At 41.9% G+C, this 67653-nt stretch overlaps 1 protein-coding gene across 1 annotated transcript; it reads left to right on the top strand.

Moving 5' to 3' along the window:
• Positions 1 to 25206: 25206 nt before the first annotated feature.
• On the top strand, positions 25207 to 52214 carry hdac11 (histone deacetylase 11). Its single transcript, XM_034531807.1, has 11 exons — positions 25207 to 25403; positions 25851 to 25914; positions 26055 to 26203; positions 27970 to 28070; positions 29264 to 29380; positions 35045 to 35087; positions 36078 to 36154; positions 37365 to 37427; positions 43914 to 44010; positions 46671 to 46849; positions 50645 to 52214. Exons 2-11 carry the CDS (start codon positions 25880 to 25882, stop codon positions 50888 to 50890), a joined length of 1107 nt encoding a protein of 368 aa, XP_034387698.1. The 5' UTR covers positions 25207 to 25403; positions 25851 to 25879; the 3' UTR covers positions 50891 to 52214.
• The last annotated feature ends 15439 nt before the right edge of the window (positions 52215 to 67653 follow it).

The following is a 67653-nucleotide window of genomic DNA, read 5'->3' as shown; positions in this document are numbered from 1 at the left end:
GTAAAAGCAAACCGAGTAGCCTACGCAGCCCTGGTGTTTCCCAGAGTAGTGCAGGATGGGGGATTCCTCTGTTCTCTGTCTGCCTGCACACACACGTACACACATAAACACGCACGCACAGACACACACACACTCAGGCTTATCCCTGAACAATCCCTGATGTCGTGCAGCTCTGCTAACATCGACAGAAAAAAAAGGAAGCTTCACTTCTGAAAAAGAACACAAACGACTTTATATCTCATTGTGGAATACACACAGGGAGATTCGTGTATTCATTGATATGTATTAAAGACACAATTAAGTGAGTGATAATCACTTTAAATGTAAGGCAGACAATCAGTAACAACGGAAACACTGTAAAGAAGTCTATAAAGTTGTGTCACGTGCAATTAATAACTCATATTTCGATCATAAACACTAAATAAAGACACTGTATTTAAAGGTGTCATATTCGTGTGCACAAACATGTAAATCTGTCGTCTTTTTCCACCTGATAACTGTAAAATAAATTAATTTAAAAAACTCACCCAACTGAAACACTCACACTTAAGAAAGTAGCGTGTTGAGCGACTCATAAACTGTGTATGATGTTACGGGGCGAACGAAGTCTCGGCACGAAGTTCGGCGACGCCTTCAGAATTGTTCCAACCAGTAAAAAGTTTGCGTTACCCTGTCGCGTGCGGACTGATGGGCTGAGAGAGCCGCCGGCTGCCGGTCCTCCTGAGTACGGCGAGTGGTAATCTTTTGACCATTGCAGAGCTGCTGGGACAGGAGCAGGCAGAGGGGGAGGTACGAAAAGTCCCCCCCCCCCCCCCCCCCCCCCCCCCCCCACACACACACACACACACACACACACACACACACACACGCACACACTGGAGAGTCCGGAGGAGATCCCATCACGACTCCGTAATGAAGAGCAGGCTCTCTGCTAGTTGGGCCGGCCCACACACACACACACACACACACACACACACACACACACAGCACGTTCTGTCACACTATACAGATGGGGGACATTTATTTGACTTGGCAATGGAGAGTCAAGTTAATACAAATGACATGTAGGCTTATGAAATGTCAAATGCAATGTGTGAAAAAGCTGTTAAAATAAGAAAGATAGCCAAAACAATCCAAAACAGTCCAGCGAAGTCTACAAAAACGTAGGCCACAAGAGGAGTCGCAGGATAGAAATGAGTCGTTTATGAAGCAGACATTGCAGTCAGTGTGATTCACAGCAAATTGAGGGAATAAGTAACGTTATTAACAAGACTTGATACGGTCACTCCCAAAATGATGTCTATCGGAGCTGCTCCCACGAAGTGATTCGCTTATAGGCTAGCCTGTATATGTCTTCAAAATATGCCTATACCTTAAAGCTTTTAAATTAAATTCTACTATTTCCAATGTAAAGATACAGAAGAGGAACGGTTTAACAATCCTGCTGTTCCGGCTGTAGTTTTGCTTTTGGGTCACAGTTTTCAGTTCGGCTCGAGCCCTCTGAGGCAAATTTGTAATTTGTGATTTTGGGTTATACAAATTAAACTGAATTTAATTTAATTTAATTTTGCCCAATCGGGAGAAGAAAAAACGACAATTTTTTAAATTAATTTGAACTTATGATATTCCTATATAACATAACACAGATTTTACACATGAAATAGTCAATGGTCAAGTAGACTTATATTCAGATATTTGCCTTCTATAATCTTTGGCACCTCATCAAATAATTAGCACGCATGGATTTAATGCAACAGTTCAACAAGTCCACCGTTTGATTTGTACATAATTGAACTTTTTTTTTTTTTTCAAGGTTGGGTTTCCCTTCTTTGTTTTGCTGCTCTGGACTCGTGCAGCGGTTACAGTTGACGACTTTGAACTCACATCAGTTGTCAGCCCCACAATAAGCTGGTTGAAGTTATAACTCCACTCTATTTGTCCTGTCTTATTTAGCTTATAGCATGCACACAGTGCACGGCCAGAGTTACTGTGCTGCTGCACTCTCTTATATTTCCTTTCGAGCCTTGTTGTTGGCCCCCAGAGTAAACTTCAGTCGCTGTCCACCTCTGCATTTTCAAGGAACTGGCATGTACTTCTTAAAAGGAAGGCCATAACCTCGGCCCGCACACTCACACCATTAATCAAGCTGCTGTCGGTCTCCTGCCAGTTGCAGATCATGTATGATGCAGGGCCATAGGCTATCTCAACTACCCACAAAAGAACAAATCTCCTTCAAAAACTGACATGTTTTTAATTACCTGTGGAGCCCAGCTCCCTGGAGGGTGGTTAAGAAGCACGTAATTCAACTGAGCACGTCCCTGAATTAGCACCCTGTAAAGAAATAATTCATCCTATCATATCATTTATATTGGAGGGGGCATGACCCCACAACAGCAAACGCCAGGAGGGTAAGTATCTTTACGACTCAAGACATTTCTTGCGCCTCACTTTCCCGACACTCCCTCGTCGTAAATCCGGCACCTCCGAAGGACGTCTGAGTTCAAAGAGTGTAGGGATTGAGAGCGATTGTTCTGGGATAAAATGCGGCATGCTAGACGCTCATTGTGTCGACCCGATCGGCAGTCTGGACCCCTCCCAGCAGCTTGTATGAGGGTCTTAATGAGGAGCTGTCAGGGCCTGGGGTGAAGTGGTGGTCGCTGCTGTGATAAACAGATCGGCTCTGATCGCAGATAAGATCACTGCCGAGGGGAGTGGGCCGGCTTTCAACTCGAGATGAGAGATGAGGTAAAACAATAGTGAGGACACGCATTCAGAATGTTAAGGGCTGGGGCAGTTGAAGGACACGTCCAAACTTGCTTTTAGGCTGACATTTTTTATTTAACTACCGGTGCCAACTGCCTTATTTTTCCCACACAAGAACAAGAATAAACTGGGCTGTGACAGACCGGCTCCCTCTTAACTGCGTGACACAGATGACACTGTGTAGGATAACAAGATCACAGAGGGGTTGCCATGGAGTGAACCAACTTGGTTTCTTTGCGTGCTCATAACAGGATCAGGCTCAGCTCTGTTGTAAAACACAGAGTGGGACTCGGCGACGCATGGGTGAGAATTGTTGAATCCTAGTGTGATCTCCGGGGAGAGCTACCAGACGCAGACGAGGCTTTGCAATAGGCCTCGGGAGTCAGGCTTCATGTGTGGGGTCACCGGGGGGCATCTGGTTTAAGACTCACTGGTTTCCCTTTTGTATGGTCTATTGAAGAGAGGCTTGGCAGGCCCCTCAAACAAATGAGTTCCACTTCAATATAGGCTGCGAGTTATTTCTCAATTTGGGGTATCGAAATACATACATTATAGGAAAAGTAAGTCCAAAAGAAAATGTAACGATATTAAGATAACTATTGTTTCCAGTTTGGCTAGATGGCTATCGCTGTTTTCTGTAAAACAGCTGGAGTTTGAGGAAAGTGAGATCATGTTATACAGTATGTGCTAGATGTACTTGAAGATTATTACCTAATGTCATTTTTGCAGCTGCAATGAATGTTATCTCCCAAGTATAACGTTCTGGAAGTACACAAGCTGTTACACAGCTTTAGGCGCCAGTGATGCGGACATGTTGCATATAGAGTTGTTCTACCAGTATCGGAAATGCTTCTGATACGGTCTAAAATGCTGGATGGTAAAGATCCATAACACATTGGTATCGAATCTATTTGACCGGTTATGTAATTTGTGTCTATAGGCCTCACAATTCTTTTTTTTCGTCTGTAAATGCAGAACTTTTGCAACAAAAGAACACAAAACACAGGTGTACTTGTTTTGTTAGCCTGCATGCAACAAAACTACTTGTCTAGGTTTGGGAAAAGATCATGATTCGGATTCAAATAACTACGGAAGTGGCGTTACCTAAGTATACAAATGTCAACAAATAAGTCATGGTTTGGTTTAAAATAGCTACGGAAGGGACATTACTTAAGAACAGAAGATAAGTCTACATTGACGTTAGAATATCTACGGAAGCGGCGTTACTTAACTGTGGAAGTCTTCTTGGTTTAACACGGAAAACGAACAGCGGTCTTCTGGGTGAAAGTCCTGTATTTTTAGAAACACCCATCCACCCTGACCTCCTCCCCACGCAGACTTTATTGCTTGAATACAAATTGATTACGTAGGTGATATATACGAATTATAGTGCATTGCTGTTTGTAGATATATTGTGAACAGCCTGACATACAACATACAGTACCACTTCCATCTGCTGAGCAGTTCGCACACAGGTCACCGATAGCTTATTTGGCTGCAACTGCAAACGATTATCATGCAAATAATCTGCACATCCTGACTTTTACATATGTATCACAAATATGCCTTTTAAAAATAGGAGACTTTTTATAATGCACTGTGTTAATTAACAGAATCGTAACGCAATGAAGGTTAAGAAATATCTGCCTCTCAATGAACGACGATGATACGTGCAGCATGTTGCAATAAACCTTTGGCACCAGGTCAACTGCAACTTCTTATTCCCTGCCGAACGCAGCACGCCAAGGTCTGTTGTTAACGATTTTCAGGAGATACGAAAACTTTGTCAAAGGACCAATGCAGCATCACTGATTCTCTTTTTGACAACAGCACAGAGACATTCCTACTGCTACATGAAGAGGAGTGACCTCCACTTGGGCCTCAGTCTGACGGGTTATCAGAAGGATACAAAGCAGTGATTTGCTGGACAAACGTGAACTCCGGAGAGAGAGGGGAAGTGGGTGGTGTCGTACTCTGGAATCTCCATTAGCAAAGTGCTGTCGGGGACTGAGCGGCCCTGCCCCGCGCCACTGTTTCTCACTCAGCGGACTCTTTTATAAGAATAATATGTGCTGAAATCGAGACTTTACAAGACTTTACATGCACCGAAGCCATGCTGTATTCCAGCTGTATTTGCTTCACATGTTTCAGCTCTATCTGAGAATTATATTCTACTAGCATTTAAGATCTAAATGTTCAAACAAATTAAGCTTGATCAACCTTTCCCCCTCAGTTTGTGGTTTTAAGCAAAAATGGAATGAACCTTTCCACCAATATTAAAGCAACAAGGAACCTTCATTTTGTGTTGATTTTGGCGGTCCCTGTGCACCAGAGTGGCAGGGATCTGACAGTCTTCATACGCTCAAACCCTGGTTCTGGTTCTCCCGGGCCTCCGTTCCCTCCAGCGGGGCCCAAACAACGGTCCCAAGGGAGTCTGAGCTGAAGGAGTTTCTGGTGAACAAGAATGACAAGATGGCTCATGTGACAAGCTTTAAGAATAACAAAATAGAAAAAGGGCAATCTTCTCCCTCATGGTCTCGTTTATTTTTGTAGGTCATAAAGAGGCATCAGTATTCATTTGAAAGTTTCTCAGAAAAACTTTAACCAAAAACAGCAAATTACAAACAAAATCCCAACCTAGTTCGGCTTGGACAAACGAGGGTCATAATGCCTCTTCTGTGTTTATTGGTGAGTGTCAGATCATCATAGTTACTGGCAGAACTGGTCTTGTTTGCCGGCACAGTGTGTTTAAACGGAGAGAGCAAAGAGCGGGGCATTGACAGACAGGTGTCCTCACTGCTGCCTGTGCCATTTAACAGGATGCTGGAGACTTGTATCTCACATGCTCTGATTGAGACTAACAGCTTGTTATTGACTATAAGTGGGAGGGGAACTCGGTGTTTGAGGCCTGAAATAAAACTGGATTTGATAGAAACGTAATGGTGCTTTTGCTGCTCTGTGACCCCTTTCCCATCACACAGTTGATCCACTGAGATTTAGTGGCATCTGGTGGTAAGGTTGCAGATTGCAACCAACTAACACCGCTCTGCTCACTCCTCCTTTTCCAAGCGTGTCGGAGAACTACGGCGAACTTCTGGTAACATAAATATGCCCTCGTTAGAGTGCTTTGAGCATTTGGTTTGTCTTTTCGAGACTATAAAGGGCATCGGCATCAGGTGATTATATACTAACTAAAACATGGTAATGAATGTTAGATTACATTTTTTATAATAGATTCCCCTAAATGCTACACAGTGGCCCTTTTTTAAATATGTAAGAAGAAGGTGAAGTTGTTGGAATAGTTGGAAAAGTGGGCATGGCTTTAATTAGCTTGAAGGCATTATTTGGCATTTGCACTTGAAGTTTAGATATACAGTATGTGTGTAGTTTTTACATGATCCTAAATGTAAGATACATCTCTTTGACCTGCATTTGCAGATATATATATATATATATCTCATTACGTAGCGGCTCTTTCCCTAGATTGCAAAATAGTAACTAATAGAAGGGCTTTTATTTTGAATTATTGAAGCTACATATATGTGTGCACTATATTATAAAACAAGGCATTTTGTATCTCTGGAAGGCATTGGTGTGTGTGTAGCAGTTGTATACTCTCTCTTGCATTGTGTGATAATTCAGGCACACTTGATCACTGTTTGGCTCCAACTAGCCATTTATTCACGGAGACAGCGTCCAGCAGACACGTGGCTGGTAACATAACGGACACACATGTGGGTTCTCACAGCCCTCCTCCTGGCAACAAGCTCCGGGAGCACGGAGATAGCGTACTGCAGCTGAGTCTTACATGTAAACAAAATGACATAAGAGGAAATAATATAGAAATGGTATAGATTAGTAATAATGGTAATAATTGCAAATAAGTGGAATCATTAACTCTGTTACATATGGTGACGTTAGCTGTATAACTTTCACCTAGATTATTACATTTAAAAAAGGATTTTTCTTTATAATGGTGATTGTTTAGTTGAATGCAACTATTCACACCCATTCAGGCTAATCAGCTTCTGATTTCATGAAATATGCATGGGATACCAGCAGGCGCTCAGCAGGGTGCTTTTGGTTTCATTGGGGTGTGGCTCGATACGGAGGAGGCATCCAAATTATGCATTGCTCCAAATTGGCTCCCTGTGTCTACAGCCCTCCACGCTGCAGCAAAACACTCCGTTGTGGCATTACAGCTCAAAAGTTTCAGACTGTGAAACTCTTAAATCAAGACCCACGCACCAACTCAAATGCTATCTCGGCCTTTGAACCTTACGGCTACAGCTGCGCCGATTCAAACCCCTTTGGTGACAGGAAGTCGCATTCCCGCCGCGAGCTGATGAATGGACCTTAAGTAAAGTGAAAATCAACGGCCTGTTTTCATCTCCCTTTATGCTGATGGAAGCCATCACCGAGCCCAGTGGACAACGCCAGCCTTTAAACGAAAGGAAAAACAAAACCAACACATAGATTGGTAGTAGAGGTAGGTCAGCTGTTCCTTCTCTCAGTGAGTGACAAACAACACTGTAGTGTGTCAGAATACTCTATTACCTTGAATTAACAGAAAGATTAGTAAAAAAAAAAATGATTGCTGTCGCGCAAGCCCTGTAAATGTCAGATATTGCCCCGATAGTTTTGGAAAATTCCTCCCCACGGTTTTCAAAAAGACGTATCCAATTATTTAAAGGGCAACTATGGGGGGGAAACTAATTTATCAGTCCATGTGCAAATATGAAGTTGTGAAATAAGCCAAACCAGCCAGTGTTTGTACTATGCCTGGATCAGAAAACATGTGATGCAAACAAGCCATTGTCTCATGCATGTTCATTAGACTATGGGGGTCTTAAAGAGACAGGTGCTAAAACGAAGCGTTTCAGACAAAAGGTGAATACAGGCATATTCAGAAAAACATTGTGAGAAAAGATAATGCTTTTTTTCCGTTAAAACATGTAAACATATGCTAGTAGAAAACCCCAAAAAATACAAGTATGAACCTGAAAATGAGCAAAACCCCTTTAAGTCTATACTTTATAGGTGATACACGTAATAAACAACAAAACATTGAGTAGTGATATTTATTTAATTTTAAAAATATGTTAAACCACCTTGTAATGGGGAAAAATACCAAGCTGTGCCATTTGGGCTCATTTGTTGAAAGAAACGGTTTGCTTTTGCCTGTATTTTTCTCTCAAATCATTTCTTTATAACAGTTATTCAAATGAGTAGCCCTTGAACTCTGCAAATGTCAACCCAATCAGCAGTCATGCTGTATGTCGACAATGCGCTATTGTCTTATGCAGCCTCGAAGGCCAGCTGAAAAACGACAGTGATTTTGTTTGAAATGGGACAAAGGATCTCCTCCCATATGGACAGCAGATTCACGTGAGCCGGCCCCAAGCGTATACTTCTCTCTGCCAGACAGCATCCAGCAGGAACTACAGGGAGAGACTGCTGTTACTGTCACGAATCAGCATGTGGCGATCATATTGCGCCATTCTTTTCAAGGCAGCACAACATCAAGCCCCAAAAGAAATATGTCCCGTTTTGGAACAGATGGTGTAAAGACTGGTGTCTTAAGAGGAAACCCAATGGGCCAAGATTGGTTCTGCCCAGGCAGTAACCTCAGGTTCTGAAAAGAGAAGCCAATGAGGAAGTGAATTAAACCTGCATTCTCTCAACCAGCCATCAGTGGGCGAATCCTCAAAATAAACCTGATTGTAAAGAAGTCAATGAGAAAATAAACAAAAAACTAAATGGCTACGGCCAAAATGCCGAACACAAGGCTTTCAAACCAAAGGGTGACGTCAAGATGACTACGTCCACTGCTTACAAAGAGTCTACGGTTCTGCTTGACTGATCCCTTAGGCCGTCCTATCACAAGTACATTCAAGGTCTGTTTATAGTAAATGTGATTTCAAAACTCTTGCCGCACACATTTTAAGACTCTAACAATCAAATGATTTCTTACAGATCAATTTCATCCATGAGGCAGGCTAAGCAAGGCAGCCCAGATGGTCTTCTCCCTGACCAGTTTGAATATGTAATCCCATCAGTGTTATGTGCAGCTTGGAACACAGGACCCAAACGCCGTCAACGATGGAAAAGCAACTCTTATTGCTAAACAGGATTCCAAAACAGGATTCCAAAAAACCAGGATACAAAACATGCACACAAGATCTTCCACGATCTAGACAAGACGAACCGACAAAGGGGAATGACATGAACAGGACTTAAATACAGAGGGCTGGTGCAGGTGATTGGACACAGGAGGAAACAATCAGGAACAGGGCAGACAATCACAGGGACAGGAAGTGAAGAGAAACAGAGGACACGAGAGACAAGGACTTCAAAATAAGACAGGAAACACGAAACAACACTACAGATCCTGACATAACCCCCCCCTCAAGGGGCGGATTCCAGACGACCCAACACAGTCCCCCAATGTGGGTGGAGGGGAGCCGGAGGCGGGACCAAAAGCCTGGCAGAAGAAGTCCGGGGGACGGGCCGGAGGACGACCACCAGGAGGACTGACCTGCTCCGGAGGACGGGCAGGAGGACGGCCACCAGGAGGACTGACCTGCTCCGGGGGACGGGCAGAAGGGCGACCACCAGGCGGACGGAAGGGCTCTGGGGGACGGGCTGAAGGGCGGCCACCAGGCGGATAGACCTGCTCCGGGGGACGGGCAGAAGGACGGTCACCAGACGGACAGACGGACTCCGGAAAACCGGGCTCCGGAGCCGTAGGTCGTGTCAAAGGAAGCGGCCAGGGTGGCGACCGAACACAGGGAGCCTGAGTCGGCCGGGGCGGCGACGTGACCCGGGGAACCGGGGTCTGCCGGGGCGCCGACGGGACACGGGGAGCTGGGATCGGCCGGGGCGCCGACGGGACACGGGGAGCTGGGATCGGCCGGGGCGCCGACGGGACACGGGGAGCTGGGATCGGCCGGGGCGCCGACGGGACACGAGGAGCTGGGATCGGCCGGGGCGCCGACGGGACACGAGGAGCTGGGATCGGCCGGGGCGCCGACGGGACACGAGGAGCGGGGGTCGGGTGGGGCGCCGACGGGACACGAGGAGCGGGGGTCGGCCGGGGCGCCGACGGGACACAGGGAGCTGGGGTCGGCCGGGGCGCCGACGGGACACGAGGAGCTGGGATCGGCCGGGGCGCCGACAGGACACGAGGAGCGGGGGTCGGCCGGGGCGCCGACAGGACACGAGGAGCGGGGGTCGGCCGGGGCGCCGACAGGACACGGGGAGCTGGAGTCGGCCGGGGCGCCGACAGGACACGGGGAGCTGGAGTCGGCCGGGGCGCCGACAGGACACGAGGAGCGGGGGTCGGCCGGGGCGCCGACAGGACACGAGGAGCGGGGGTCGGCCGGGGCGCCGACAGGACACGGGGAGCTGGAGTCGGCCGGGGCGCTGGAGTCGGCCGGGGCGCCGACAGGACACGAGGAGCTGGGGTCGGCCGGGGCGCCGACAGGACACGAGGAGCTGGGGTCGGCCGGGGCGCCGACGGGACACGAGGAGCTGGGATCGGCCGGGGCGCCGACGGGACACGGGGAGCTGGAGTCGGCCGGGGCGACGACGGGACAGCATCGGCAGGAACCGGCGGGGACTGCGGCCGAAGCAGGACCCTGTCTAACGCCTGGAGGGACTCCATCATGTCCCGGAAAGCGTCCTGGGACAAGGCAAAGGAAGCAAGGGCCGGCCGGAAGTCCAATAGGTCCCAGGAAGTTGGGGTTGGCCGGAACACGGAGGCGGCAACACGAACAGGCGAGGGCTGCAGCACGGAGGCGACTGCGGGAACCGGAGTAGTCTGCGGCACAGAGGCGGCAGCCGGAACCCTCCACCGACGCGGTCCGGAGGTTTGCGCCCCCCACTCCGGGGCTGGGCCTGGGTGACCTCTGCCCCTGGGGCTACGAGGCCCCCCATAAGCCAAACGGGTCCCGTTGAAGGGGTCTGGTGCCGAGACCCTATGGGGGTTGTAGTTCCCCTTCTGGAGGCTACGAGGGCCCCCATAGGCCAAGCGGGTCCCTTCGAAGGGGTTTGGTGCCGAGACCCTATGGGGGTTGTAGTTCCCCTTCTGGAGGCTACGAGGGCCCCCATAGGCCAAGCGGGTCCCTTCGAAGGGGTTGTAGGCTGGGTCCATCCTTGGTCGGTTCGTTCTGTTATGTGCAGCTTGGAACACAGGACCCAAACGCCGTCAACGATGGAAAAGCAACTCTTATTGCTAAACAGGATTCCAAAACAGGATTCCAAAAAACCAGGATACAAAACATGCACACAAGATCTTCCACGATCTAGACAAGACGAACCGACAAAGGGGAATGACATGAACAGGACTTAAATACAGAGGGCTGGTGCAGGTGATTGGACACAGGAGGAAACAATCAGGAACAGGGCAGACAATCACAGGGACAGGAAGTGAAGAGAAACAGAGGACACGAGAGACAAGGACTTCAAAATAAGACAGGAAACACGAAACAACACTACAGATCCTGACAATCAGGGTGAATCTCATCCTCTTGAGGATTATGATGCAGGTAACTTGTGATTCCACAAGGCCTTTTCTTACTGAGGCGATCCTAATTGAGCTCCATGGCGCAGAGCGCATCCATGCCTGGATGCCATCTGGGTGTGGGGCCTTTCCTGCTCTGCACCAACTCATTCTCTCAACTTCCAAAGTCGGGAAAAGGAGAAATGTTCATATGGGCCCCAAAGTCGGTCCAGGACCAGTTGTGGACGTGAGGGAACCTTGTTACATGTTCTCAGGGTGCATCATATGTAATCCAGGGCCCCCGAAGTTGTGGGCAGTCTGCAGAATTTCACTGGAAACAAGCTAACTCCATCTGTCGCAGCAGCTAATCAGCATCCCACAACGTCCTGCAGTCTCTATAGACTTTCTTTTCCACCATTTCTACTTGAAAGCAGAGATATTCAGGAAGTCTGGAGACTGAAGCCAGGCTTTTCTCTTCTACCAGTGCTATCATCCCGACAGAAATGCCCTTTTTTCTCCCGGATGACATCTGCTTCTTATATGACAATATACAGGCCATCTGCAACACTTTATTCAACTCAAACTTTATCTTTAACCTCTCTTCTTTACAGAAAAAAAACTGCAATGCGTTAGTGAAGGAGTGATGCACAAAGGGAAGTTCAAACACTAAAGAGAGGGACAAAAGTGCTTGAAGCATTTTCTTGATCTCTTCCTCTTATGTATTCCGGCATCAGCACTGACTTTGATAACCCTTGTTAAAGTCCCTGGCTGTCCCTTTATTCAAGCCAATATAAAGGATTTTTCAAAGATGGCAGGTAGAGCAGGGTGCATGTGCTGCTTTAAGGTTTTCTCGGGAGACAGTGTGGCATCTGAGTCAGGAGTCTGTTGTTTAATCCTGTCCTCAATATCATATTGAAGGTAGATAAAGGAAGATTGATGTATTTCCACAACGACAGGAATGACAGGGAACTCATTTCTCATCTTCACTTAAAAATGACACACTCAGTATTTGTTCATCATTAATAACTGTGAAGTAAGCAACACTGACACATTCCAGTAGAAACTAACAAGACCATGTGGAAACCGAGTATATGGCTGGACAACGTGTCAATTCTGTCTGTAATGTAAATTCCTGGATATTAGGATTTTCTTTTGCAATTTCCTCCAATGTTACCCGTTATATTTTTTCATGTAGTGTACTATAATACAATATCATATGAAATAGTTCAGCAACATTTGATTCAAATAATTGAGGACTACTTTGATTTATTAATTTCAACAATATAATCATGCTATTTTGCTGTTCGGGATTAATGATCTTAAATGTCATTGTCCTATTTCATTCACTTGTCAACGCATGTGGACATGCAATGCCTTCCTGTATATCTTTTTGATATAAACATAAACAGACAGTAGCTTTGCATTTCACTCATCAGTATTCATCAAGGTAATTGGTCAGACTAGCATTCATCTACACAAAGGAAAAAAGTCAGTTGTTTGAGCCAAGGCCGAAGAACATAGTTACACTTAAGACCTCTAATCGCCATGGTAATTAAATACTCTTGTACTTCGGGGGAAAGAAGGAAGGAAGTGTTACTCAGCTTTCTTGGGACATTTGTACATTTATTTGAAAGTAGAGATGAGTTACAAATATTGGACTTTATGTTTCATTTTGAGGACGTTTTTTGACAGTTGTCCTGTTTATTTCTCTCTTGGCATTCCTACAATGTTTAAGGTCTGTCAAAATTATGTCAGCACTAAAAGAAGAAGTGCTGCAAGGGGTGAATTGTAAAACTGAGAAATGGGTCTGCATTTTTGCACTTCTAACATAGTCTAACTTTAAACTTATATTTGCTGCAATAATCTAAAATACCGTTGGCTTTTTGACAAGGGGACAAGAAGCAATGCTAAATTTCTGGGAATGGCCTACAGAAATACCTAATCTCTGCAGCGCTCTATTACACATCCTCTGTGAGCTCTTCTCAATGATTCCAGATGGACTTTTAGATGTTCCGACTTGGAATACTAGCCAACCTTGATCCTAGTCATCATACTCTAGTAAGCACGTTAACATTTTGAGTCGGTTTAATGCATGCAGTTTGAGAAAAATTCTTGACAAATTCCAATAATCCCCTAATCGTCAGTGTATACGTAAAATGTAAAACTACAATGTGAACGTAAAACTAAAATAAATCCTGAACCCGCATTTAAAAATATTGATGTTGTGTTACTTGAATTTATCACATGGTCTCTCAGGTGTTTCTGTCTTGCCAAAAATCTTGAGATTTGTGTTGTGAGATGAGTCGTGAGCGAAGTGTCGTAAGCGGAGTGTCGATGGGACCCAGGTGGCGCCATCTGGATGTCATCACTGTATTAAAAAAACTGATACTGTACGAATAACATCCCATTCTTTTTCTTTCATGCCAATATGTGACTCAATGAAACTAACTCCTAAAAGCGTTAGAGCAGATGCTCAGCTATTCTGAATGTAGACAATGATGCAAGTGGAACACACAGCATATGCCTTGTTGAAGAACCTCAGAGAAAAATGAGGTTGGATCAAGGACTGTTACAGATATAACATTAAGGAAGATTACAGTGTACGAATATGAATTAAACTCCACTTTGCTCCACACTCTGAAGTGATGCATTGATACAAGTTTTTCTATTTCAATGGGCAAAAGTGATGATTGCCATTTATCTGCAAAATCGTTACATACAAAGTACCTTTAGCTAAAGGACATTGTGACATAACAGCACTGTCATCCAACAGTAACATAGTATTTGGAGCCCATAGAAAATATTGAACATTTTTTGCCTTGTTTTGAAAGACCTATTGTTTTCATAATTCGTTGGTCCTTATTGACTGTGGCAGCTTGGATATGAACAGCGGTTTCTCCACTGGCTCGTGGTGTTTCCCAGAAAGATTTTTTCTGAGGCAGATTTGAAAACAGCTGGCTCCCCCCAAGGGCCACCTCCAAGGCTGATCAAATGAGTACTAGAACATGACTTATTTGGCATTCGCACAGCAAGAGCAACATTCTTTCTTCTTTTCAGCAATTGTGTGAAGTTCTAGCCATTTAGATATGCATATAAAACAATCTCTGACTGACGCTTCTAACCAGAATTCAGGAATTAGCAAAAGGAAAAGTTACAGAAAACTACCGTAAGTCTTGAAGTTTTTAAATAAAAAACTAACTTGAAATTGACATGTGGTACCCCACAATTTGTGAACATTTCACAAGACCTTGAATGGTTAAGATTAATAATTTACCTCAAATGGTTATGGTTAGGCATTGACATTGAATAGGTAAAGTTAAGCATTGACCTCTCATGGTTCCAAATGGTCCCAAACTAATATGATGCACAGCACTGCAGTGCAGCAACAGAAAACCATACACAGGAAAATGCCATGGCCTTTTAAAACCCCCTCATAAGTCAGACGAGTTGCCTTTTGCAGTCGTCTATTTTAGATGAACATCGTGACAAATATATGATCTGTGTAGTGAGATTCATGTTTTGATAACAGAATATCAACCAACACAACTGGTAGGCGACCATATCCTTTCACATATTTACATGTATTTTCTACCACTACCGGAGAAAAAAAGAAAGGGAGTGGCAGTGAAGAAATTAGCAGTAAAGCAGAGAAGAAATTAGCAGTAAAGTTGTTAAGAGGTAGTAAAATTACAGTGCAGGTTTCGGTTGGTCCATGCAGAAACAGCTTCTCAAGACACAATTATAGTTCCTGTCTCTTGTTCCTCAACCGCTGGGTAAAGTAAAGGGGGTTATCCCTGAACTGACCCTCAACTTTGGACTTGGAGGCAAAACCAAGTCTCCCCTGTGCTTTCAGACTACAGTATTGAAGCTGAAGCAGGAATGGTTAATGTGTTCTGATTATTTGTGCTCCTGCACAAAAACTAAACTGTCTCTATGTGTGAGGGATTGAGGGTGCGTCAACCTGGTTGTTCTAAATAATTTTAAGTAGCATTCTACCACCAAAAAAAAACCACACTCACACACATTGTGTGGAAGTGGTTTCACTGAGCTGTGTTTGTGTCATGATGTTACAAATAAACCTGATAACTGAACAACACAACTATGTGTTAAGAAGCCTGCCTTCACGTTTATGCACATGCCCTGAACCCGGTGGTTTACCGTATGTATCCAACATGTAGAAAAAACACTTTTATCGGGGGTTAGCTTACAGCCACAGCAAGCAGAGTGACCATGTATTGCACAAGTCCAGGCCCTGAGTGCCAGCTTTCAAACCTGAGGGACTCAAAGATGTATTGTAACTAATTTGCGAAGAATATGTAACATAAAGTAACAGTTTTTGAAATGGCGTTTTTTTGTTTTGACCTGACGCAAGCTAGCTGTCTCCCCCTGCTTCTAGTGATTGTGCCGTGAATAAGCTAATGTTCCAAACTAATCAAGGAGCCATCTCATTTAACCAACATACATGGAGTTGACATTGAGCTTCTCTTTTACTTCTCCGTAAGACAGCAACTCTACAAATTCCCCAAAATGTTGGCGCATTCCTAAGAATAAAATGTTTCCCAAACAGCCGTTAGTGCTCTGTCCAAAGAAAACTGGACTCAACAGAGTCTCATGGCTTTTAACGCTTTTGAATAAATTCCTCACATCACATGAATTCTGAGTACTGATGGTTAGAAGACTTCTCACCACTGTTTGGAGGAATATACCTTGACAAACTCTGAAACAAAACAGATTCACTGATAACATTGGCGCAACAAAGACACATAATTTTTACCTTCTCAAAACAGCAGAAGACTGCAGTGTGTCTTGGCACGTTAAGTCAACAGCTTGATTGATTATCGTTCGGTTTGCACCCAGGCTCAGGGCCACGTCTCTGTGGCTGTTGGGGGATTGAAGGATGAAAGCTCAGTTTTGAGCCCTGTGTGGTCCGGCAGCTCCAGAGGCATCCGCTGTGGCAGCCTCCTCCATGAAGTAACCTATGAACATCTTCCTGAAGTACAACCTTTTTTTGGTTGGGAATACAAAACAGTAATCGTGCACAAGGGTATTTTGGAAAAAGGTTGAATTCCAGACGCTTAAAGGAATCTTTTGCAATGCGTTGTCTCTCCTTAACTTTTCGCCTTGGAAAGCAGGCCACTTACTGCGCACCAGCGCCAATAATCACAGTAGGGGATCATGGAATGTTTGGATATAACTCCTAACTTTTACAGTACGATCGTCTAAGCCCTAAGGAAACTTGTGATCCAGCTGTGAACTGGACTTGAGAAAAAACATAATTCCATGAGTATCATTCTCTTTTCACTATCTGTTAGTAGTCTGTTTGGATCATACTGTTACCAAACCAAGGACTTTGCAACCAGTATAGCCTTAATAACTAGATTGTTACAAAAAATGTATCTGTTGGGATGTTTCTAGGGTTGGCAACTATTATAAGGATTCATGAAATCTGGTATTGCCATTCATGCCCCCCTGAGGAATTCTAATGTATCTTAAATGATCCCTTAATGCTGATGGGCAGGGTTTTTTGGCGTCATTGGACAACAATTCCATAATAGGATTTCAGCATATTGTAATTTTACATCTCCTCTTGGCTCTGTTTTCAGATTTTAGAAAAATTATGCATGTGGCTGACAGGAGAGTGTTTTCCTAATGCTGGTTCTCCAAATGCCTGATTCATGGTGAAAAAAAACATGCCATTCCAGCATTACTAACAACTGCCCACAGTGCAAAGAACCCCCAAAATGTTAGACTAAATGAATGACTAGTACTAGTACAGGTTATTGTATGAAGGACAATCTTTGAAAGGAATAACTAGGACTAGTGCAGGTTACTGTATGAAGGATGAGGTATAAAATGAATAACTAATACTCGTACGGGTTACTGTATCAAGGACGATGTTTAAAATATATGACACGTTACTGGTGTGTGTCTCAATAATAACGAAGTAACGTTACAAAACAAGCGTAATAAGATAATCCTGTACATAAACACCAAGGTAACTTTGTTCTCCCAGAGAGTACGTTAGTTACTTCTGCTGTTTTCATACATGTTGCTTGTTGTCATTTTCTTTGACTGACAAGACATCATGGTACAGAGAAGATGTGACTTACAATGTAAATACTGTTCAGCTCATGCATTTGTGATGGGGGGTTATCACGTCAGTCACCTATTTGAATAATAAATGCCAATGTTGTAGTGTCTGTTACAGTGGCAGCCTGCTTTCTTGTATGTCTTCATGGTTTCTCTACTTCAAGACAGTTCAAGGACAACTTTCAAGAGAAGTTTTAAACCATCTTGGGCCTTGTAGCACATTCATCTCCAAGACGGGCTGTTTGTGACAGTATGACATCATCCAGAGAGCCAAAGACAGCAGTGTTTTCATCAGAGCCCACATACTTTTTCCTTCCTGTTGCGTCTTTTTCTTGTAATGGGATCTTTCTCAGAGAAAGTGTGTTCAATGATCACTGTCAATAACTGGTGGTTTCAACAGTTAGCAGGAGTGAGGAAGCCTGATTGCTAGTGTTTGTGTTGTGGGAATGTAATCCAATATTCATATCTTCATACATGCCTGTAGGTCAGAATGCTCTACATATCTTCAAGTTAAGAAGTCTCATTTTCATGAGACTCCTCTAAAATATTTGAACTAATGAGAAGCCTGTATAGTGGTGTGATATGTCTTGAACGCCAGTGATTTTGAACATGACATCATGGAACAGAAGCCACGCTCAAACTCCTCGCTCATTTGTTTAAAGCTGGTGACATCACAGTATTCACTTGAAAAAGTTTACAAGTAGGTGGTTAGTAAGCCACTTTGGACTTAGAACCCACTTTTGACTGAGGATCCACTTTGAACTTAGAACCCACCTTGGACTTTGAATAAACTCAGCACATCCTTGTTTACAAGTTGTCTTAAAAAATGCAGTAGAGTGTTCCACAGCACTAACAACAGTTATGACACACAGAATTGCCGTTTCCATTTATTGATCACTTCTATTTTGACGTTTTTTTACGATCCCATCAAGGTAGCGTGAATACATTTACCATCAAAAAGTTTAATAACTTTTTAATTAAAGTATTTTTTGAGTGAAACAATGTACAGGAAGAGTCAGGGTTCCCTGACAGTACTTTGACAACAGTAACTTAAGTGGAGATACGGTGGAAAGAGTCAATGAAAACAGCCTTTCTTTTAAAAAGGAGGAAGCGGATAAGACAGCGGTGAGTATCGTGACTCTCTTGTACTCATTGAATCAGTCCTGTGGAGATGGACAATATGCTGAATTAATTGTTTCAGCCATTATAGTACAAGTAAGTGCACCCCTACTACAGTGTGGTGTCTACGTTGAAAGCGGATGAGAACCAATTATAGTTTGCTTTACAAAGACGGAGTACAGATGATGCTATTAGTGCCATTATACATCCATCCATTCAATCCACAAAGATCACACAGATTTCTCTTGGAGGTGAGTTTGGTTCCATGAAGCATACTAAACTACCCGCTGAAAGACCAATAGACTCCCTGTGCTTTAATAGTAAGAAATGATCCACCTAATGTTGTTACTAAGTCCCTCTGATTGTATTCAAACCCACTGGGAGAAACAAATAAAACGATACCCAGCAGTGTGTAGGCAACGTTCTTGCAACATGAATCTAACAAGGTGAGTACAACAACTTAATATTCTTGCTGCATTGCAGGGGAGAAATTGCATAATCTATCATACATTAGGTTGTAAACAATTCCACTGTGAGGCATTCGCTGAATTGGAGGGAAACAATAAAGGAAAAAAATCCCCATTGGTCACCCCAGGAGGTCTGTCTGCAAGCATAGGAATATCTCACTGTCACCGGGCTCGACGTTCATAGTCATCAGAATCACACGCTTATTAGCATGGAGGGCAGGGGTTTGTTATGGAACACTAGAATTGTCTAGATTTTGCTGTCAGCCGTGCCTGTGAAAAGATAAAACTAGCCTGTCACAGCTGCCACTGACAGCAATGTCAAACTGACAACAAATATTTTTCAGTCAATACCCAAATCCATCCGTTCAGGGTCTAAATCAAGTTTGTATACTGAGATGCAGTTGTGGTGGCTAGATTAACATTAACATTATTGACTATGTGTAATGTGAAAGAAGTCACATGTAGGGACAAATCCACACATAATGATTTCCAGAATTTGCAGTTCAGCTCTATGGAGCACTTCTCGTACCTCTCCCAACCTCTTGATTTGGTTCTACGGCCCTCAGCATTGTTTGTGGTTCAGTCTCACCGGCTTATAAACCAGATATTCTTTTCAGTTTGTAGAGGCCTAGAGAAGAGTGAATGCTGGAATCGTAATCCAGGCAGCAACCCCCTGTTCTGAAATGGGAAGTCAATGGGGAAGTGCCTTAAACCTTCATTATTTCCAATGGTCATCAGGGAGTGACTTCTCTGGTTGTATAGAAGTCTATAAGGAAATGTCTCTACTTCTCTCTTGATTTATTACCTCAGTAAACATTGTAAACACGAGTTTATGGTCTCAATTTATAGTGTCAAGTCTTCTTCAATACAGCATGATGTTCATTTTGTAAATGATCTTCCATTTAGAGTCAAATAGACCATAAATCACAGTGTTATTAAGCATTTGGTTGTACATAGCTCCACCCTCTTGTGTCACTTCTTGTTCACAAACCACAGAGTAGTGCACACACACCCCTTTGGCAAAACTATCAGGGTCCAAAATCCATCTTTGCATTAGTTGCCGTAGTCTCCTGGTTCCAACTGTCGAAACAGCACAAAAACAGCGTTGCTTACAGTTTAGTTATTCCCCACACTCTGCGCTTGCAGGAGGGCCGTGTTGAGAGAGAGAGGCTGCTTTAATTCCTGCTTTGAGTGACTGAGTGAGCATGAGTCACTTTGAATCTCCTCCAACATCTCTCTCACATCCAGCTTGACCAAAGACCGAAAGCTCTACGGTCTACCGACGTTTAGTCAAAGTCTGGCTGATAACCCTTAAAAAAAAAAAGAGGCACATCCCATGGAGAATTTGTTCTTAAAGCCCTTTGATTTCTAGCTTGAAACGGCTGAAACCATCACTGTAGAGGAGGACTTAGTTATATGCCTGAGTAACCGGCACACAAATTAGGTGCAGAGTCAATACCATCGGCTCTGTGTTTTCTTTACAGATCAGATTTCCTTGCAACTGGCGAGGTCAGCGCATGTGGCTTTGGAAAACAGTAACAAGGCCTGACTGTTCTATTGTGAATTTCCTGATGACAAAGGGGCATGAACAGCAACGCTTTGAAACAGTTTGCCAGTGAATGCAATTTCCATAGAGCCTTGGATCGAAAACAAATCCATACCTTGCTTCATGCTAAGTGTGCCAGTAATTGATGAGTTTGTTTCAACACCTGATGCAAATTTGAATGCAACTGTCTGATCAAATTTTTATCCAGATAAGATCACCTGCCCATTTGACAGTTTTGGACCATTTACTCTGAGCCCACAGTGTCACATGTTTCTTGGAAATGGTCTTTTTACTGATGTTCTTGGGGTCTTTGAGCTGGAAGATTCCATTAGATCCTTAATCCTTTTTGTCCATTGATTTTCCCCAGGACAGGTATGTTTATATAATGGGAATATTCATAATCTCAAACCATGGCAGGACTCCATTTGTATTCACAAGTTGTAGTTATTTAGGATGATCAAACTTCCTGCCCTTCGGTGTTAGCGTTGACTCTTTTCTAACAGCATTCCTCACCAATTTATTGTATTTTATGTTGTCATATAGATAAACAAGAGTGCATTTGATATATTTCAAATCAATCAAATATAAAATACATGACACTCTTTATTTTGATAGTTAATTATAGTTTTTAACATATGAGAACTGCACATTTTCGTCACATCATGCCACTTTGTGTATTGAATTGAAAGTATTTACTGTCAAGCTCATCTGACAGATGTGATCAAATATAGCGATGTAACAGCTGGTGCAGCTGTGCCGCACGTCATATTTAACAGACGTAGATGTGAAATGATGGCTTCGAGGCAATGAAGTGTCATTTCGTTAAATGCCTGTTGTCTCCTCCTCGCCTCCTCCACCTGCATCCCAGGTGGGAGGGACTAAGACACGAGGAGAGAAGGCAAAGGAAAGGAATCGAGGATGCGCAAACTGGGAGATGGGCAAGGCCCCTTGTGTCTCCCGTTTCCCAGTGCTCCCCTGTCTGTCTCTCTGTTTATGGTTTGTGGGTGCTTTTCAATGTGCCAACGTGTCTCCTCCATGCCTTTCCTTGCCTCCTCTCCACGCTTCTTAGTCCCGCCCACGAGAGATACTATCAGACATCATAAATCGAAGGCAATTCGATATGACGAGTGGCACAGCTGCATCAGCTGTCCATTGTGTTATAATACAGCTGAATTTGATTATCTCTATCAGATGAGCATTGCAGTGTTCATGACAACTTCTATATTTCTTATGAATTCAATTAAATTGCAGTAATCTCCCTTTCTCGTTCTACCGGCTCTGCTAATCATGTGCACCTGTCTGCAATCAGCTCATCACCTCTCCCAGTCAGCTCACCTGCCGCTCATCAGCTTGCAGTAGATCTGCCCTCGGCTATTCCTCGCCAGATTGCTGTCTCAACCTCACCGGTGCTTACGTTTCAAGTCCAACCCCATCATAAAGCAGGGTATGCTTTAGGGCGGGCCTACCTTGTGATTGACAGGTTGCTACCACATTATACAACTGCCTCTGGCTGACAAGTAAACTGAATCTTATGTATAAAATCAGTGGAATGGCTTATTCATAATATAAAACCCTTTCATCGTCATGTTATTCTGTGAGGTTAACTTGTTATAATGCTGTTTTCATACCTGCTTCGTTCAGTGCTGTTGATCTTGGACTGTTTATACCTCGCTACGGTTGGTCTGCCTGGAGACGACCACGCATCCCAATGGACCACCACCACAGCACATGGTCTGAATGAAATGATGTGGTCATGATGGGTTCTGTATGTGGGTGGACACATTCTGTGAATATCATAACAATCCCATGATGACTCCACACATTCGCCCCTGACTACTTTTTTGGAGCTCCTACTTAATAATCTCCAAAGTTATGTGGGAAGACCAGTATAACGTTCCTTAAATATACAATATTGAATACACCGAGTAGCATTACTGATGAGCTTATTACTATAATTGTTTTTGAGTCATTTATCATTATGATTATGAGAGAGCGTTGGCTAAGAGAGCTAAAGTGACTGGTTTTAGGCATGTGTTGAAGACACATTCATTTTTGTGTTAGCAATTGTAATTCTGTTTCAGCACACAGGAAATATAAATTGTACATGAGAACACTTTACAAGAAGGCTGCCACTCTCATTAAAACATCCACGTCTGAGTGAGTTGAAGTCATTAATCCTACCTACCATCCACCATTCTTGTTCTTAAGCAATAAACTTAACAAATGATGTAAAAAATTACGAGTAGTATTAGCCGGGTGGCGGGTGGAGTTAAATCAATCAATTAAACTTCCAAAAATAACAGGTGGCGCAACTGACAACGGTTGTTACGGCATGCAGATGAGAGGTCACATAACATCCCCAATCCAACTCTCCTGCACATCTTTGTGGATAATACTGGACGTTTGGTGGCTTTCTCTAAAAAGGCTGGAACTGACCAAGTAGTATAATGGCGTTAGCGTCACCTGACCTGATGGCGTTAGCGTCACTTGATGTTAACAAAGAGGACGGCAAATGGGTGTTCAGACTGCCATATTAAATTTACATGGAAATATTAAGGATTTGAGATCCATTAAAAACATGCAAAAGCAGAGGAATGCAAGCAAAGACATTATTATTATTATTATATATATATATAATAATAATAAATAATAATAATGTCTTTGCTTCCTCTATTGCAATAATAATGTATTTGCTTGCATTCCTCTGCATATATATATATATATATATATATATATATATATATATATATATATATATATATCCTCGATGGACTGGCGGCCTGTCCAGGGTGTCCCCTGCCTTCACCCTATGTCAGCTGGGATAGGCTCCAGCGCCCCCGCGACCCTAATGAGGATAAGCGGTATTGAAAATGGATGGATGGATGGATATATATATATATACAAACGAAAACAAAAACGAGCAAATTGATTATTTGACAATTTCCCCTCATCTCGTAAGGAAAAAGCCTGGAAGATGTTCTAATCAGGGAGTACAATGCATAAAAGAAATACCCACACTTGTAAATGACGTGTTATATATATATATATATATATATATATATATATATATATATATATATATATACGCAAAGGGCTTACCACTCATATTTACACCATTTCAAGCTCTTGCAGCATCTCACTCTACCATTTATCAGGTCACGCCAATTAAGTCCCTGAGGGTTCAGGATTTGAGGCTTTAGAGGGGACTTTGAGATTGGGCGTTCCTACTTGTCTCACCCTCGGCCATGATTGCTGGAATAGGGGTGTGGAACTCTACTGCTGTCCACCTTTTGATACATGAATACATTTAGCTGTTAAATCTTCTGTATCTAATTTAAGTTTATAAGCATCTATATATTTTTTTTAAATAATTTGTGGAATTCAAACTGGAGAATACAACAATAATAGAGAAATAAATAGGAGAGCTAACGACATAGGAAAAGTAGAAAGATTTCATAATAAGCATAGACTTTAGAAAACAAAAGCATTGAACATAATCACAATAGTACGAGATACAATATGAGTTATTTTTTTAAGAGATTCAAAAATCGAATCTAAAGTAATAAAATGTGTACTACTGTATAGTAATAATTCAAGATGTATTATACTTCTTAAATGTTATTTTTTAAATGTTACATGTTTTGTAAATTAGCCGATTAAATAACAATTGTCATAAGGTCGTAGAGCAAAGGGTAAATGCAAAAAAAGAAAAGTAGCTAAAGATGTCGTTGTGGTACAACAAATACCTTCTATTTCAACGTCTTCAGCAAAAAAACATACAGTAACAGTGTTACTGTTACCGACACTTCCTGTCAGCAACTGCGAGGGAGAACGGTCTTTCAAAGGATCCAAAATGACACACTGGACCATCCTTGACCAAAGGAAAGACAATAAATCCGCCCCACAATCCTTTGCGGCGGCAACATTTAAAATGTTGCACCATTCAGTCCATTAAAACAAACGATATGCTTCTCTTGGACAGGTTTAACTATTATTTTACATATACAGTTGCAAGGGGATTGCAACTGTATATGGGATTCATGTTGATGAATATTCAGATAGTGACACACATGTTTCATTATATATGTGTTTATTTACTTCGATGTAACAAATCAGTAAAAAACAAAAGATATAACACTAAATATGACAAACTGTCAATAAGCAAACTCTCTCTCAATAACAAAAAGCATCAGTAAAAAAACAAGCTAGGCCAATTATCATTAAACTGTTCACAAGCCAAATATAACAGCTGAATCTACAGTAATGCACAAAGGAAATATTGATATTGAACGGTTTCATAGATATTTGCACATGAGCGAAGCAGCCTCTCACAGAGGAAGCTCTTTATACAGCCTGCATGGAACAGAATAATACACTTCATGGGGTCATGTTTTAGGTGCGCTTTTTGTAGTCCTTCCTCGTTGTAGTTTCGCCATGACAGACCTACGTCAGTGATTTACGTAGTACTTACGTAGAATAGTGAAAGTGTAGAAGGATTGCAATCGCCAGTTGTCTTTTTCTAACACCTCATGAATTCTCCTTCACATCTTTCCTTGACATTCATGAGGTTTTCCATCGAGGTCAAGGAAAAGTGGTTCGGAATGGACGGGTATAGGGAACCGTTTGGACTTTCCGACCGCAGTCCATGTTCCTTCTGCTTTAAATGTGCGCGTGCGGTAGCGGCGTAAGGGGACGAAGCTCGCGCGCATTCTACGTACGTCTCTTACGCAGCAGCGGAGCAGCGCGGAACGCTCGCGGATACTGTGAGAGAAACACCCCCAAAAACAATAAATGCTAACGACAAACCAAGTGAGCGTTTAGCCTGTCGGGAAGGACACTCGCTGGCCGTCTCTACTCACTATATTAATCTCCTGCAGCTGCTCGGTGACCAGCCATATTCCGCACTCGGTGACAGGTGAGACACATCGGTTGTGGCTAGTTTCCTCTAAAACAGTTCCGGACTGTCTCAAACATTAGCCGTGGGGACGCTTCTGTCTTGTCTGAAATGTCCCGGGCCAAATCACACACACGCGTTCGAAGACTGTGTGTGTGCGCGCGCGCGACTGCGTGCGTGCTTGTGCGTGTCAGTTCACAACACTTCCTTGTGCAGTTGCGTCTGTGAAAACGTACACATGCCACATGCGCATGCGCGAGAGATTGGACCCTTGAATCGTGATAGTTTACTGTCTCCTATTCTTGCTTGTGCAGTGACGTTGCTGGAATGCAAAAAGTAGCTACATTAAATCATTTAAATTGAATTAATCGTATTTCCAAACAGAATTAGCTGTGTCCTGAGAGTTGCAGTGAATATTTACAGTAGTTACATGTGCATGAATTTATTCTTTTTTACTTTCCCCTCCAGATAGATGAACATAGCAATGCCTGAAAAACATGGCCCACAAAGAAGATAATGACGGGAAAGGGAGGTGAGCAGCACTAACCAACAGTGTGAACGTTCCAAGAATGCTTATTAACCCACAGGGGAAAACACTCCATGTAAAGTGTGAGGCGGTAGGGTTTTTTTCTTCTTTTTTTCATATATTTATTTTCTTTGACATATGCGCAGCTCCCACTGCACTGAACTGCACGCCAGCATCCCTCGAACACGCCTGCCCATTGTGTACCACCCAGACTACAACATCACCTTCATGGGCCTTGAAAAGCTCCATCCGTTTGATGCGGGGAAGTGGGGGAAAGTCATTCACTTCTTGAAAGGTAACGCGAGACATATGGGAATTATTCTGAGTGACTCGTAAGAGGTAGAGAGGTAGAGAGAGAGAGAGAGAGTGAGAGAGAGAGAGACCGATTTCTGCAGATGAGACCAGGCACACTTAGAAAATCAACAAAACCAAGCAGTCCCGCAATGCAGCGGCTAATGTTAGTAAATAATAAGCAAAATATAGCAAACATCTGATGCTAAACACTTTTAAAAAACAAATATACCTATTGTTGTTGTTGTATTTGCACCATTATCTCTATCAATATTTTTACTGATGTACATTAAACACCATTATAACAACTCTTCCTCCATGTGCATTGATCCAAATGGTTTGTTCTGTATTTTAATTGACAGAAAATAAAAGGAAAATGCTCTCAAGTAATGTGTGCAGTGAGGTTGTGTGACATATCTTGGTGTTAATAAACACGTTACCATTCAATTAGACGTAAATACATGAATCACAAGATTTCAATTGGTTAATTTTGTTACGCCATTATGTAAATAGTGGATATGTAATTATATTGATCTGTCATCCAGCCCTAATCATAGGTCTAATGTATAATCAGTGCTTGCTCTGTTCTCATATATGTTTTTTTGGGGGTGGATTTTGATTCCTTAAATGTGGCTATTTGCAGGACGTTTCACAGTTGACAATATATGTTTGAGTGCCCCCTGGTGTAATGGAAGTAAAATAGTTATTGTGACACGGATTAGAAAGAAAAAACGTGTGACAAAATATACAGACATCAAGACAAGCCGTATGTAACCGGTGTTATGGTTTGAATATGGATCAGATTTCTAGTATTGTACATGTATCTGTGTAAGTGTGTCCTATATTCATAGATAACAAAAAACTGACCAAAGGGGGGGAGGAGGAGGAGGAGAGAAAAATAAATAAATCATACAAATAAATAGGTACATTTATTATAATGTTGCTGAGTACGCTAACTAACTACTTCGATAAATAATAGTCATACTACATAATAATAAAAGTACAAAATCCTTGGCTACATTCACACTGCAAGTATTATTCTGATCCGATGTCAAGTCCTGGCACAGGGATGTGTACAGATTATAAAGCCCTCAGGCAAATGTGTGATATTGGGCTATGCAAAATAAACTGAATTGAATTGAATTAATTCAGATTTATTGCTCAGATTTTGAATTTTTCTGGACACATTATTTTATAACTGTGGAACATACCAGATCCCAGTGTGAACTGGTTACTTTCATTCATTTTTTTCTTCATTTAATTTGTGACCGGAGGACAACAAGAGAGACATGTTTTTTTGTGGCTTGTATGCGCAGTAAGAGCCACGTGACGCGAATGGCTTTGCAGCGTAGAATTGTGACGAAGGTCGAGCTAGAGTGACGTACAAGTCGCATTAATTCCAATATGGCTGTTCAGAGGGCTATTATTGATTTAAGACGACAAATGAAAATGGCCGACTCAAGAGTCGTACAAGATCAGATTCCATGTGATTTGTGCTGTTCACACTGTTATGAAAAAAGGATATATTTATATGTGCAAAAAAATACTCATTCCGATTTGTGCTACTTTTTGCCTGCCAGTGTTAACGTAGCCTCCTCCGTCTATGTGTGCATGTTCTCCTGTGTTAGGGTTTCCTCCGGGTCCCCCGGCTTCCTCCCACAGTCTTCCAACCTCTCTCGAATTGCAACATTAGCATTGTCAAAATTGTTTTTCCGCAAAAGTTGTAACCACTTTTTTTGGACTCCTAATCAAACAATGCCTTTGTCTCAGAGGAGCAGTTCGTCACCGACGGGAACATCGTGGAAGCCCGTGAGGCGACTGAGGAGGATCTGCTGGTGGTTCATACCAAACGCTACCTCAACAGATTAAAGGTAGCTTTGTTTCCCCTCAACACCGTCAACCTTAGGTTCACCACTCATTATGACAGCATGGCACGCTCACTCCAGTGCAGCTCTTTTTGTATATCCCCTCTGTATTACATGCATCGGTCGGTAGTACCAAAGAGCTGAGGGATCCATCTGGATTCTCTAATTGATTTGTTATTCAAATTAAATGTTAATGTATGTGGCATTAATGTGATTTAAAGAGTTTGTTGTCTGGGATTTTCTCTGCTGAACGTCTCCTCTATTTTACTTTTCACTTATATGTTGTAATGCATAAGAGTTAGTCCTCATTCAAATCAATCATGTTAAGCATATTCAGACGGGTACATATCTGGGTCATTTGAGTCAACATAACTTTTTCACTTTTAAAGGAACAGTGTCCAGCCTTTAGGGGCATCTATTGGTAGATTTGGAATATAATATGAATTAGTGTGTATTCTTAAGAGTTAAAATAAAATTAAAATAAAAAACGTTGTGTTTTCGTTGGCTTAGAGGGATCCATTTATAACTGCATAGGGAGCAGGTCCTCTTCACAAGGTCCGCCGTGTTTCTACAGTAGCCCAGAACGGACAAACCAAACACTGGCTCTAGGGACGTGCCTATTTTTCGGGTCAGCCACTGTAGTACTCGCTTGGCACACAGTAGAAGTTTCATTTACTTGCAACCTGCGATCTCGCTGCCAGAGCCTACACACTGCACCTTTTTAATTTTTTCAGCTCCAGGAGTTGATCAGGATGCTCACATTTTTTGTGGATTTGGGACGCCATTCACTGCACAGTCAGTGATATATAAATACTGTGATGTGGTTGTAGATATCTCATAAAGGAGTGTCTGCTGCAGGAGGCGTGAAGATATCTTGCTAAATCTTGGAGGGCTCAAGAGAGGGACCTGTTCTGTACTGTGCGGTGAATTAGCATTCTTCTGTGCTGTCCTGTTTTCATGTGAGAGTCGAGGCTCAAGACAAAGCCCACCAGCAGGATTATTGAGTCTTTCTTTAGTCGGCTCGGTACACCTTTTATATCCAAACCCTGGTGGGCACACATTGAAACCTTCTCTTGGGCTCTCTGAGCTTTTCAGTCAACGAGGTCCATGTGTGGTTTTGTTTGCCTGACAATGGAGTCATAGCACAGATAAAAAGGGTCTATATATATGTACTGTGTCAAATTCTTTTACTTTTCCAGTGGTCTCTGGCGGTGGCAACGATCACAGAAATCCCACCTCTGATGTGTCTGCCTAATTTTCTGGTGCAGCGGAAAGTGTTGAGGCCTTTGCGGACACAGACTGGAGGAACAATAATGGTACGTTTCTGAGAGCCTCATTTCCTCCTAATGTCTCTTCATGTCTGTAGCTGGTAATATGAACATATTTTAACCCACCGCTCATTTGTCATAGGAAGACATAGAGATGATGTTCTGTAGTGTACCACTATCAAATACAGACGTGATCCAATATAGTCTGTTACCTTCGTCACATAATACGAGCTTCTGCAGGGCCGTCAAAGATCACACGTGAAGCTTCCAGCACCAAAACACCATCATAACATTAGATGATATCATATCCAATACAAGATTTGAAAGCCTTACCACAGCTTTTAATTTCTTAAATATTTAGAGAAGAACTATAACTCAATATCTCATCATACTGTTTAACTTCCTTGTTGTAATCGATCACTGCTGTTTTGTTTGATGGAATACAACCTAGACTTGGCTGACTCTAGTCAAGACACCAATGGCCTTCATGGCAAACCACACGTCATTCCCATTCAAAAAAGCAACCGGAGATGAATGAAGGTATTTGGCTGTAAGTCATTTCATACAGTCATGCCAAAAACAAAATTAACCTGTGTACCCACTTTGCAGCGGCTTAGTTGCGGATAGTTACAGCCGTGTGTGTGTACTGATAGTTCCGTTAGCTGTTCGACAAACTCACCTTCCGAAACTGACGTGTTCTAAAGCTTATGTAAAACACTCTTCTTTCTAACTCAAAAACAAAAGGCGATGTATGCAGGCCACCACCTCAAAGTCATTGTATGAAACACTTCATACAAACTAGCCAAAACCAAAATGAAGCTCACCGAGCTGACTGAGTTTACAGAGAGGTCGAGCAGAGAGTGTAGCATATGTTAGCGCTCAGCGGAATCATGGTTCATTCTGCTTGTAGTGAAGTGTAGAGCTCCATAGGCTGTTGCCCACCACACACTGCTTTATCTTTCATGAAAACTATTCATAGACAGGCACAAATTATTATGTTGCTTGTATCTAGAGATGACATTTAGTCCTAGATACGGTGAGGGAGACACTACCCTTGTTCAGTCAACTTTCAGAGACTCAACATCATCTTCACGCTATGTATTTGATGAGGACGCTTTAACAATAAGGTTTGATGTGAAAACTGTTTTATAGAATTTAATTTGATGTTTTAATGCAAATGTTGTAAAGTTAAGGGGAATACAAAGTTATGCCCAGCCTAATTGTTTTGTCCTTGTGTGTGAAGTGAGCACTTGCAAATAGGGAGGGGGGGACTTCCATTGAAAAACTGTAAATTGTTCCTTTTGATAGAGCTTGTAGAGTTGTAATAGGTTATTTTGATTTGCACATGTACATAAAGGAAGTCTTATGTTTTAAATTAATACATAAAGGAAGTTATGATAATTAATAGGGAATGTTATGAAGAATATTAAGAGGAATGTATTATAAAGCATAAGAGACGATAACTGTTTTATTATTGTAACTGTATGTATTGATAACTGTATGATGCATGAGAATGAATGGTAGTTTATGGCTTAGAGATGTTAGATCAAATGGAAGCGGGGTGGGAACCCGTGACATTACTTTTATTCTGAAGGCAAGATGAGAGGTTTTATTCTGAAGGGGAACTTCTCCGTCTTGACCAGAAGTGTAGCGTTTGACCCCGTCATCTTTGAAGATGGCCTTAAGACAACCAAAGCGATTCTTTGTTTAGGACCAGCGAATTACTAACAATTGAGGTGTTAAAGGAGTGACTGGCCACTAAATAAAGGAGGTTGTACTGGGGTTGAACATTCTCTTTTTCTTTTTCTTTTCGGCTTGACAGCAACTAATGCACACGGAGGAGATTTTGGAGAGAGTGTGTTAGACTGTGGACGTTTTGTTTCATCCAGCCCCACGATCGTAAATGTAAATTGTCTACTAACTTTTGCCATTAAATATTGTTAACTTTAACCCATCAAATCCTGAATTTCCTTAAGCCCGAGACGTCCAGTAGCAAGAATCTTTTCAAGCTCCACAACAACATATTGTGACTAGAAATGAACAAGAAGGACCAGGACCTTCCAAGACCGCTGCTGACCCTAAAGCAAATCAGAAGGATGGGTTGACGTGAGGATCACTTCAAGGTTGTTTTTTTGGGTACAAATGTGGCAGGTATGAGTTGGGTTTTCAAAAGTAGTAAGGGAGAGATTTTGTGGAGTATTTCCTACTGACGGCAAAGCATCCATATTCAGCTTGCAGTGGTGAGACAACATGCACTTGGAGAGGTCATCCAGTCACGTAAATGTTGTGAAAAGTGCCGTTATGTGAGAGAAGAGGAAGGGAAAGTTCAGTGCTGTCTGCTTCGCAGTGGTCAAAACATTTGTAAGGTGTCATGACTGAGTCAAGAGAGATTGTTGAGTAGTACGCCAAGGGAGAGTACAAAAAGTACTTCAAAAATAAAGTGGAATTGCAGCTGTAGTGGATTTAATTCCTGTTATTGTGCCAAATAGTAGCAAATTAAAATGTTAACGCAGTAGCTTGAGTTTATCTCTGATAGAAAACAGAAAGTGATTGTATCAGAGCCTCTCTTCCAATGTGACATCTCAAATGATCTGAATGGGTTGGTTGAGTATTTGTTGAGGGTTAGTTTCTGAGCTTTCTCCCACTGGAAATCTTGACTCATCTTGTCCTCTTTGTGTGGTTTACTTTGTTTTCAGCGCAGTGCGACGGAAAACTAAGATCCTTCTCTGCAATCCTCGTTACACAAAAAGAGTGAATAAGGAACAAGGAAAATAGACGGGAAGCTAATGTGATAGACGCACGGCTACTGACTTGAATGTGCACTGGCTCATCAGTGTTATGCAAATAAGACACGTTGTATGGTATTTTTTATGTATTTCAAATGATATCCAATGGTCTTTTCACCCCACTAGAGGTGAGCCGGTTGATGGAGTCGTGTGGATGCAATTAGATGGCTAATGTAAAATATGCTTGGTGCTGTCTCTGCTTACGCTGAGGGCAAAGGCCGTAATGATCAACACACCCACCCCCCCTTCCCCAGGCATCCTATACACACCCCATCTTTTTTTTCATCCGAGAGGAGAAACCATTACCCCCGTGCGCAAGGAGCTGCTGACAATCTGCATGCAATATCATTTAGATTTGTGAAAAAAGAAAGAAAAAAACCCATATCTGATTACATTTTGGCAATTTCCCAAGATTGTCTTTTTTTATTTGTGAGGTGAAAGCCCCGATGGCCAAAAATGACCTCTTCCTCATGCTTAGCCATACACATTAGGATTAGGGCTGGTCAACCTGTGAAACAAACACCGTCTCTCTTTTCTCCTGAGAGAAGTCCCTTGGGAAAAGTTACCGTACGCTGTTATTCTACCGGTAATCGTGTGCTCCAGCACGTCCATACATTCATGTGCACTGAACTAACTTTCACTTTAATTGTCCCCAAATCTGCTTTAAACTTTAGATTGTCATTGGGGGTAAGTCGGAAAAGTCAATGATACAATCTCAGGAGCCTCATTCAACTGCTAATATTTGACCATAGACTGTAATGTCACCTATTGGTTTTTTGACTGCTGGTTTGAAGCCAAGAGTTTGTCATTTTAGGTTTTTGGAACCTAAGGTATGTGTAACAGATATGTGTAACGGGTCCGTGTTCCCCCCCCCCCCCCCTAGCACAAAGACACTGGAGAATCAAACTGGTTAGGGTTTTTTATTATTTGAGAGGCAGATGCGGTCCGCGTCGTGCTCTCGGCCTTGCCCCTGAGCGCCCTCCTGTGACCGTCTCTCTGCTTCAGTCACGGCAACGTCCATCCCCGTCTCCTTCCGTCCTACTGCCATTTAATAGAGAGCATCATTAGACACAGCTAATTAGGCCTCTACCTGGTGCACTGATCGCACTCAGGGAACCCCAATTCCCCTCTCCAGCTGAGCATAACCACGCTCCGCCACCACAGTATGCGACAGGGTGAAACAAGACATTTTTAGGTGACCAAAATGTTACAATCATGAAGTGAGAACACAGTGAAATTTCTCGGATGAAAATTTGGACAACTCTCAGACTGTGTAAGAGACCTGTCAATCACTAGGTAGCCCCACCCTAAAGCCTACTCTGCTTTATGGTCTAAATTAACCATCATTTATGTTTACAATTTGTTTACTGAGTTAATAAATCAAATGAGTCATTTTCTAATAGACTTGGCCAGTAGAGGGAATGCAAGTTTCACGAGCATCTTGTCCTCAGGAGGCTAAATAACAACATTAGGCAACTGTTACCAGAGATTTCACATAAGAACATAGCACTGGCAGAGCGATTAATATTATTTGAGTTTATTATCGATTTATTGATTACATTTTTGGTAAATCAACCGAGGGAGGTCCCTTGAAACTGTCCCTTCCCATGTCGCGTCCCTCTATGCAAACATTTGAAAGATAAAACATTTCAACTAACCTCAGAATGTAAACATTTTGATACTTAATTTATGAGAGTTTGAAAATGAGAAAACGTTCAATGTGTTACATACTATCAGTGTCCTCTTTTCTTTTATTGACGCAATGTCATCAGTTGTAAGTTTGTGTTGTTTGCGTGACTTTTAATTCAATTCAGTTTATTTTGTATAGCCCAATATCAGAAATTACGAATTTGCCTCAGAGGGCTTTACAATCTGTACACATACGACATCCCTGGCCCAGGACCTCACAGCGGATCAGGAAAAACTCCCAAGAAATAGAAAAAACACTTTCACAGAGAAAAAAAGGGAAGAAACCTTCAGGAGAGCAACAGAGGAGGATCCCTCTCCCCAGATGGACAGATGCAATAGATGTCATGTGTACAGATGGACAGCGTTACAGAGTTACATAAACACATTACATGAATATGACAGAATGTATGAATAATTCGTAGTAGGCATGGACCACAATCAAGACCTCCACAATCCATGAAACAGAAGGAGGTAGAGAGGAAGGGGGCCAAGGCAGGAGGCCGGCTCACCAGGCAGGAGGCATCAGACACAGACAGGTCCAATGGACCCTACGAGACGTGAAGTCACAAAGACTCCGGGGAGGAAGCAGACTTAGTAATGTGGAATTACACGCACAGTTAAATTTATTTAACGTGCACTACCGCGCATATCTTTGGGTTATGAGCAGAAGATTGAAACGTGAACTTAGCCACAATCACCATAGCAACAAGTGATTTAGCTTGCCTTTGGGCAGAAACAGAACAGGCGGATTGTGATTGGCTAATTTGTATGCTGAACTCTGTTAAAAAACCATGCTGGCTCTTCTCAGGGAGCCATTTTTCACGTAGGCTATTTTGCGCTCTCCCACCCCATATAGCAGCTGCTTTAATGCTGCTCATGATATTAACGATGCCTTCTAATGAGAAAAGTGATTACTGGGTTACAGGCACTCATACGTTTCCTGTTCTCGGTGTGTAGATTTAGAAGCTCTGGTTCTCTACATGGTTGGAGGGCAGACTTGCGAATGGGGAAAACAGATGCTGTGGGAAATACTAACAGAAGTGGAAGTTTTTTACTGGGATCGGTGCCCTGCTTTTCAGTACATTTTTGTGAACGCAACCGCGACTTAATGATTATCGCTGAATTTTGTGGTTCATTTGGACTGGTCATTATGTGTCAAATTCATATTCTGTTTCACTCAGAAAGGGTCCTCTATGTTGATTTTGAGAATTTAACGGAAATATCACCTTTTCCACAGGCCGCAAAACTGGCTGTCGACCGAGGATGGGCTGTAAATGTAGGTAAGTGAGTTTCTTGCAGACACGCTTAATACATAAATGGACAACCAATCCCTCTGGACTCAACTGGTATTATTTTACTGTCAGAGTACATTTCTATACTACAACTTTTTTGCCAAATATGATTGCGATTGAATGTAATTGCTGCCTGGATTAAGTTACGGTTGAGTTACATTTGATTTGAACATTAAAATGTTCTGGGATTTGGTCTCAACATTGAAGTGTTATATGTTTTGTCACCAAATTTCACTCTGGAATTTGAGGATAGTTATAACACATTTCCCACTGCCATCGGTGGCCGGGCTGATTGAGTAGAAAGTCTTTGGCTAAAAAAATAAGAAAAACAGCGAGGATCATCCTTTTATTATTTGTGCCGAGCAGGGGAACAAAAAAAAGCTGCATCAGACTTTTCCTTTGCACCTCCTGCTTACTCAGCTTCTTCGCACCTTCTGTTGATCAATTATGGGGGGAATTGTTCTGCATCAATAAACTATAAAGATATAAAAAGGCTATTCAAATGTGTCCGATATCTGCATATTGTGTGCCTCAAAACGATGCGGAGGTGGAGGTTGAGGCTGTTTATGGAGGCCAGCCAATGAATGGTAATCACACTTCACCCGTCGCCTTCCTGGCCTTTATTAGTATTCTACTCTTTTCTCTGGTTTAATGAGCACAAGCATAGCAGGGCAGAGGGGAGTATAACTCTTAACCTGAATGAATGGTTATCATCCCAATTTTAAAAAGTCTCTTCAGTCTTTTTTCTGAACATTGCCTCTCTTCAAGCTTTTTAGTCGCATTTCATCGACGCCATTCTGGTGTGAATACACCCATTGTCGTACCACAGGAGAACAGCAGCAATTTTCATAAACTCAATAACATCCCCGGGACCAATTACGGTCATTTTGGAATAATAGACTCCTTTTAGATGTGCAGTGACCTGCTCGGCTCAGCTAATGACCCTGACATTGAGCCGGTGGATTTCCTGTTTCCCAGGAGGAGGCTTCCACCACTGCTCCAGCGACAGAGGAGGGGGCTTTTGTGCCTACGCCGACATCACTCTGGCCATCAAGGTAAGACTGAAGGCCGTACACGACGTTGGCTCATTGGAAGCCTTCACTCAAACACTGGCAAGTGGCTAAGCATTCGATTAGAGGTCTTATCTGAATAAAATGAGACTACGTTACTGTTGAAAGAAGAAATAACGCAGTCTTCCTCTTATGAAAAAGATAGATTAGAGTTATGCTGCTCCAGCCTTACTTGGTCTGGTATGACCCTTAGCTTATGGCGGGTAATGGTAGCTAATGGTAGCAAACGTAAGGGATAGCTTCACAGTATCTGATCAGGCAGAGCACGTTTTGGCAGCCTGGGGCAGCTTTTTGTAATGTTTTTTTAGTGAGAGTTTTGCATGCTTTTTTCCGCTCTACGCACTTCGTGTTTTTCAGTATGAAAACGGCTAACGCAGTTTTTTTTCTTTACAGTATTGTGACTGGCTAGATAACCATAGTTAACATGATCTGAACAGGCAACAGCCAGGAGGTAAATTAGTGCGGTACTTGAGATTTCTGGTTTTTATTCATTAAAACTGAACTATTAAGAAACTATTAGTTCATGGTTTGTGTACTGCTAGCGATAGAACTAAGTGTTTGCCAAGCAAAACACTCTCAAATGGTTTAAAAACCGTGCCTTGGCAAAGCAGCTGAGGGGTCTTTAAATGTAAATAACGGGGGAACATTTTTATTTAATGCTGAGATGGAGCTCTTGCTGTTGAATGAGAAGGGAAAAACCACATCTACTGGCTTCAAAACAAGAAGTCAGTGGTGAAGTAGTAAAGCCCGCTTCCTTGATTTTATTGGCTAGCTCGGTCAGGTGTAACATTGACGAGCCAGGCTGAAAAGTCTAGAAAAATCACAACGCACAGCGCAAGAAAGGAGTGCTCGCCATGTGCACCATGTGCACCACGTGCACCGCGCCACAGGAAAGCAATGTTTTTTTGTGCATTTCGGTGGGATCAGCCCCAAAGGCAGTTTGGTGCACCTCTCTTTTACAAGTTTTATAACAAAAACTATATATACTGTTCTGTATACCGTGTTCCACGATCAGTGTCACATGTACTCTTAAAAGACCGCTAACCAATGGACTGATGTGATCTCAACCAGGTTATTGTGGACATTTCTGCACTTCTGCTCAAATGTAATTTAATATGTAAAGTGTGGGTTTTACTCTGGATTCCTTTGAAATAATCTGAACTGTGAGTGTATCATTTTCTCATTTGTCTTTCAGTTTCTGTTCGAGAGAGTGGAAGGCATCTCAAGGGCTACCATCATCGATCTGGATGCTCATCAGGTTAGCCGATACCATTGCCTCTTTCTCTCTGTGTCAATGTGCATCGCTGTTTAGGAGCTGACATTGATGACAAGATAACCCCCCTTCCCCCTTTTTTTACCACCACACCAATCAATGAGGCTCCCTTGCCTTTACTGTCATATTCAATGGAATGTATCTTAAAAGACCTCCACTGGCAAACTGCCAAGTGCTTGCCAGCTTTGGATAACATTGGACTATCACGGGTATCTGCAGTAATGTCAGCTACTTGTATGTCTGGGCTTGTTTACACTGTGATGTGTTTTTCAAAAAGGGGCTGCAGTACCACTTTTGCTATTTAATTCATTTTTCAGTATAGCCAGTAGATCCTTCAGATGTTATCATTCGGTGTGCAGGGATTTATAGTTGAACACAGTTTTATTGTTAAGGCAGCCAGGTTTTGGACATAGAGGCAGAGGCATTTATGTGACTATCTCCCATCGACTTTAATTAATAAAAGATGTCTTGATAAATTCCCTGTTTTACCAATGATCAATCAATTTTGTATGTATTCATCCAAAGCCATAAGAAACTTCTGAATTAAAACCTTTCACAAAAATGGAAATCTTTCTCAGAATTCGAAGCTGTGTTACAATACAAAACGATAGAACTCAAAATACAAAACAAAGCGTTTCAACCTGTTGTCTACCGGTTGAGGACCTTAAAATGTCATCATTGTCCTTTCCTTGACTTGTCTAGTCATTTGGGCCATTTTTCGTGCTGTATTGATGGGGGAAACTGTGACAACAGCGCAGAGGATTTACTGAGAGACACACTGAGGTTTGTAACTACTGTTTTAGTTCCAGTTGTCTTTTCATTTAAGAATCAATTATCAGGTTTTGCAACTCTATTGCCATTCAAGCCAATAATTAGTATTCTTTCAAGGCCTGGATTAAAGATGAAACATAAATTGAGTATTTTCAAAAAGTTCATCCAATAGCAACTGTACATTATAGATTAGGAATTGTCACAAAGTAGGTTTTTGCTGGTTGTTATAACTCAAGTTGGATTTAAAGAATGGGATGAGGGTTGCATTAGCAGAAAGCCTCTGGCACTGCAGCAAAACTAAACCAGGATTATGTTCATAACCAGGATACTCATGTCCAGTATTCTACGTATTCCACGTATACAGCTGTATTCATTTTGAGCTATGGCTCATTGGTAATGATGTGCCTTTACACATTGACACATTGACACAAGCAGGGGATCAATACAGATGCAGAGTAAATAATTCACGAAGAACAAAGAGCAAATCTGTAAAGAGATGGGCCTGAAGTGCCTCACTCAGCAAATAATTGTGCGCAATAGAAATATTGGGGATATGCAGTCAAATCCAAATTACAGCCCCGAAACATAACACTTAAAGTTCCCTTGTCTTCATATGAATTAAGATTATGGCCTAGACAGCTGTGTTGCGTATTCAACCAGTCAGCAACAAAACGATAATGATACATTTTTTGGTTAAATTTATGACAAGCTAGGCTGGAGCCTGGTACATTCTAGGGTGGTAGATATCATAAACTATTTCTGATGTTCTGTCCAGTTAATGTATGGATGAATAATCAGTGGAGAATCATCACGATAGCAGGTAGTTCCATAGAGAGGCTCACTGAATTGTTTGAAGTGTTAGAAAACAGTGTAGCAATGCATTGGTGGTGGCGTGTATGTAGTTCCAGGCACGGGGAGCCAATGAAATATATGATATTGAATGGTTCATACACAGGTCCATGAGTTTGAAGGCTTATCAGACCAAACACTGGGTAACTGTTGTTTGGGTAACTATATGAGATCCTTCCATCTCATTTATTACACGGTAAATTCAGTCATTTTGAAGGAATGTAGGTCTGTACATACTTGAATGGAAAGCAAGGCATTGCCAGAGGTTGTTGTGTTGTGGTGAAAGTTAAGTTCATAGTATGTGACGGAGGGATGGCGCTCTCCACCTCTCCTCCATTAAAACACCAAATGATGGAACATATTTTAGAAGAGCTTTAGAGACCTGGAGCTTTTGCAGTGAAACACCTTAACTGCACTTAAAGCGCGCTTTAAGTGATATACTGTATATGAAGAATACATTGGATGAAGATTTGAGCAGGCATGCTCATTCCTGGCACCACAATTGCAGTGCACCAATGCATTGGCATTGCCTCATCCTCTGCCCCTCTTCTCCCCCCACTGTGGCAACACGGGAAATAGAGCCCTTACGGTTTCACTTGAATCTGTCACCGATATACGGAAAAACAATATTCTAAAAAGGACACGGGAGAGGATATCCCAACATTGTTGGCAAACCAGTTAGACGCTTTGGTAAGTGGTTTGACGACAACTTCAAGTGTACAGCGAGAATTCTTGTTATTCTGAGTTTGTACTCACGGTTTAATGCACTTATTGTAAGTCGCTTTGGATAAAAGTGTCAGCTAAATGACATGTCATGTAATGTAATGTAATGTAATGTAATATATCTCAGGGACCAAGCTCCAACTCACGATCAAGTAATTTAAGGTAACCATAGCCAGACAAGAGCTACTTCTCCGTGACTGGAAGGACGTCAAGGTCAGCACTGCTGGGATAGAGGTGCACACAGGATTTAAATGTTAACCTAAGACAGTAGTGAGTCCAGGTTGCAACACAATAACATTGTGGGGGTTGTAACAACTGGACGATTGGATGTCGGATGCATCCAGTCGCCAAGCTGGGGAAAGCCAAACCAAGTGAGAGGAGGGAGTTGATGCAGTCAGAAGTCCAACACATGGTCGAGTAGGGAAGATTGGGGAAGGCAGTTGAAATTTAGACAGCAAAATTAATGGACGCAGTGCGAAGGAAAGCAGATCACATCACTAGTGGTGACTAGCAGAACAAGATTCCTTCTTCACAGCATCTATGATGTTTTTCCAAGACCCACAAATCCAGTCACATGGGGGCTGAAGGAAGATTAGGGCTGCCAGCAATGTGGACACCTGGAACATACTTTATTCTGTCTTCTTGCAGGACGGCACTGACCAATGCAAGATACCGCTGCACCCATGGCACAGTTCTAACAACGATATTGTAATTTCTGTGATAAGATGCACGGTAATGCAAGAAGATCCAACAAAGACAGCCGCTCATCAACTTTGTCAGGACCGAGGAGAAGGCCTCCGAGACATGTAACAGGGGATTGCTGGGAACAGCTAAAGTCAGCAAAGTAAGAGCTCACCTTCCCACAACAATGAGGCCAGACCTGCTAGTTTGGTCCAATGCAATAAGGATCATCTTTATGCTGGAGCTTATGGTCCCGTACGGACTAACCTCTGGTGGATGGGTGCACCAGGTTTCCTGGACAATTCCTGGGCAGGGCGTTGAAGATACTCTGCATTAGAGGACAGCAGAAGAAGGAAAATCTGTAGAACCGTGGCACATAAGGCGGAGAAGTAAAAAGGGGTGATGGACAACCACCCTGGCTCAGGTTGGGCCTGATCAATCCAGTCTTGTGCACCCTTTAGATGTTGTGAGATCGGACTTGCCTGAGGACAAGACGGGATGCAACCACACCACATTAATGAACGTACTTAAACACTCCACAATATGTTGAAATCCACTCCAACAATTGAACAAACCTAAAAACAGTAGGTATGAATGCTTTTTTCCACTCATATTACCCGTTAGCATAATGGTCTCGGTGTAAAAGAAGGAATCGTGTAGAATTTAGAAGAAACTGTAGCTGTTGATCATCTCTAGCTGGTCATTTTGCACAGACATCCTTTCTGTTATTCTTAGATAAAAAAGAAAATGTAAAACATGTGTTGGTATGCTCCAGTCCTCCTGCCATTTTTTTATTATGTTTTGTTGAGTACTGATAGATGGTTCTATCATGTAATAGCCTACATATGTTAGAACTTGGTAAAGAACTGAGGAAAAGTGTTGATTTAGTCATTGTCTCAAGTAAGCCGGAAGGAGCCTTCAGTGCAGTATGAATTTGTTAGTTTATCCATGCAGTTCACTAAAACCAACACAATACTGGTGGTCTATACTCTCTATATGGACTAGAGACATACTGGTGTCCTGGTTGTACTACATACTCTGTGTGGTTCAGCAGTCCGATGGAAACAATTCAGAATCCGATCCAAAATCACAGAGAAATTGGTAATACAACATACATAACAATTCTGTAACTTCAGCCTTTTTTAACATACTCACCAGTGCTTTCATGCACAAACATGAAATTAAAAAAAGACTCAAATGAATACTCACTCACTGAATCTATGACAACCAATGCTGCACTAGTCAGTGTCAGTGTCTTGAGTAGCAGCTTTTATCCATAAACTCAAAATAAATTAAACAAAAAGTGCAATTTTTTTGCGTGAGTAGATTACAAATAAAGTCAATGCACAGACGCGTATGGATGCAAGTAACGCTTTTTTCCGCCGGGCGATGTGGCGTGAACGATGCATTTTTGGTGTGAACACAGCATTAAGGAGTGTGAATGTATGTAAAGAATCTCGGCGTACTCTTTGACCGAGACTTGTCCTTTAACTCCCACGTTAAGCAAATCTCAAGGATTGCTATTTTTCATCTACGTAACATTTAAAAAATCAGGCACATCTTGTCCCAAAAAGATGCAGAAAAGCTGGTTCACGCGTTTGTTACTTCTAGACTAGATTACTGCAACTCCTTATTATCAGGCTGCTCTAATAAGTCTCTTAAGTCCCTCCAGTTAATCCAGAATGCTGCAGCTCGTGTACTCACAAAAACTAAGAAAAGAGATCACATTACTCCTGTATTAGCTGCTCTGCACTGTCTCCCTGTAAAATCAAGAATCACATTTAAAATTCTTCTCCTCACCTACAAAGCCTTGATTGGTGATGCACCATCATATCTTAAGTAGGTTGTAGTACCATATTGCCCCACTAGAGAGCTGCGCTCACTAAATGCGGGGCTACTCGTGGTTCCTAGAGTCCTAAAAAGTAGGATGGGAGCCAGAGCCTTCAGTTATCAAGCTCCTCTTTTATGGAACCAGCTTCCACTTTCAGTCCGGGAGGCAGACACAGTCACCTCATTCAAGAATAGACTTAAGACTTTCCTGTTTGATAGTGCTTATAATTCGTGCTGAATCAGGTTTGCCCTGGTCGAGCCCCTTGATATGCTGCTATAGGCTTATAGGCTGCTGGGGGATGTTTTAGGATACACTGAGCACCTATCTCATCTTCTCTCTCTCCTTATGGATGGATTTACATCTCTCCATTGCACCTTATTAACTCTGCTTCCTCCCCGGAGTCTTTGTGACTTCACGTCTCATAGGGTCCAATGGACCCTATGAGACGTGAAGTCTCAAAAAAGGGAAGAAACCTTCAGACGCTCTCCTGAAGGTTTCTTTTTTCCCTGTGAAAGGTTATTTTTGGGGAGTTTTTCCTGATCCGATGTGAGGTCCTGGGACAGGGATGTCGTATGTGCACAGATTGTAAAGCCCTCTGAGGTAATTTGTGATATTGGGCTATACAAAATAAACTGAATTGAAATTGAATTGAATGGAAGACACTCCGATGCATAAAAAGTCCCCTTCAAAATAGAAGCACAATATTTTTTTCTAATCTTCTTTTTTTTGTGCGACCAACCCGAGAATCACTGCTCTACAGTGTTGGAATGTTTGTTTCGATTACTTTTCATTTAATTGCCCAATCCTTCACAATGGCAGTAATTTGTTATGTCACCTGCAAACCCAGATTTTTCTGCCAGCACTTAAATACATTTGTGGATCTGTCTGGAACTGGAGGCCGTGTGCATACTTAACAATCTGTAAATAAATACAGAATAATACAGATATTTTTGACATTTGTATACACAGGATGCTTTTCATAGGCAGAAAATGGTCGGGTCTGTGAAGTCGAAGTTAAAAAATATTTACCTAAAATATTAATATGTATTTAGGTCGCAATGTGTGCATTCGCTCCCAAAACACACATTTGCGAAATATATTCTTTGGGCGTAGATCATGTAATACCCCATTTGTGACAATTTTTAAGACTAACATCACTCCATAATTTTCTCCTGCTTCCAGTTTTGATGCTAAGCTAAACTAATCTCTAATCTTCTGGCTCAGGCTCCATACTTCAATCTTATCATCTTAACTCTTGGCAAGAAAGTGAATAAGCAGATTTCCCCAAATATTCTTTCAATATCTATCTTCAAAATGGAAGTTATTTTTTTCAAATAACAATCAACTATATATTATACTGCCACTTGGGCTTTTTCTTCAGCTCACAGCAAATGTGTCCTGCTTGTCCCATACAGCCTCCTTTTCATCCAATAATACTACAAGATCTCCTCCTGACAGCAGACACTTTGGCTGACAAAAAGAGGAAAGGAGATGAGAATAATGGAGTCGCCATGACTTCTTTGACAAGCATTTTTAACGTGTAATACATCCAGTCGACAGGACTATTTATACCTGATCTGTATTTCAATTTTTGTATTATTGTTGTGTTTTCGCAGGGAAATGGACACGAGCGCGATTTCTTGGACGACGGGCGAGTGTACATCATGGATGTGTATAATCGCTACATATATCCTGGGGACGGGTATGCCAAAAGTGAGTGATCGCACCATCAGGTTCTTCTCGTACTTGCTTTTTAACCTTCATATTCCTAAAAAGAGCTAACTTTTGCACACCAGGACGTCGACAGGTGTGTATGAGATTACCACAGGTAGACAAGATAGAAAGCAAAACAACTCCTGCACACTGTCTTCTTCCCTTGCATTCAGAGATATTTAGTGACAACGTTTCAGTACATCGACCTTCATCAGGTTACTTTCAAAGTACAAGACAGTGTGTGGGAGTTTCTTTTGTTCTATATCTATCACAGAAAAACCCGCCCTAAATTGGACCATCATTTACGAAATGAACATCATCAGGTTCTTCTCGTACTTGCTTTTTAACCTTCATATTCCTAAAAAGAGCTAACTTTTGCACACCAGGACGTCATGCTCCTCTGTCCTTATCCTTCTAGACCTTTCCGCTGCCTTTGACACAGTGAACCACCAGATCCTCGTGTCCTCCCTTCAGGACCTGGGTATCTCAGGCACCGCGCTCTCACTCTTCTCATCCTACCTCACCGACCGCTCTTACCGGGTAACCTGGAGAGGATCTGTGTCCGAGCCTTGTCCTCTGACTACTGGGGTCCCTCAGGGTTCAGTCCTTGGTCCTCTTCTCTTCTCTCTGTACACCAACTCTCTCGGCTCTGTCATTCGCTCGCATGGCTTCACCTACTACAGCTATGTTGACGACACCCAACTGATCCTCTCGTTTCCCCAATCCGAAACACAGGTAGCAGCACGAATCTCTGCCTGTCTGACCGACATCTCTCAGTGGATGTCCGCTCACCACCTGAAAATTAACCCGGACAAGACTGAACTTCTCCTCCTTCCAGGAAAAGGCTCTCCCACCCACGACCTGACTATTAACATCAACAACTCAGTGCTGGCTCCGACTCTGACTGCCAGGAACCTCGGTGTGACGCTCGACAGTCAACTCTCCCTGACTGCCAACATTACCACAATAACACGCTCCTGTAGGTACATGCTGTACAACATCAGGAGAATACGACACCTTCTCACTCAGAAGGCGGCACAGGTTCTGGTCCAGGCTCTGGTCATCTCACGGCTAGACTATTGCAACTCCCTCCTGGCAGGTCTACCTGCTAAAGCCATTCGACCTCTACAGCTCATCCAGAATGCAGCTGCTCGACTGGTCTTCAACCTCCTGAAATTTACCCACACTACTCCGCTCCTCCGCGACCTTCACTGGTTACCGGTGGCCGCCCGCATCCGCTTCAAAACATTGGTACTTGCGTACCGTGCTGCGAACAGATCGGGTCCGGTCTACATCCAGGACATGGTCAAACCGTACACCCCAGCCCGTTCACTTCGCTCGGCTTCTGCCAATCGGCTTGTAGCTCCTTCACTTCGAGCTAAACACTCAACAAAATCACGACTGTTTGCTGTGCTGGCTCCTCATTGGTGGGACGAGCTACCCATTGACATCAGGACAGCAGAAAGTCTCTACATCTTCCGTCGCAAACTAAAAACAAATCTTTTTCGACTATACCTTGAATAGGGAAGGTAGAGCCGTAGTAGCACTCTAGTAGCACTTAAATGTCCCTTACCGATAGCACTTTGTTGGTTAGCACTTAAGTAGCACTTAAATGGCACGTACGGATAGTACTCTGTAGTTTAACGTTATTGAAGAAATTGTACTTGCTTGATTCTTGTTGTTCTGAGTTTGGACTCATGGTTTAATGCACTTATTGTAAGTCGCTTTGGATAAAAGCGTCAGCTAAATGACATGCAATGTAATGTAATGTATTGTACTGAGAATATCAATGAAGTGAGAAGTAGAGTCATTTTCTCTCAGACTTTTATGCAACTCGACTTTAGAAAGAATGCAGGTTTAAGACTCTTGTCGGCGAGTAGATGCACGCTTCCCTCTGTAGTTCGGTAGAAAGAAAATATTTCCTAAACTGCTCACAACAAGGTCTGTGGATTATTTTAAAGAACAAAATCCACATCGTTTTCGCACACTAATCTGTCAATACGTTACAGCTGATCAGACAGCAACCACACCTTACGAATACGCCCCGATTCTAACAACACTCCGTGGGACAAAATGTGAAAGTTTAGAACATTTTCCCCTGTGCTTCGGCGATCTTCCTTTCTGCAATTTTATCATGGTCTCTCCTCCTTAATAAAGTGACATAAAATGTACATCCTGGTTTATTTAAGATTCAAAAAAAGTTTTAAAACTCCATTCTCCTTCATATTTTTCCTCCAAGACATTTCCTTGTGCTTTCAAAGAACAAAGCTTATACTTTTTTGACACTTTTTTTTTCTTCTTTCAAGTCTTCTTGGAAAAACTACCCAGAAATATTTTTTACATGCTATTGCGTTGCTCTTTCCTGCTTTGGCAGCTTAATACTGTTTGAATTTTGAAACATTTGGTCTCCTAATTAACCCTTTTCATCATTTGCCATTCATTATTGGAAACGCACATATTAATTAAGTAAAGCGCTGCTTCAGATTGACACAGCTGTGCGTTCTATAGATAGAGAAACACAATTACCTACCTGAACATTACATAAGAATTCACCTCGCGGAAATTTGCTTTGTAAGCCTTTACTCTGCCTGATGCATTATAGCATATATTATGAGCCTTTCTTACATATGAAAGTGTTTGTGACATCTCCGTATCTCCAGGAGCCATAAACAGGAAGGTGGAGCTGGACTGGGGCACCGAGGATTCCGAGTACCTCCAGAAAGTAGAGCTCCACACCGAGGGGGCGCTGAACGAGGTCCACCCCGACATCCTCGTCTACAACGCGGGGACGGACATCTTGGATGGGGACCCCCTCGGAGGACTCTCCATATCACCACAGGTTCTGCACCAGTACACTTCACTCAGAATGTTAAAGTCAATCAATGTATTTAACCAATAGTCGTAAGTAAGCTAATTTTTTTTTTTACCGTTAGACGAAATGAGACACTTTGAAGAACTGTCATGGCTTAAGTTAGTAAAATCAGAGTAGGTAACTTTAGGAGTTAGAACAGATCGAGTAAACACTGAGTTACTTGAATGGCAAACTAAATAACACAAACTAATGACGTCTGTCGCTATTCAACAACCGTATGACCGTTGTGTCCTGCAGTGTTACACGCAGCAAACAGCTGCACAACTTCCAGCTTCATTAGAGGACATCAGATGAGTCGGACATTGAATGTCAATTTTAATCAAAATGGCTGTAGCCTTGAACGGTAAATAACCCGTAATGTTATTGAGTACAAAATAGGTTAGTTAAATCTTCCTTCAACAGACTTCAGTCTGACCAGTGTCGTCTAAAATAATCTGCACACCTTAACTACTTGAAGCTAACATTAACCCAGCTGCTGGAAAGAGTTGCTCAGCTGGTTGGAAATCCTACGGACGAACAATATACGGACTTCACACGACACTCAGAGCAGAGTGTGTCGCTCACACATTTTGTTTGGAAGCGCGTGCGTCCTGCTGTCTTGACACTCTTGCGTAAATCGAGCAGCTGCTGTCGTTCGAGATGCTAGTTAGAAGTTAGCATGAGCCTCAGATAGCTCAACCAAACAACAACGTGATGCTTAGTCCAGGACTGCCTCAGCGAGCAGAGTCTCGACTTCTTTCTTTCCCGGATGGGAGGGAGGGGGGTGCATTTTGTTTTACAGTCTGGCGGGCGACAAACACACCTGTATCTCAATCTCAAAAATCTCCGTGGTGCAACCGCATACTGCAACAAATCAACACAACAGTTTGTCATCTTCTGCATTATAGGGTCATATGTTTTGAATCTGTTCAATTATTAACGGCAACTAACCAATAATCCATTAATCGTTGACATCTCTGGTTCCTTCACAATGTTGCAATCTTCTTGAGTTGGAATGTTCCTCACGAAAATGCTCTTTGGGAGCTGGAGTTTGCTTCTTGCCTACTGTAACATTGTCTATAAGAACAATGAAGGAGACTGTAATCAGAAACCCTGCATGCCCAAAATAGCTCTTCCCTTTTTTTACCAACTCTGTCACAAAATAAGAGAGAACTTTCCATCTTGGTGTCCTTGCATCTTTCCGAAATCCACTATCAACTCTCACAGTGGTTACACTGCCAGTGGTGAGAGCTGTCACTATTTAGGCAAATAGAATTCCCTCAAAATTATTCTAAAAACAACTAATACATTTTTGGAATTTGTGTTTATTTCATAGATGTTGTTAAGGTTCAAAAGAGTCTCGAGCTGCCCGTGCTTGGAAGGAGAAGTCCCGAATCCAGATATATATATATATATATATATATATATATATATATATATATAATAAAAAGTATTTAATAAGACAAGAAAGAGGATCATCAGTACATACATGGTCCGGCCTGACACGCTCACATGGTTGCAAGTCCACAGCCCATAGGCAGCTCACTGCCAATAGTTCCAATAGTTGCATCCCCCAACAAAGGTTTTTATACGCAATCCAGACTCTGATCTCTAGGCTCTAATTGGTTAGTTTTCAGGCAGCATGCATATACCTTTTCAATGACACAGCATGCTTTTCGCTAATCCCTACAAGGAGAAGAGGCTTTCCTAAAAACTACTTCCGGTTCTTCGAAATAAGATGGTTTCAAAATAAAAGTTTCTTCCGGCTGTTTTTACAATCTCTAATGCTGCGTTCACACCAAAAGTGGTGCAAATTTTTCGCGCGAGTAAATCACGTAAGTAAGTCAATGCACAGACACGAATGGTTGTGAATGATGAAATATTTAAACTACGACGCTGAGTTGCGAAAGCCAATCAGTGTTGAGACGCTCCGCCCGCCTGGCTGCTGCTACTCTAGTAGCGCTCTAAGCGGAAGTTAGAGACGTAGTTGGTGAAATTCACCGAGCTGCGTGAGCCTACGGGGTGATGCTATGAACCCAAACACGAGGGCGTTTGATGTTCCGACATTTGTGGGATGTCGACAACAAGTATAAAGCAGAACTAGTAGTTATTTCTTCCATGGTGGATGGTGGAAACGATAACTGTTTCCACGGAGTAAAGCCACGCCCCCTCTAAGGTGCGAATGAAGCGAGAGACGCGAATAAACCACAAGTTGTCGGGCAAGTAAACTCAAGCGATTAATTATCATATCTTTCTTATGTATTAATTTAAAACAGACAAACAGACACAACTCATTTACATGTGCAAGTATTTATGAAAAACATTACAACTCCACAATGTCATGACATACACATATGAAAGGAGGAATAAATCCTGTGTAAAGATAAATGTTGACAGTTCCGATTCTTTATGTGCAGTGGCAGGAGAGACATCTGAATGTGGAATAGGCAGGCTCAGCCGTGTTGTCGTGTGAGCACTTTGTGCAGCTAATTTGTCAGGAAATCTAAAAACAAATTGGGAGCTCATCCGCATGAGCCGAATCTGGATTTATTACTGCCGATAAACCCTGCCAGTGGTCCCGCAAATTCCAGTAAATAATTGGAGCAAATAAGGCAGATCTGCAGAATATGTGAGTGGGGATGGTACGCTGATGTGTGTTGCAGAGCTAATTTGTGATTTTGGGCTGGTATATGGCCTGAAATTAAAACGTTTTTTAAACCTCATGGTGCAGTTTTAGTAGTTGTTATTTAAAGTTGTGATTGTGAACATGTGTTTGTCGTGCCGAATAATGTTTGAAATCCATCATTGTGCTACAAATTGATCCATAATCATTGAGATTTTGGACACGAGCTGTTTCCACTTTCAATTTCTCGACAAACAAGGATGTTTGTTTCTTTCCTGAGAGGTTTGCTGCTCCACAGTAGAGCGGTGAGATGTATGAACAGGCCTCTCCTCTCCTCAAGTGAGGAGGGGAGCGTAGGCAGAAGCATTTGCCAAGTTACTGGGGCTATTCAACAGCGTTGGGCTGGTGTAATCATTTTAAAACCAGTTTGATATTAAGCCAAACACAGCGGTGGATCAGCTTGTCAAATGAGTGGCTGGTCCACCTTAAAAGTCAGCCCATCTTATGTCGCTAACATCGAGGCTAACCCCATTCCTTTAATCAGCAGGTGGCAATCAAGACACGCAAGCTCACTCACGTTACAGGCCGCAATATTCTGATTTCCTTTATTGCGAAGGAGTGACCCACCACAGTCTATAAATCAAACCAATCCAAGGACGTACCAGCCAATCAGAGGCAGAGTAGGGCCGGTCAAGCCTTAGCCATAGCAGGATTTGTAAATTAGGTTTACGGGCGGCTGGTCTTGCAATACAATGGCTGGAGGACACCGGTTGTTCTCGTCACCCCGAAAAAAACACATGGACCCTCTGGTAAACAAACACAACGTGCACCTTCTCCCCCTCCAACCTCTACTGAAATGTGATCTCCTTCACATTGCGGGCCTCGGCTCACCATTGGCTCCATTTGTTCTCCGATAAATAAACATGATATTACAGATTGCTTATTGCTAATGCAAAACCAGCTGGCTTTAGTGCCGTGACGTCAGCACAGGTTGCTGATGAAGGCCACTTTTTTAAGTTGCCAGCATACGTCATAATGATGACAAATGGTTCAGCCAGTTTGCATGAAATCAAACGACCGGGAAAAACTGAAATGCACCCATCTGTACTACCCAAGGCTCCGTTTAGACTGACAGCGCTCCTGTTGTCGCTCTTTGCCAGGGCATCGTGAAGAGAGACGAGATCTTGTTCAGGGCTGCGAGGCGACGGGGCATCCCCATACTCATGGTGACGTCAGGGGGGTACCAGAAGAAAACCGCCCGCATCATCGCCGACTCCATCCTCAACTTGCACCGACAGGGCCTGATTGGAGCAGAGGCCCTGGAGGGGGAGGAGTCATCATCATCGCTGGTGACCTGCTTGATGCGCGCCTCTGGATCCGTTGGCTCGACATCCACTGCTGTCTAAGACGGCTGTGACATTTAAAAGGCACTCAAGTAACTTTAGCTTGAGCAGTTTTGTGTTTATTTGAGAGTTGTGAAAGGGGGGGGGGAATTACCCAGCGCTTGTTTGCACATTTACACTAACAAAAGCCTTGGTAACTGTCTCCATTTTGTATGTATATCTTGGGAATCACACAAAGGGAATAATGCTTCTAAAGACAAGACTAAAGATCCTACTGAAACAATAGCGCTCTCCCGATTACAGCCAAATTCACGAGTTCCCGTACGGAACAAAAAGAGATGTTTTCATCAGTTGGAGAAGGATGAATTTTATGTTTAATGGATGTTCGGGCAGCGTTTTAGGCAAGTATTCTGTCATCTCAGGAAATGTAATAATGTCATTTGTGAAGGATGTTCTTACAGATACATGGGAAAGCATGTTAATTCTCCTCATATTCTCAGTTAATGAAGCTAAGAGGTGAAACACAAAATGATCGCACATGAAAACTAATCTGATAGTGATATTTAATGCGCTTCCAGAAGATGTCTTCTTCATTCCTCATTGGTGTCTTGCTTTATAACTTCAAGTGTAAATTGGTGTTTTTCCTCTTGATGATATTATAATCATAATAGAGTTAACAGTGTGTCATAAATCGGTTCAGCTAATGATGCGTTTTTGTGCTTGAATCCACTCGTGTTTTCATGTTTAAAGGGATTCCAATGAGATTTGTTTTTCCGAAAGGTACTTAAGTGTTTTGTCACTTAAGTGTGATCAAATTTGAAAATCTGAAATGTGACTTTGATCTGCAGACTGGAGTGCTCAAAGTCCAAACACGTGAACGTGTTCAGTAGATAATGAGCCGGCCTGTACAGTGGAGTTTTACTTCTCATTGCTTTGCCAAAGTCAGACTAATAATGTTTACACACACAGCAAGTCGTGTTAAAGAAGACTAAATAGATCTTTTTAAAAAAATGTTGGCTCAATATGATTATTGCACTAAGCCGTTTTAGTTTAGAATCCTACCAAAACATTTGTACATGTTTTAATTGAATTAAGATATTAGCGCAATTCATGTTGCCTTTGTTTCAGAACTGAAAGTACTGTTAATTTAATGAGTATTCTTGTCCTGGATGTTATTGGTTTTGGTTATTGTTTTTGCTCATAAGATACATACATTCCTACATAGCTACCCATGGATGCATCCATGAAACAGAGCAATAGGATAATGACAACAAACAAGATTGTTGTAACTTCCAGAAATATCTCTGAAAGTGCCATAGTGGAGGATCTGGCAGCTTCTAGCAGTGAGGTTGCAGATTGCAACCAAATGAAACGAGAATAAAAATGTAAAAACATGAAAAAGCCCTCTGCAGGGCCAGTTTTTGTTTTTTTCATTCTGGGCTACTGTAGAAACATGGCGGCCAGGCTCCATGAAGAGGACCCGCTATTCTAAGCTTACAAAAATACAACTATTTTCTTAGTTTCAAGAAACTTACATACTTACTTACATACATTATATTCCATGTCTGCCAATAGATGCCCCTAGACGCTACACACACCTTGTTCCTTTAAATTCTACATACCTCTTTCATCTTTGTTGAAAACGTTAACTGCTCCAAGCAACTGCTCCTGCCCCTTCTCTGTTGACTGAAAATGACGATGCAGAATGTCACTCTCGAGTGAATGAAGTGACACAAAATGTTAAGAGTGTCTGGTTGTCAGGCTAAAAAAAACTCTTTCAACTAAGTGAATTTATGTCAGTTTTTGAAAACTTGAAGAAAACTTCTCATAAAGGCACACTCTCTCTCTGCCTGTGCCATTCTTTGTGATGTCCAGTCAAAGACACTACATCATAATCTTGTCTATCATAGCTTAGACATCTATACATAAATGTAAGGGAGTACATTAGTAGTAGGACGGAAGGTTACACAAACAAATGATGATTCTTCAGTCAGTGGTCCTATCCACCAAACTATGACGCGGTAAAGCTCAAGGAGAATAGTTAGACTGTCATGATTGTGCAGGGTGGGACCCAAAAGCAGGAACACAGCTGGAGTTAAACACAAATAATATTTATTTCGAAGGCCAGAGAGTGGAAATCGCGCTGGCGTCCGCTGCAGGCTGGTGGCTGGTTGGGTGGCTAGGCTGTTCTTCAGGGGGATTCCGGGGAAGCAGAAGGGCTGTAGCTGGAAAAGCACAAGTTAGCAAATAGAATTTATAGGTACTCAGAGAGGCCAGGGCAGTCGTTCCAGGAAAGGGAACTGACGATCTGCTGAGGAGTTGAGGGAGAACTGAGGCAGATATAGTGGGGAGCTTGATGAGAAAATGGGTTTCATGTGTGTGGGTTGATTGGCAGCTGAAGGGGGGAAAAAAGGCCCCGCCCAGGCAGACACACAGATAAATAGGGGACCGTGACATAGACAAGGCAAAGCTGTTGACCAAATTAGTCGTTAATGTTGCCGTTCAAGTTTTAAGAAGGAAATCCTTTGTTGCATTCAATTTGTTTTGCAGCTGGCAGGTGCCGCTGTAATGATATTCCAATATATTTTCCACTACTCTGCACAAGTTTAAGAGTAGGAGTATCACTCAAAGGATTAAAAGGCCCTCTTTGAAAAGCATGGAAAGCGTTCGGTCCTCATCCAGGATGCCGGTTGGACACGTTCATAATGAAACTGTGATGGCGGGGGGGGGGGGGGGGGGCACATTAGGTGTCAGTGCTAATTAGCTAAAGCCTTTGATCTGGCGCTTTTGAATGCGGCAGATAGTGTCTACCTTTTTAATTAGGACTCAGAATATATCACTTATTGTATGCTGGCGCCGCCCTTAATACCCGATGCAATCCCAGATTCCAGCTCATCAGCTCCTTTCTGTGTCGGCCAGCGTTTTCAGTTGATTGAACGCTGCATGCCAAAAACAACACTGAAGTCTTCAAGAGCTGTACTGTACTTCTTTTTTAAGGGTTTGTTTGTGCTGACATCAATAACACTTCTATGCATTTAAGTGTCTGTTTCACCTTCTTCTTTTTTTCTTTGAATTTATTGTACTGCTCGTGCTAAAAGTATGGTATGTTTGAAAAAGGCTGCTGCTATGCAGATCAGACTCTCTGACTTTCCCCATTTAGTGCTGCTCGTCCCATATGGGTGTTCATAAAACCCTACACCATTTGATGTCATGATCCCATACACAAAACATCTCCGGTTTTGGGTCATTTTGTTGGCTTGCCAATAAGTAGTGACCTTATGCTCACATTGAAGTTGGGCAGCGCCATGCTTGGAATTATGAAAGTCATCAAACTCAAATCGTAAATGATTCAGACCTTTGGTTCTCATTTGTACATTAACTACCATGCACCATACATTTAAATATCGCCCACTATAAAACATTTTCCCCCATCTATACATGATGCCATGTTGTGGTTTTTTGCAACCAATAAACGGAAGTTACCATATTTGGAACGCGAAGGAGTGTTGTAGTGGCACCGGCATACTGCATACCATGCTTTATGGTCTATTTGATTATTAAAGTATACCATGACAATTAAATTCATCTCATCTCTCTGCGTGTAAAAAACACAGCGTTATAACCCGAGTGACTTCTCCTGAGTTAAAGATGCTATTGATGACATTCAACCACTAGGTGTCACACTCCTCAGGCCCCGTTCCATTGCATTCACTACGGAATTATTATTATATTATTCTGTTGAACAGACAAAAGAGCAACGACAACATTGACATTTAAAGTGTGAGGTATTTAGTTTTCTTACATTTTCAACCATTTTCAACTAAGAAAATTATCACATAATCATCACATAATTGGCTGTTACGAGGGCTCCTCTCATTATATTGTTATTTACGGTTAGATGCAATAAGAAGTGTTAAAATACACCAAAAAAAAGGCAATACAAAAAAGTCCGGGCTGTTCTCTTTCAGCATTCTACGGAAAATAATGTACTCTTGGTAATTCGTAGGTAATCGATGCAATCTGGAAAAATGCTTGAAAAAGGAAGGGTAACTATTTTGTACGATATCATACGAACCATTGTATTATTATATGTTGCACAGCCTCATATATCCATTCTCCAGTTAGTTTAGTTTTACTTCAGGAGGTTATATTGAAACTTAATCTTTATTGATACATTGTTCTTGTCAGTTTTGTCCAATCTCTGATTACGGAAAGATGTGCCCATGAAAACACACGTCTTAAGACAATAACATCACAGCAATAAACTATATGCAGTATCCTACAGATACAGTATGGTATTAAACAGGAGCTAAAAAATATACCACAGGCCAATGTCAGGTCATTTCAATGAGAAGTGCTACAGACAGAATTATAATGTGTTTTTCTGAAGTTCTCTCCAGACTTCCAGCCCAGCGGAGAGCTCATGCCTCTCCTCACTTCAGAGGCAGACCCTCTCTATCACCGAACACAGGCATTATCATAACAAGCTATTTATAGACGACTCCCTCTTCAGCCACCAATATAGGGAGGATTACAGAGCAACCCAATCCACAGGATCGACAGGTAACACTTTGCCCGTCAGTGCCAGCAGTGTGGGAATTCAGATTGCTCTATCACAAAAGAGAAAGCATTCAGGGGAGTGTTATGGGCATCTTATTGCACATGCTGAGATCAGATGAGATCAAACTTTATTGCGCCCTCTGTAAATTGGTGTGTTGCTGAAGTAAAAGTAAAACGGCTTATATTTTCTTCCCTGGCTAAATACTGGCTGAAACACAATGTGAAATTGTGTTGATCCAACTATTTTTGTAGAACGTGTGAGACGAATATGAATGGGTGGGAAATATGTGGGAAAGTAAATTGATTAGGGACAAATATTATGAGCTCTATGATTGCTTATTTCATGCAGATTAGTGGCCTATATGTACATGTGTTCTGTGTGCCCTAATGAAAATGATACACCCGTATAATTATACACATGGTTAGGCATAAGTGAACTTTAACAACATATATATATATATATAACCAAACACGATATACACACACATCACAGTAACAACCCTGGACTTAGATCTATAATTGGCATAAGGAAGCTCAGAATAAAGTGAAGTGGTGGTTCAACAGTCTTGCACAATATGCACATACTATACATATTGCAGTTCATGTACCAACTGGAAGTTTGCAGTATAGGGTGGAATCCACCATTTTTCCGCAGAAAAGACTTGAAGGTACTGCAAACCTCCCCAATGCGTGCTGAAGGTCATTATCTGAACCACATCATCTGCAAAAAGTAAGGATGGAATTCTGAGTTCCCCAAACTAGACACTACATTATTTAGAAAACTTCTAACAATACCAGGTTTCTCACAAAACCACCTCCTTTAAACATCATATACTGGTACATGCAGATACATATTTCTTTTGGCCTGCCAGGTTGTTTTTCTACCTCAGTAGAATTGATTGGCAGCGCAAGGTGCACTTCTGACATGAATTAGATGGCCGGTTGGGGCAATAAACGACTCGCCGCCAATACTGAGCATATGTTGCCATAGCAACTGTCAAAGTACATATGACAGCCATTCTCGTCGATATGAGCAAAAACAAACAACATAAAGATCCTACTGCTGAAGCAGAGCAGCTGATGGTATAAACAGACCATCAAACCTCTAAAGTAATACAACTATAACCTGATTTCATAAATCCTCATTCAAGGGACTGCATGTGGTGAGGTTGATATAACTCCATTTGGACAAACCTATCATCCTTGGCTAATGGATGAGAAAGCAGCCTCTGAACACATCTTCTGGGAGGTATTCAGAGATCGAAACATAGTTTCCATCTGCACGGTGAATTCCCGGGAGGGGCAATTATATCATGCAGGGATTCAATGTATCCTTTACGCATGATTCATGGGATGATTTGTCAGATCACGATGAGGACTTTAGGATTCAGACATAGGATTCACACTCACCTTGTTATATGAGACAGGCAGGATTACAGCAAGCTGTTTACATTACCTTAAAATCGAGGCTTTAGATCACATCCCCAGTCATATTGTGCACCATTTTGGCTATGTATATATTTAATTTAAAAGAAAAAATCGTTTTTTTATATGCAAATCTAATCATCTTTACTTCCTTTAAAATACAAAATGAAGTGTGCTTACGTGAGCTAGCACCAATCAATTTCAACCAATAATATAACATGACATTCATCCATCAATCTGCAACTTTTAGCAACAAGGCTGTTGCTCCGTACTGCGCTATTCTGTGTGAAGGATTTGATCAAATATTCTGTTTCACTGGGGAATACTGACAGTACAGAGGCTAAAGACTCTCTGACTTCCATTTCTCTGGGACTTTGAATCCTGTTTAGAATGAGTTATTAAGTATAGCCATCCAGACATTGCTGTCTAGTATAGTAATGTTTATCTTTGATCTTTATTTTATATATACCTATATTAACCTTAACTCTTGGAGGTCAATGCCAAACTTTGACTATTGAAAGGTGATTCCTAACCTTCCTTAGCCCATCTGCTTACCCGTAGCTCATTACCTCGGAAGCCACTCTACCCATACAGTACTCATACAGTTCCTTTGTGCCTTTGTTGGTTCATCCTAGTAGCCATGTACATTGTACTATGTGATTTCAAACAACCTGAACCCAACTCGGACTCTGCTCCCAGACCTATACATGAATATCTCATCTATCAACACCTGCCTTAAAGTTTTGGCATTTACCTCTAATGATTAAGGATAGGCATTTACCTCCAATAATTAAGGATGGGCATTGACTTCCAATGGTTAAGGACAGGCATTGACTTCCAATGGTTAAGGACAGGCATTGACTTCCAATAGTTAAGGACAGGCATTGACCTCCAATAGTTAAGGACAGGCATTGACCTCCAATAGTTAAGGACAGGCATTGACTTCCAATGGTTAAGGACAGGCATTGACTTCCAATGGTTAAGGACAGGCATTGACTTCCAATAGTTAAGGACAGGCATTGACCTCCAATAGTTAAGGACAGGCATTGACCTCCAATAGTTAAGGACAGGCATTGACCTCCAATAGTTAAGGACAGGCATTGACTTCCAATAGTTAAGGACAGGCATTGACTTCCAATAGTTAAGGACAGGCATTGACCTCCAATAGTTAAGGACAGGCATTGACCTCCAATAGTTAAGGACAGGCATTGACTTCCAATGGTTAAGGACAGGACAGGCATTGACCTCCAATAGTTAAGGACAGGCATTGACTTCCAATAATTAAGGACAGGCATTGACTTCCAATGGTTAAGGACAGGCATTGACCTCCAATAGTTAAGGACAGGCATTGACTTCCAATGGTTAAGGACAGGCTTTGACCTCCAATAGTTAAGGACAGGCATTGACTTCCAATAATTAAGGACAGGCATTGACCTCCAATAGTTAAGGACAGGCATTGACCTCCAATAGTTAAGGACAGGCATTGACCTCCAATAGTTAAGGACAGGCATTGACTTCCAATAATTAAGGACAGGCATTGACCTCCAATAGTTAAGGACAGGCATTGACCTCCAATAGTTAAGGACAGGCATTGACCTCCAATAGTTAAGGATAGGCAGAGCTGATGAGGGAAGCGGAAACAGCTGAGTTGATGGTAGGGGGGAGTCAGGTAACTACAGTGCTGACAAGAGAAGTTGGGTGGGCTATCAGTTGAATTAGGAAAGGAGGAGAAGTCTGTGAGCATCCGATCAATGTAAGGAAGATATAGGGCCTTTTCTCAAACCGAAACCCTCCTCATTCCTCCACTATGACAGAGTAAACTCTGTTTGTAAGTCACACTGACATCTGCATTAGGCACCATTCTGTTGGTATGAATATAACAGCAGACTTCAGGATGGACTTTCCTCGGCACGGTGAAAGCAGGAGCTGCTGTTAAGTATGAACCATGGTTTCATATCGAATGACAACTGTTACACACATCACTAATGATAAGCGACATAAATAACTGTGTGGGCAGTGAGGTGACAAACTCATTACATTCACTCCATATAAAATAGGCCTTTAGTCTATGGAGAAAAATCTGAATCAAAATCTGCTTCATTGCCAAGGAGGAATTAGTTTAGGTGTTTTGACACATAAACAATAAACACAACTCATCAATGAATGATGTGGTTTGAGAGGCATCACAACATACTTTGTTTTGTTTATGACACTGTTTTTTGTAAAGAGACATCAGACAGGAAGGCAGTTAACAGGAGTTATATACACGTTCTTGACAATGTTTATTGTTTCAGTTTTTTAGCTCATCCATCATATTCATGATCTATAGAAAAATCAAAGGGGTGTCAGTGAGTTTGTACGACACAACATACACCATAAAGTCACATTTAAATTTCTTTCTGTTTTAATCTATGTATGCCATTAAAAGCAAAACGTCTTGGTTGTGATTTTAGTTCTGATGATCGAATATGTCACGGTTGTATCTTCATCAGATTAAAAATCTTCTGGTTGTTCTGAGTGCAATGCAAAATGTTGTTCAATACGTAAGTGTTGTGAACATGTATAGGCTAATATTAAGTCCCTCATCACTCCAATCAATCAGATTATATTTCTTTAAATGTGCCTGCTGGCAGTCGGCTTAATGGAATGCATCATCGAATGAGATCTTGCTAGCTAAAATAATTATCTCAACTCTTTCAGAATAAGTAGATACAAACAAAGAGTATCTAATTGATACAAATAAATAGATACTTATGAGGACATATGTACTGTATGCGCTTATGTATCATGTACTACATATGTGTCACGTATGTGTAGATTACCATATAGAACTAGGAGTTTGAATATGTGTGTGTGAATCTGTGTCTGGCCGCATCAGTATGAAGTATGCATGTATTCAGTGAAAAGAAATTGTGTGTCTCTATTCTTATCATGAGTCCACCTTAATCATTTTCTACAATAATGATATGCTTTTGTGTACTAATAACACTTTCATATAATTCAATCCCCATGTAGTTGCAACCCAGCCATCAAGAGGACATGGGAACAAGTAAAAACTAAGCACAAAAACATTATTCAGAATGGTGAGTCAATACAATATGTGCCATGGTAATGTATTTAACAGCTTGTCAGTGTCATATCCTTCATATATTAGCAAACAAAAAGAGGGCTGATATGGTCGGGGGGACTCCGGATTTTACTCCTGCTGAGGAGCTGGCACTCCAGCACAAATAGAGCATAATGATAAGTTCCGTAATGAATAGTAATAGGAATGCATTTTCATTAAATGATGAAATATTGAATAACTCAATTACCTGCAATTCCATAAAAGCCCTCTTTGATTGCATTTACTCGGACATGGCCAGGGAATGTAATGAACACATCCATAAGTTTCTTAAGCGCCAAATAAACTTTACGAACAGCTCGGCATGCAACAGTTTTCCCGATGTTCTCCGCATCGCCGACACTGTACAAAATAGTACCAAAAAGCGCAAGGCTCTGCATACAGTCTGTGAGACAGTCAATGCCCGACTGCGGCGTGTTTGCGATGAATGGCTCAAAAAGGTCTTGTAAATAAATGATTCCTTGTCGTCAGAATGGATAGCGCTCGTATAGGAAGTCATCATGATGTGATAACGGATCTTGCCGATCTCGAAGAACTCTCTCCCGATAAAACGCTAATCTAACTAATATTGCGCCTTCATAAATGGGATCTCTGAGGAAGGGAGCTGCCATCAGCTAACTTAAGTTAGCCTGAGCTTGAGCAGGTTCAAGTTTATGGATGTGTTTTTATGTTGATTTTGCCAAACTTGCTTCAAACCTGAAAATTATCCGGCTAACTCAGTTAGCCAGGTACGAGGAACGGGGCACTGATCTCACCCTGATCAGAATGTATATAAGTCTACTTCTCACTTGATTTATAACCTCAGTAAACATTGTGTACAGTGTAATTTATGGTCTTAATCGCAGAGTAGGCATACTGTGATTGTCAGCTGCATATGATGTCTTCGTGTCAATCATCTAGTTGTGCCAGGTTGTCTATGTAATGTTCAAAGTGAAATGTGCTTCCCATTAAATTCAGTAAGACCAGGCAAAATGTATCACAAGACTCTCTGACTCTCCATAGATAGCGTAGCATACCCAGCATACAGGTTTCGAAAACAGATAAATAAAATCAACAAGTCTCATTCCAAGTATGAATGGTTTGCTAATTTTTCCAGCCGGTAGAAGTGTCTTCACTTTAGATATTGTCGCGATAGTTTCTTTCCACAACAACAAATCAGGTCGTCATGTTACAATGAGCAAAGTTTCATTTGACAAAATAAAGTGATGTGTTTTTTAACAAAAAAAACAAAAAGTGCCAAAGTACCCTCAGAATTGTCATCCAGTAGGTTACTTGAATAAATGTACTGACTTACATACTTTCAATCACTGGGGTGCAGTATATAATATCACACTTATAATTCAAACTGAAGAAGAGAAAGGGTTTGCTATGCTTGCATTATTTTTTAGTCCTGTATCTAAATCCTTTAGGGCTTCAGATTTGTGGACTGCTGACTGGAAGACCCAGGAGAGACGGAGTACAATTTATTTCGACTCAAACAATGCCTCTCAGTATTCACTCTACTCGGGCTGATGTAAACAACATCTGATTTCCAGAGTCAGGCGGTGATCTCATGAAATATTGCCTTTATGGTTGTTCTTTCCTGGCCATCCTGCCAGCCTTGTTGTGGTGTCTTTTTGGTACCAAACCCAACCGCATTTGTCATCAGTAACATTAACATCAGGACCGTCGTCATCAGTAACATTAACATCAGTACCGTCGTCATCAGGACCGTCGTCATCAGTAACATTAACATCAGTACCATCGTCATCAGTAACATTAACATCAGGACCATCGTCATCAGTAACATTAACATCAGGACCATCATCATCAGTAACATCAACATCAGTACCATCGTCATCAGTAACATCAACATCAGTACCATCGTCATCAGTAACATCAATATCAGGACCATCGTCATCAGTAACATTAACATCAGGACCATCGTCATCAGTAACATCAACATCAGGACCGTCATCACCATCGTCATCAGTAACATCAACATCAGGACCATCGTCATCAGTAACATCAACATCAGGACCATCGTCATCAGTAACATTAACATCAGGACCATGGTCATCAGTAACATTAACATCAGGACCATTGTCATCAGTAACATTAACATCAGGACCATCGTCATCAGTAACATTAACATCAGGACCATTGTCATCAGTAACATCAACATCAGGACCGTCGTCATCAGTAACATTAACATCAGTACCATCGTCATCAGTAACATCAACATCAGGACCATCGTCATCAGTAACATCATCATCAGGACCATCGTCATCAGTAACATCAACATCAGGACCGTCGTCATCAGTAACAAACTTCAGGATCACCGCCACAAGTTATATAAAAAAATACTTTTTTAGCCACCCAATAGCTACACAATGCAACAAAAAAAAACTGTAGTCTAAACCAATGGATATTGGTCATATTATTCTAAGTATCAAGTAAAGATTATTAATACTTTAACAGGAATACAAAATAAAACTATTGCTACATATGCCAGGTCTTGTAGAATCTGTTGTCATAGAAAATGGCCTCACAACACACATTGTTAACTGTAAGTTTAAAGAACTTCATCCTCCAGTAATCAATAAGTGTTACCAATAAACAGTTCTCCACGGATTCAGTGTCAATGTACCAAACACTAATCATTCTCACCAGCATTCATTAACATTTTTCCTGGGGGACCGCAAATCATTATTTGAAGGTCATGATTCCACACGGTTGTATCGTGAATCTAAAAATAAAAAATAAATTAAAATATAATATAAAATAAAACCTTGAGTGAGGAAGAGGCTTTTTTTCAGCACTCAGGCTAAACAATGTGTTAATTTGTTTAGTGCACCTGTAAAAAAAACACTGACATTGAATTTTAATGTAATTACAAAAATAAAATGAAAATAATAGACTGACAACATGCTGTTTAGTATGAAACACTGTCAAAATCCTGGAGTTTACATTGTGTTCCCAGCATGCTATTGTGCCTCCCGTGGGAGCCTCGACCACTGCCACTCACAGCACAATGGCCCTAAGAGAATACACTCTGGAACCATTGGCAGGGAGCGGTGGGCCCACACAGCATGGACATCAATGGGCTGTCACAGCTTGCACCCGACTCTTCTTATCCAGCCACGCATCCGACAGCTGCTCCCACGTCACCAGAACACTCAAACACTTGACAGGAGTATCTGGAAGTGGACTACAAGAGAATGAGACGCCACTTCTGTGGCCGTTTATTTGATGAGCCAGTCGGGAAGTGTGCATGTACTGCTGCTGGTATGTTTCACATATAAACCAATGCCCATTTAAAATAGTAGACGGATAAACACATAAAGCAAAAAGAAGAACAAAAGCCCTGGTGGGCCTCAGAGCACCATCGAGTGGGCCATGGAGGTCTGTTTTCGAATTGTCGGTAACATAAAAAGCTATATTAAAATTCATGTCTACACGTGTTCAATAATTCACATAAATAAATAACCTTAAATCAAAATAAAAAATGTCAATGACCAGTTACATTCCGAAACTCCAATAATCCCAAAAATGTCCCATTTGTCCGACGACTGCTATCCTGAAAGGAAACGCCCCTTTTTCTTAAGGCCCATTGCGGCGAATAAGCACACTCTCCCGTAACAAAATGGCTAGTTATTACGCAGGATGATGTCATCTGACTTCTTACATTTATTTTCCTACTTGTAAAGACACGACCCACCAATCTTCCTCCTATTACTCGTTGGCTTGGTTGGGTGTGACTAGTGAGATACGTATAGAATAAGAATAGGCAAAGTTTTTATCATATTCCAGTTTACAAGAACAAACTGAGCCAAGCAGTTTGACTACGTACCAACAGCCTCTGTTTGAGCTTGTTTTTAACAATTTGCTATCAGCCGAGCCAGCGTGTTGTGCTTACTGTGGATGAATCGCTCCACATTTACATGCGTTTGTTGAAGCGGTGTTGCTGCTGCTTTCCAGTGCAGCTGTCGTAGTCATCTTCACCTCCCTTGGTTCCCTTCACTGTCTCCACCCCGTGTGTGTAGCTGGAGGAGAGCAGAGGAGATGCTCCCTGAAGTATGATAATAAATAAGTACTGATAAAAAAAACGATAACGTCGGTATTATCAATACTCGTTTTTTTTAATAATTCAGCACGGGTGCTCGTTGAATGGTTAATGGTTTATTTGAACCAATTACTCTTTTTTACATTTCGATCTCCCTCTTGCTTCTAAAAAATGGAGGAGGAGCAACCTCCTCTGAATCCTGTAGGACGACAATATCTACTGTCCAATGTAATTACTCTTTATTCTATTTTAAATACATTGAAATATTCAGATACGTTAAATGTATTAGGTTTCAGATTAAATATCGTATTTAATTATTGGCTTATACGCAAGCGTTTTAGCTCTCTATATCCAGTTATTCCTTCTTAGTTAAATCTCTATCAAAACACTTATCACAAAGCTAAATTTGATAAAGCTGGATCCTCTCAAATCCTTTCAAAGCACAATTGAGATGAAAAGTGGAAGAAGTCTGCTCTCTGAGTCGTGCTGCCAGGTCTGATGTTAGCACAGTGGGACGTGGTTATGAAAAGAGGTATATTTTGTGTGTGTGATTTGGATCTGAGAGGATTCTAGTTGAAACGTATGTTTTTGAGAATTCATAGAGCCGCGGGGGCCTCAGTGTGACATAAACCTGAGTGACATTTTACAAAGAAAAATCGATCACACCAAAGAAATAATCTACAAGGCTGAATGAAGCCTTCCTCCACGGCGAAGTGTTCGTGCTATTCAAAATAATCCAGAAAATGGCTCAGCCGGCCCCAAGCCCCCTCCATTCATCACTCACTGACCATTTTGTGCCGTGATTGATTGTGTTTATGTTTTGAGCCCACTGTGTGATTGATGAAGTGAAATGTTTGTGTAACTGTGGCAGCGGGGTGTGGTTAGGCTCAGCTGCAGAGTGGGTGGAGCGGAGGTGTGGTTCAGGGAACAGTGTCGTGATGTGTAAATCAGCCTCAGCTGGGATCAATTGTGTGTGTGTGTGTTTGTTTTCCATATAAGAGCAGGAGTAGCTGGAGAGGAGAACGGTTAGCGGATGCCTGGATCGTTTGCTACCAGAAGCGTAACCGAAACAAATAAAAACTCACGATTGTGTGTGTGTTGCCCTCTTTGGTGCCTGCCCGAGACTCAAACGTGTCACAGTAACGTTCCGCGGACTGGGCTCTATGCTCTATACTGTTCACTCTGTATGGCGTGCTGCCGAGCAAGCGGGGCTGCACTGAGCCAGACACGCAGAAAGGAAAAAGAAAACAATGCACTCCTAATGGAGCTGGCATCGAAAAAACTAAATTTGACATTCAAAAAGGAAACATGGGCCCACTGAAAATATATAACGCAGGCATTCAAAAAGATTTTAGTTTTAAATCTTTTGCAGTTGTATGTGTTTTTCATTGACAGTCTTGTGAAAATCATTTTGTGAAACATATTATAATGCGAAACATTATGGTAATAGCCCTGTACCTGTATAGCGCTTTTCTCGTCTTCCGACCACTCAACCGCTTTAACGCTACATGACATCATTCACCCACTGATGAGAGGGGCTAAGGTTCCACCTGCACATCAGCAGTAAATAACATTCACACACCGTAGGCACATCTACGGGGAGCAAATTGTGGGTTAATGTCGATGTGCCCAAGCTAGCGCCGAGCCCAAGCTAGCACCGAGCCGGGGATCGATCCGCCGATCCTCCGATCCTCCGAGTGAAGGACGACCCTGCTCACCACTGAGCCACAGTCGCCCATTATTCTGAATTAATTAAATGTTGTTTGATGCCTGTTTTATTTTTCCATGGAACCTCTGTCCAGGTCAACTCCTCCAACCATAGAGAGGTCCTAATGTAAGAATCAGTAGTAGAAGTTCTCTACTTCTCTACTGACGTGAGCAGCACTGCGATCGCTCACGTCAAGGACAAGGTTGGTGACGCTACTGATGTCCAGGCTGAGGGTGATGATGGTACGAGTCAGTAATAATGGGTAGAGAGGGACAGCTAACAGGTTTACTTTATCCTGAGCAAGTAAAACATTGAATTAAATTAGCTCCTTTCATAGCTTAGCGAGGGTGAATTGCTGTGTATGCTGAGTTCATTCATAAGATACATTTTTCTCACAACTGCATACGCCTCAAACTACTATTTTCAGATGAAAGACAGCATGTATTAAGTAGTGTTGTTGGCAGATTCAGATCCAAATCTTGTAATTTTTGTGCAAAGTAAGCTATTTTAATTCTGCATATTGTGTGAACCAGGCGGTAACCCGGTGCCCTACAACTTGCATTCTCTCTAATGATTGTATAGAAGTGAAGAGAAAATGGCTCTACTTCTCTCTCTTGATTTATTCCCTCAATAAACATTGTAAACATGAGTTTATGGTCTCAAGCTATAGTTTCAAGTCCTCTTCAAAACAACATGATATTCATTTAGTAAATTATTGTCCATTTAGAGTCCAATAGACCATGACGCAGAGTATGTAATTCTATGGTGTGAACAATGCAATCAGATTACTGGAACCATTTTTCACAAGCCACATAACTGCAGAATATTCTCACACTAAAATAGCATTTTAGTCTCTCCACAGCAGGCATGGAGAGTGGCAGTCAGATGTCAGCTGACAGAGTAGGTCTGCAGGAGACAACAGGTGCTGAAGCTCTAAAAAAAACAACAACAAGACATTGGCAAGGAGGGCTTAGCACAAGCTTACCAGGGTCATTTTGTCCTTGGCTGCCCCTGGGTTACGGTCTACATCTTTTCCTTTCTCATCCCTTTGCTCCAAGGGCACAAGTGCAAATGGTTATGTCTTTTTTTCTGTGGAATTTACATTTTTTTATTTAAATGTTATAGAGGACATTGTAGAAATGAGGGAGAGAGGAAATGGATATAAGTCCCAAGGCCAGAATTAAACCCCGGATGTTGCAGTTATATGTGGCATGTGTTGTAGCCACTGGGCTACCAAAGGTCTTAAATGGTTAGGTCGTGCCGTAATTCAAGGCCGCAAACATAAAAAGTGTCCCCAAGCAATTTGAATATGGCCAAATGTGAGCAGTCCAGCTTGGTTAAGGTTAGTGAGAAGTAATTAGGCAGCAACCTCTGGGGATCATCCAACTAGGTGAAATATGAGCCTGTACATTAAACAGGCAGTAAGTATGTTTACACTCAAACCATGGGGTGAAAATGGGACAGAAGTTTTTCTTTTTTTAGAATCAAGCTGTTACTTCACACCAAAACGTCAATTTTCTCCCACAGAGAAAAAAATAATTTCAAATTGATAATGTGTATACCTCCAAGCTCAGCTGCTGCTGAACACTGTAAAGGAATAAAAATGTAAACATAAATAAAGTACTGGATGACTCCCAGACCCAAATGGAATCTGCAGATATTTACTTTTTTACAAAATGTTTAAATTGGAGAATAACGTAATTGTTATTCCCACAAAAGCTACATAAGCAACATAAACCACCAGATGTGGTGATTAATCAGCATCAGTTAGACTATGATGTCTGGTTGGCTTAAATGCTAATCAACCATACTTATCCATCATGGCCCATTATTATTTACTTAGCTTTTCATCTACAATTCTTTTTTGAATGGAGAATTTAGCTGCTGAAACGTTTGAACAAAATTCTTGGGTGTTAACGAGTGATGACCCCGACCCCCTGCAGTGGGTAATGTCACGGAAAACC

Source organism: Cyclopterus lumpus, chromosome 5, assembly GCF_009769545.1.
Source record: "Cyclopterus lumpus isolate fCycLum1 chromosome 5, fCycLum1.pri, whole genome shotgun sequence".
NCBI classification, from domain to species: Eukaryota; Metazoa; Chordata; class Actinopteri; order Perciformes; family Cyclopteridae; genus Cyclopterus; species Cyclopterus lumpus.
This window is presented reverse-complemented; position numbering and strand designations above follow the sequence as displayed.

Coding starts and splice junctions, on each gene's coding strand:
- hdac11 (XM_034531807.1), top strand. CDS start 25,880: ATGGCCCACAAAGAAGATAATGACGGGAAAGGGAG. Junction 28,071..29,263: donor GCTACCTCAACAGATTAAAG/GTAGCTTTGTTT, acceptor TTACTTTTCCAG/TGGTCTCTGGCGGTGGCAAC. Junction 37,428..43,913: donor TCGATCTGGATGCTCATCAG/GTTAGCCGATAC, acceptor GTGTTTTCGCAG/GGAAATGGACACGAGCGCGA.